The 72089-nt window shown below is 32.8% G+C and overlaps 2 protein-coding genes across 5 annotated transcripts; both read right to left on the bottom strand.

The window, feature by feature from the left end:
* Nucleotides 1–7935: 7935 nt before the first annotated feature.
* Nucleotides 7936–13136, bottom strand: LOC143055349 (coagulation factor VII-like). The gene is made up of 5 exons (XM_076228479.1): nucleotides 12998–13136; nucleotides 12131–12260; nucleotides 11238–11506; nucleotides 10578–10875; nucleotides 7936–8609 (listed from the first exon to the last, which is right to left on the bottom strand). The coding sequence occupies exons 1-3, from the start codon at nucleotides 13019–13021 to the stop codon at nucleotides 11412–11414; spliced, it is 249 nt and encodes an 82-aa protein (XP_076084594.1). The 5' UTR covers nucleotides 13022–13136; the 3' UTR covers nucleotides 7936–8609; nucleotides 10578–10875; nucleotides 11238–11411.
* Nucleotides 13137–27099: 13963 nt separating this feature from the next.
* Nucleotides 27100–63973, bottom strand: LOC143053946 (matrilin-1-like). Of its 4 annotated transcripts, XM_076226764.1 has the most exons (9): nucleotides 63913–63973; nucleotides 63623–63693; nucleotides 62074–62219; nucleotides 60430–60541; nucleotides 59207–59320; nucleotides 57594–57707; nucleotides 49909–50192; nucleotides 47120–47417; nucleotides 45293–45991 (listed from the first exon to the last, which is right to left on the bottom strand). In XM_076226764.1, the coding sequence occupies exons 2-9, from the start codon at nucleotides 63663–63665 to the stop codon at nucleotides 45393–45395; spliced, it is 1710 nt and encodes a 569-aa protein (XP_076082879.1). In that variant the 5' UTR covers nucleotides 63666–63693; nucleotides 63913–63973; the 3' UTR covers nucleotides 45293–45392. The 4 variants fall into 4 exon arrangements, with proteins under 4 accessions (XP_076082878.1, XP_076082877.1, XP_076082879.1 ...); XM_076226763.1 differs by lacking the exons at nucleotides 45293–45991; nucleotides 47120–47417; nucleotides 49909–50192; nucleotides 63913–63973 and adding exons at nucleotides 27100–27807; nucleotides 31413–31710; nucleotides 32047–32330 and having other exon boundaries at nucleotides 63623–63887; XM_076226762.1 differs by lacking the exons at nucleotides 45293–45991; nucleotides 63913–63973 and adding an exon at nucleotides 27100–27807 and having other exon boundaries at nucleotides 63623–63869.
* Nucleotides 63974–72089: the final 8116 nt, after the last annotated feature.

The following is a 72089-nucleotide window of genomic DNA, read 5'->3' as shown; positions in this document are numbered from 1 at the left end:
CAAAGTTGAAGAGCATTAAAGACCCGAGATTCCGAATGATTGTGTAAAATACAGCTTAATTTTTCTTTTCCTCCGGTAGACAAGTCTTTTGTGTTTCGAACAATTAAAAGTTTTGTAAACAATTAATTTAAAAATGTGACAGTATTAAGGACTACCAAGAAGGTATTACATTCGAGCAAGAAACTTCCACCAGCTGTTGCATCGACCAAATGGTTCTAATAAGATATAGGCAGATGTGGTATGAGTGCTAATGAGACAACTGTCCATCAAAATAACAATTTATAAAAGTAAACCATTATAGGTCAAGGTGTGGTTTTGAACACGGAGCCTTGACTCACACCGACCAGTAAGCTATAAAGGATTCATAAAATACTAGTGTTAAACCATTCAGACGGGAAACCAATGGTCTAATCTATATAAAAACGTGAAACGAAAAACACTTTTGAACCATATCAAGAAATGACAACTACTGAACTTCAGATTCCTGACTTAGGACAGGTGCAAACATTTGCAGCTTTTCATTTCAGGGTCTTGTATAGCTGAATAGCTTTTTCTAAATTTGTTAAACTAAAGCCTCGGTCACACATTACCGGATAGCACGAACGGATGCCTAACGAATAGCGTTTTTTTTTTCAATCCGTTCATGTCCGTTCTTATCCGTTAGACGTCCGTTTATATCCGTAGCATGTCCGTTTAGCGTACGTTTTGTCCGTCGACGTCCGTTCTGTCTGACGGAAATTTTTTATCATGTTCAAAACTTTGAACGGACGACCAACGGATGAATTGTCCGTTGAACGTCCGGTAGGTGTCCATTTTGTACGGAACTCGTCCGTTTCGTTTCCGTTTTGTATCCGTTACGTGTCCGTTATACATCCGTTGGAGGTCTGGCAGATAAATTCAACAACAGACTCCTAACGGACGTTTAACGGATAAAACGGATGGTGAACGAATGTGAAACGAACTTCTACCGGACGTATAACGGATAAAACGGATGATGAACGGATCTGAAAAGGATAAATGCTAATCAAAAATTTCGCGTTAAAAATGCCAATTATTTGTATGTCAGATTTCTTAAGGTTGATGAATTCTTATTATTCATAATCGATCTTAAAGATAAGGGCACGTCTTTACAATCAAGCAGCTCTTGCTCAGGACAGACACTGCCCTTTGGCGGCATTTTGAAGAACAAACCAAAACAAGTTACACAGAAACAATTTGAATATGTATGCGATTTACATGTATTATTATTGTCGCCTTTAATATTTCCGTATATCTTACTTATCCGTTTTATCCAGTACGCTTCCGTTAGATGTCCATTTTATGTGGTACTCATCCGATGGATGTACGAACGACATCCGTTGTATCCGGTACGTTTCCGTTACTCGTACGTTGCATATCCGGTGCATGTGTGTCCGTTACGCATTCGTTACTCGTCCGTTTTACATCAACGGACTCCCAACGGATAACAATTTTGTCAAAGGACAACTTTTATTTTCATCCGTTACGTGTCCGGTCGTGCTATCTTGTAGGGTGTGACCGAGACTTTTATTGAATTTAATAATTTATTGAAAGCACTTTTCATACCTACACGTTTTTGAAAAAAGACTAAGGTGTAGTTGATCCTGACCATAGGCATATTTGGACCATACGTGTCTGGTCACGACCGTTTGTGTATATACTTATATGGACCGACCATTCGCACACGATCCGGGTATTCAGAACGATGAACGTTGAACGTTGAACAGTAATTAAGTTGGACACAACCTTTCAAGGTTTCTCACACACACACACACACACTAAAAGCACTGTCATTGTCACTTTGTTTTTTCCGAAAATGAAAAAAAAGAAATGAACTGTAACGCAAGAAGTTAACTAATTTACTCATTAGCAATTTGAGCATTGAAACTTCGTATATTTGATGTATTTCCCTCAGTTTTAGTTTGTATCTCGGACTTGTTTTTTCTCAATCGATTTATGAATTTTGAACAGTGGTTTACTACTGTTACCTTTATTTTTCTTTATTTTGATGTTTCAACTTTTTTTTCAGACTAAAATGTCTTAAATATATCAAATTAATGTCCGTTATCTAATTTGTTCATATACGATTATTATGCATGACGCCCAGCTATTCTTAATAAGAAACCACTGTTTATGTTAAACAGTATGGATAACAGCATGAACACACAAGTTACTAATAAGTGAAAATAAGACTGAACATAAAATTATACAAAATCTAATCTAAACACCGGGGGAAAAGAAATACATGTCCATACTCCGAACACCAATGGTATCACGTATGGACGAAATTGTCGACAGAATAACACTAAATAGCGAAGACAAGACAAAAATAAGAAACTTGAATTATTCATAGAATATGTGACAAAGATAAAGGATTTCAGTAAATAACTTGTCGACTTTGGTTCAGAGAACGCGAAAAATACTCATATGGCCCGTCTCCGCAATAACCAAACGAAAATATACTCAAATGGTCCGACCATAGGCGTATAGTGGGACCATGAGTATACCCATATGGTAATGATTCGTGACTATACGTGTACGACGGTCCAAATATTCATATGGTCCGGAACATAGCCATTATGTCAACATTCAATTTTAAATAATTTTGCAGATAATATGTGCTAAGTAAGAACTAAAAAGAGTAATGCTAGATATATTCATATAAATGAGAAGAGAGCCGTGGTATAGTGGTTAGTGCATTGGACTTCTAGCACAAAGGTTCCTGGTTCAATTCTAGTTCCCGCATGAAAATTTTAGGGACTGAATTTTAGGCTCTCCCTTGGCACCTTTTGCGAGTATAGTCTTAAGGAAACGATGATAGTCCGTCAGAAGAGGACGATAAATGGCTGATCCATGTTAAGAGAGAGCCATATTTCTTGCACGTTAATCAAATGTTTAAAAAAACAATTATAGATCCAAGTGCGGCCTTGAACACATAGCATTGGCTAACACCGAAGAGCAGGCTATAGAGGGTCACAAAATGACAAGCGTAACTCAATTAAAACAGGAAAACCAACACAAAACACGATAAACTCCAATGAACCACACCAACACACCAACAAACGACAACCACTGAGCAACAGGTCCTTATACTATGTATCTTTCGATCCTTTAATAGTCCTGTAAGACAGATATCTAAGCTATTCTGCAATCAATTCCATCTTTATGCCTAATGTATGATGTACTGTGTTACAACCCTACATTCTATTGACGAAAAAAGTTAACGATAGGACACTAAAAGCTGTATTATCAGTTCTGTCTAGGTGGCCGAGAGGTCTAGAACGCTGGACACAATGATTGCGATGCTGAATCGATATATCAATAGCATGAATGCTGGAAAACAAAAAATGTGCTGATGTTTAGAGTAATTATGGTGCAGATGTATACATTTAAATGTTTGTGTACTGTACGCCGTAACATATCAATGATGACATTTCTATTCTTTGAAGTTAATATTTGGTGCGCAATTTTTGACAAATAAATAGATAAACCAAATATAATGCATATTATGTTCATCATTTGCATTATCGACCAATTTGTATCGATTTCTTTATCTTGTCACTGATAAAGCAACATAGTCAATAAAACTCTGGTCTTTCTTCGTTACACATATTTCCCATGGATATTCATTTCTTTACAACTAGAAAGACTTTTTTAATAGCTTATATACAATAATATAATCAAAGTACACCTGGCTATCTTTAAATGTTTTAAATCGCACATAAAAGTTATATAGCACAAATGTGCATTCTATACAGTAATGGAAAACAATTCTTAAATCGCATATAAAAAAAATAGACAAACATTACCATTGGGACAATTCAACATCTTATGTCGAAAATAAGCAGACAAAATAATACATTAACATGTCTATACAACCATTTGCAACATTTTTCTAACAGATTATTAAGAGACAGTATCACTACAAAAGTCAAAAAGTCTAAAAAAAAACAGTTTTTGTCTGAATTTGCATGAATTTTTACTCGACATTCTTAATTTGCCTGAATATTTTTTTTAAAATCTTGACATAGTATGAATATGTCTAATAAGGTTCTTGATTTTTCTTGACAGGTGTCTTGACAGTATGAATATTGTCTTAAAATTTCTCGACACTTCTTGTATCATCTGATAAGAGTATGGATTAGTCTCGACCAATTCTTGACTGTCTTAAATTTTCTCGATCTGTCTTGACATATTCTTGACATTCTTAATAATTAGATATAGGAAGATGTGGTGTGAGTGCCAATGAGACAACTCTCCATCCAAATAACAAATAACAGATTCCTGACTTAGGACAGGTGCAAACATTTGCAACGGGATTAAACGTTTTAATGGTACCAAACCTTCTCCCTTTTTCTGAAACAATAGCATAACATCACAACATAGAAAAACATACGATAAAAATATCAATTGGCAGGCTCAACTCAATCAAAAAACGTAAATTAACACACTTAGGTTCCATGATATTTTTGTTAAAGAGACTGTGTTTACAACTACTTCAAAAGACATCACTATGAAAAAAAGAGATCAAAAATACCAAAGGAATATTCATCATTTGAAAACAAACTGGCAGTGTTATTGTTAAAAATGAAAAACGACGAAAGGAAAATCAACAGTACAGAAAGAAATCAGCATAGAAAACTAAAGACTGAGCATCACTAACTTAACATCACTAAACCTAATGATGATTTCGGGTGCTCCTGAAACTAATCCTGTTAAATATTTAATCGTACTAATTATACTGATTTCTGTGTTACAACGACTTTTGCTTGATTAAGCGTGCTAAAATCATAAAAAGGCTCCGAGTTAATTGTGTCTAATTGTCAAAGCTTGTAACCGGTGGCGGAAAAGCTTTTTACTTGTTTCCCCAAAAAGGAATATTTGCCAATCTAAAACGGAAATAAACAGAAATACCAGTTACGTTGAAATAAGAAATCTGTCAGAGAGGACTATAAAAAAGAAGATGTGGTATGATTGCCAATGAGACAACTATCCACAAAAGACCAAAATGACACAGACATTAACAACTATAGGTCACCGTACGGCCTTCAACAATGAGCAAAGCCCATAGCGCATAGTCAGCTATAAAAGGCCCCGATAAAACAATGTAAAACAATTCAAACGAGAAAACTAACGGCCTTATTTATGTAAAAAAAATGAACGAAAAACAAATATGTAACACATAAACAAACGACAACCACTGAATATACAGACTTCTGACTTGGGACAGGCACATACATAAATAATGTGGCGGGGTTACACATGTTAGCGGGACTGTCTGGAATAGTTGCTACATAAAGATGATGATGGAAATGTGTGTTCTTGTTTTACTTGATTAAGTAGAGCAATGTATGTTTAAATTTTGATACCCTAGATTTATGAAATGTACGCAATATGTCTGTATGACTACGCATACTATTGATTTAAGTCAACAAAACCTTTAAACTACGAATTATTACTCCAAGGCCAGATAATAGTGTAGGGTTATGCGTAATGAACCATTTACTATTAGCAAATTGAACAAATATAAAATGTTGCAACTAGAAAACTAGACAAAGTACAATCATCTCTTAACTTCTTTCTTCAAATTTTTCTAAAAAAGATATTTAGGCCCAGGATAAATCATAATAAGTTCTTCAAGTGTTCTGAATTCTTCATTTGTTTAAATAAAATTTTAATGTTTAAAAGTGTATAAAAGAAAGAAATACACACACAATGTGAAATTCTATTTGCTTAACTAACGCAATCGAAACTTGTTCGCAAACTTTATTTTGCATTCTTTTTTGCTATTGAAGAACGAATCTATATACATGAGTAACTTTTCAAGTATCGTATCTTTTAAATTTATATTGTATGGGCAATCTTTTAAACAAAGGAAGTCTTCAAAAGGTACCATTCTAAGACCACAAGTCGCAAAGACAGACAATAGTTATGTCAACAAAAGGAAGAGACGAGGCAATATACACTACAAAAGTCTAAGAGTCTGAAAAGACCAGTTTTTGTCTTGATTTGCATGAACTTTTACTCGACATTCTCCAAAAGTATTGAAATTTCTCGACATATTCTCGACATTCTTATTTTTTCTCAGAATGTCTTGCCATATTCTGAACATTTTGAATTCTGTCTTCAATTTACTTGACAGTTCTGAGTTTTACAAATCATGACCAATATTCATGATATAACTTTAATCTTTATTTCTCTTTATATGATATATTGTTATTTCAAGTTACACTTTTACAACAAAAATGAAAGTTGGGCATATAAAATAATAAAATGGTATCTATATTTTTTTACAAAATTAATGCAAATATGGCTATGGAATTTAATGTATAAAATAATTTAAATGTAAGTGTGTTGATATAAAACAATTTAAATGTGGGTTTTTAAACAAAATACAAATTTTGATTCCTAGATCTTATAAATTAAACGATTAAAACCAATCATACTGTAGACACATTTCATTCTACCATCTGATTTTCAATTAATTAATATTTCATTTAATATGGTAAATAATTATTGTACAAAAATGTGATTTAAATGAATAGCAAATTATGATGATATACAAATCATTCATTTAACAGAAGATAATTTGAGTAATGTCATCTGTTGGAATATATATTAAGTATTACAATTGGATAGGATGATCCCCATACAATTAAGGTATTCCACACCCCAGAGTACACGCAACTGTTAAACTAATGATTTACCTGTAATCAGACATACAACTTATCAGTTGACTGACCATGCCACTACAATTTAAAAAGTTTATTGATAGATGAAAATTATGAAAATCATCATTTTGATATAAAAAAAAAAAAGAATTATAATGGATTTTCCTCATCAAAATTATGAAGTTAATTATTTTAACATAAACACATTTTTCATCATTTTTACCATTTCGTGGTACATTTCTCCATCTTCCTGTTTCCCAAAAATGAATTGTGAGGTCCAAAAGAGACACATGGTCACATTTTAAAACTGCATACAAGACACCTATTTTAGTAAAGCCAATTTGACTGAAAGTTTAGCGAATGGCAAAAATCTAAATGCTGTTTGTCAGTCACTTTGACTTATATTCCAAGAGAAACCAATTAAAAAAACATTTAATAAAAAATAAATCAAAATAAAACTACATGGGGGATTATTCAGGGTATTCCAACTTAGTTGCACCAAAAAGGGTATCTTACTATACCAAATTAATCCTTTATTCTTCTAAGTTTAGTTTAGCCATGATAAAAAGGAGTAATAGAATATCACAAACAGTGCAGAATAAGTCTGCACACATTTCAGGCAAAATTTATACTGTTGAGATAGTGTCAAGACATATTTAAGACTGTCAAGAATGCGTCGAGACATATTCAGACATTATTTAGAATGTCAAGAATATGTCAAGACATATTCAGACATTATTAATTAAACCGTTGGTTTTCCCGTTTGAATGGTTTTACACTAGTAATTTTGGAGCCCTTTATAGTTTGTTGTTCGGTGTGAGCCAAGGCTCCGTGTCGAAGGCCGTACATTGACCTATAAAGGTTTACTTTCATAAATTGTTATTTGGATGGAGAGTTGTATCATTGGCACTCACACCACATCTTCCTATATCTAAGACATGGATTAATAATCAGCTATTATTGATCGTTTTGTTTATTCAATGATTTTGTTTCCTTTCTAACGCCTTCATTTGTTAAGTTTTATTATCAACAAATGAGTGTATACAATATCATACTATATAATATTATTTTAAAAGTGTGAAAAATATGTATTCACATTAGATGTAATAAACAATAGTTAATCGGCACTAGACAGTAGAATAATTTATTCTATATTCTTATTAAAAGCTAATGTCAAAGTCTTTCTCTTATTTTTTGTTTTTTAAACTGAAAAAGACAGATTTCGAATAGAATATTATTTTTTAGCTTTTTTGATACAGGTTGTTAGAAATATACTAAAAAACGTTGGTAAATTATTAGTAGTGTATGTATCGAAATCCATCACTGTCGTTTGATAAATATGCCATCATCACATTCATAATAGGACGTCATTCCAGCTAGAGATTCTAAGCTAGTAAAATCATTTGCAGCCACATAATACACTTGACTAGGGTCAAACAAGACGCTTACAAAATTATCATACGAGCAATCCTGACCAGCCACAATACCAACAACCTCGATACGTGATTGTTGCAGTAGAGTTACTTCTGTTTTTATAACATCAAATTCCCGCCATTTTCCATCGGAAACGATAACTATTATCTTCCTGCTTGAACTTCTACCTCCATTTGAAGATAAAAAATCCTTTCTGGTTGAGATGGTTCAATGCATAGCTTAAATTGGAAGTCAAACTCCTTTTTCTGTTTACTTGAAGAGCTGTGGTCACCATTTTATCCGTATTATTCGACCAAGACAAAGGAAACACCTGGGATATGTTATTTGTGTATGAATACAAACCGACATGTGCATCAGCATTATAACGAACTACTATTTCTATAACACGTCTTATTGCTTCTTGTCTTGATCTGTATCAAACAGAAGTTTGGTTGATATTTATGTCTTGCAAAATTATGATATCTGTATCGGTGTGTCGAGTACAATCTAAATGATAATGCTGTACTTTACTATAAACTATCAAGGAATGATACAACAAAATGAAATGAAACAAGATTGTGTCCAAAGTACACCGATGCCCCACTCGCACTATCATTATTATGTTCAATGGACCATGAAATTGGGTACCAAAATCTAATTTGGCATTAAAATTAAAAAGATCATACCATAGGGAACATGTGTACTAAGTTTCAAGTTGATTGGACATCAACTTCATCAAAAACTACCTTGACCAAAAACTTTAACATGAAGCGGGACAGACGGACACACAGACGGACGCACAGACCAGAAATCATAATGCCCGTCTACTATCGTAGGTGGGGCATAATTTAAAGATAGGAGAACTATGAATCTGTGTGTACGTTCTTATTTTATATATATACAATCTAGCTTTTCTTGATATATTTCAAAGCTAAAGACATAATTTATTTTTAACTTTTTTGGATTCGAGCGTCACTGATGAGTTTCTTTTTTAAACGAAACGCGCGTCTGGCGTATTTACAAGATTTAGTCCTGGTATCTATGATGAGTTTATTTGTATCATGTTGATGTTGATTAATCATTCACCTTGCAATATGAAAACCATTGACGTACAAATAACAGGTACACAAATGAATTTTTATATTACTTTCTTTTAAGGGTCCTCTTTCAGGTCCGCGTTTTAACGCCAAAAAAAAATTATAGTAAACCTATTTTTAAAGACGACTTAAAGGAAAGCAAAACGTTGATTCTTGAAAAAAAAGTACCATCTACTACAGGTTCAACCTATATGAAATTATAGAACAGATGGATGTAAAATTGGTGGTCCTATGATACAGGTTTTTGCTTAATACAGGTAGTCTCTTAACCAGGTTTGACGTTATTTCACTTAGTAACTAAACCGTTATCAAGTGTAAATAATAGGATAAAAGCAATATTTGTACATTGTCGGAATCAAATATGATTTTTTGTACTTGCTTTAAAACAGGATACCCGTTAGTCGAGCCTCTTTGGGTTTGTTTTTTTGCCAGATTCTAAAGCCCTTACAAAGATTTTTAGATTTTTTTTTAGCAACCTATATGTATTGTCTATTAATACTAGTATGTATGAATATCATATACTATTATGGAATAGACATGGTAGAGGAACAAGATTTATTCGCATAAAAGTGAGTTGAATATTGCAGATTTGATTTACTCTAATTAGATATAAGATGTGGTATGAGTGCCACTGAGCCATCTCTCCACCCAAGTCACAATTTATCAAAGGAAACCATTATAGGTTAAAGTACGGTCTTCCACACGGAGATCTGACTCACCAAGTCAGGAATATGACAGAGAGATTGACAGTTGTTGTCCATTCGTTTGATGTGTTTTAACATTTGATTTTCAATTTGATGAGAGACTTTTCGTTTTGAATTTTCCTCGGAGTTCAGCATTTATGTGATTTTACTTTTTACACCACACAACAAGCTATAAATGGTCCCAAAAATTACAAATGTAAAAGCATTCAACGGTCTAATCTAAATAAAAACGTGAAACGAGAAACACACCAACAAACGACAACTACTGAATGTAAAAATAATAATAATAAAAACGAAATGGTGGTAACGATATTCCGTATATGGGATATTACTGTTTTGGTGAAAAGAAAAGTCTGATTGATAATTCTTAATATTTGCATATCCTTCATTTTTAATGAGTTCTACAAACTTTATATTCATCAGGCAAACATAATGTGAGTAGTATCGAATCTGTAAGTTAAGTTAAAGAAAAAACTAACAGTGTTGTTACGATACAAACTAATTTAAATTCATTGATAAAACTACTGCTAGACAAACTCAAAATTTTTACGGCATTAATCAACCTACTGCCTTGAATGTAACGACATAATTACTGAGAATTTCATGCTTTTGTTAAACATGTCATAAAATCGAAGGTCACATGATCTGTATGGATTCTACTTTACTAAAAATACCTGTGCAATCTCTGTGTGATGTCTCTCTAAGGATTTTGTTGTATATATCATCAAAATGCAGCAAATTAAACGTATACTCTGGTTTATTGGAAATATCTATCATTTCTGAATGATCGATAGCTCTTCCAACTGCAACTGTCATGATTGATCTGATTTGTCGTCTATACACCGGAAGTCGATTTAAAGTGTTAACATACTCTTCAGTACTATATCGATCTGATGACAGCCCATCGTAAAGTAGTATGATGTGATGTGATGCTTTGCTTAGCCTAGATCCACATGTCGTGTTCTGTGCTATCTGCAAATAATAGATATATAGTTATAAGCATTGACCTGCTTTTCTTTGCAGCGCCGTAAGTCGTTTAAACAATGTTTTAAGATTTTTTTCATAACTTCTGCTGCAAAAGTCGAATTGATTGTTCTGTTGCTACTAATGGGTCGATATATTTGTCGGTAAACTTTTTTTTTCTCCGAAGGTTTTACATGCCTAGTAGCCTGTACTTCCGTATTATCATGAAAATATGGTCGTTGTTTAATTGAAAATTGTTGTAATATTTTCAAACTTATAAAGCATTGTAAAGTTAAGAGTACAGATCAGCTTTAAAAAAACGGGGTACGCAATACTAGATAGTATACATTATCTTAAAAATATACACATACCTCTACAGCTTTTGACAAAGCAAGTTTAGTGTACGTTGGCGAATGATCTCCATGAATTTGTTCAAGAGCCTCTATAATGTCAGTCTTTGAGGAAAAGTCGTTAAAGTCGAATAAAACATGTGCCTGGAACCCATAGGTGTACTCGTTTTTGCCCATCGGGAGTTTATTTACAAATTAAGATATAAATTCTACTGTACGATTTATACTATTTTCCTGGCTACTTGAGGTGTCCACAATAAAAGTTATATCTGCATGCCCTGGTCTACAGTCTGCAAAAGTATTTAATTATGATATTTGTTTTGTGATGCATAAACACATGCCTTCATTAACTTTTTTCCCATCAAACGACACGTGTATTGTGACTTTTATTTGGCCTAAATTTTGTCTTGTGTTATGTATTTCTTCGAAACACTTGCATGCGGACTGTTGGTCCCTGAGAAAATCACCAATGGTCACCAAACTCGTGGCAAATTATAATGAATCCACAATATAAATGTATTTGTCCTCTTGTGTGCTTCCCCTCCCCATCTTGTAAATTTTTATAGAGTCTATGTGTTAAATTCCCTTGTTATACATGTGTGTTTAATAAAACCTTTATCAGGCTTTTATATGTTGCTTATTCTAGGTGAAAGTGTCACTTTTAATTAAATTTGGTTGTTTGGCCTCGAGCATCAATAAAGAGACGTATATTGTTGAAATGCGCATCTGGTGCAGAAAAACTGGTACCGGTAAAATATGTATTGGAGCACTTGATCCATAGGTTTAAGGTAAACTTTTTAGGGCAAGCGTATGATGGCCTTCTTGTTAATTGATGGTCTCATCTTGAAATATTTTGTCGCTTTATGTATTTGAATTTATATATACAAAAATGCAACTCAAATACATTATCTTACCCTTTTCGCATTTTGTTCCATTAAACCTTTTGAAACAGTCACATGCGAAGTCCGCCCATTTATCTGTACAATTTCCCCCATTTTGACATGGTGCAGCTAAACATTCATTCTTATCTGAGTGCAAAAGTATCTAACAGAGATAAATAAACATTAGCATTACAAAAAATATGGATGAGAAAACATAAGTCTTTAATGGTAGAAATACATACTCTATCATCTCTTCTTACCGTTAGTTTTAGTGGTTAATGGATCCTGAATAGCGTGATGGAACCGCCGATCTTTGGCAGGAAAATTTGCAATTCGTTTCAAATCTCGCGTTTGCACAGCTGTATTTAAAAGCTTCTCATTCGATTTGTTTAGGTTAGGATGTCATATTAAATCGTTTTATTAAAAAACACAATTATATAAAAAAAAAAAAAGTTTCTGACCAGGTTTTATTAATTATTCACTGTTTCCAGTTCGCAAAGTTCACTTTTGGGGTAACCTTTATAGGGGCTCGGAACCAAACTTAAATTAAAAAAAGACTGTTCAATTTGTATTTTCGGATTCTCCGATAACCGCCCAAAATTTAGAAGTAAGAGCAGGTCGTCTCGAAGTCAATTCATGTGTTTGAGTAATGCTGACTTTTACTTTGTGAACTATTACATTAAAAGGTTGGCTCCCCTTGTCAGTCAAGTTCAAATCAAAGTTTGAATTCATATCGCTCTAAAATGTTTTCGTCCTGAATATGCGTTTAACTTTCAACTGTTAAACATCCATCCATCAATCAATTCATCGCATGTTACAGAATGTAGTTTTTTTTTTAAATTTTGGCGTTCCCGCAGCTGTTTTCATCATTTTTCTGGAAGAAACTTGATATTAACTAACCTGTTCTGCAGTCTGTTGCTTCATCCAATCCGGGAGTACAATTACAGTTGTGACTTCCAATCAAGTCATGACACGTTCCACCATTGTAACATGGAAGGGATAAGCACTGGCCATCTACGATGCTTCTTATTTAGTTTTTTCTCACATATAAAACAATAATATACTGATACAGTTAATAACTAATTACTTTCTGATATGAATCAGCTTTTCCTTTCTCAGATATCTCTCTTTTATATAAAAACATAAATACACAGTTTATCCCGTTGTAGTGTACTTGTCAAAGGGTTCGTGTGCATGTATAAAAAAAATGCTCATAAAAGAGGGACGAAAGATACCAAAGGGACAGTCATAAATAAACTCATAAATCTAAAACAAACTGACAACGCCATGGCTAAAAATGAAAAAGACAAACAAACAACAGCACACACGACACAACATAGAAAACTAAAGAATAAACAACATGAACCCCACCAAAAAACTAGGGGTGATCTAAGGTGCTCCGGAAGGGTAAGCAGATCTTGCTCCACATGCGGCACCCGTCGTGTTGCGTATGTGATAACAAATCCGGTAAATAGTCTAATTCGGTAGGTCACATTCATGAAAGGGAAGGGGATTGTAGTTACGACGTAAGGAACATATCCGATATTATTTGTGAAACGGTTATTCCATAATGCGGGGTTCACACATTGCCGATTATTACTCCCGTTTGAGATCAGACAGCGATACGACACGAAAAGTGAAAAAGTCGCGGATTAGTAATCCTCAATTATCTGGAATGTCCTATTCTTGTCTGAACGCAGTCGTTTTAGTTCGTAACAGATTCCTACTGGTCGGGAAGGGTCCGGATTACATTCGGTAGAATCGGGACGCAGTCGTGACAGACTCGGTCGAATTTTACCTGGCGAAAGATACAAATCGGATTAGAAGCGGATTTAGAACGGGATTATCGGGATAAATTATCTTGGAAACGGTTGAGTATCGACGCTTCTTGAACAATATCTGATTGTTGTCGTGATTGAATTTTTAAAGTTTGAATTTACATCCACGATTCATAGGATCTTGATCAGACTTTTGATAAATTTTAATCGGGAATGGTCCTGTCAAGGACGGCAGTAAAAATCGTGAATGTGTGACCCCAGCTTAACGGCCAACCAACTCGTGATGGCGTCCGTAAAATTTACGAAGGGATGATTTCAACTTCACCATTTGGAACTCTTGGTTTAATAGACTCCTTGTGGGCAGCTACCTTCTATCAAGAAAATCATGATAGGAAATGCAAGCACGGGAATATCGTATCAATTTGGAGATATATAAAAGGCACGCATGGTTTCAATTTTTTTTTTGTATTTATTTTCAAATTTCCAATGGCGTTTAATGAGACAGCGACTCAAATATAAAATGAAAAAAATATTGAAAAGCGATTAAAAAAAAGGATCCAAATGTAGGTACAATGTAAAACAATATCTACTAATTTGGTTTTTTTTTGTTTCACGCATATCGATATAAAAGATATGTTTTTTTCATTGACAAGATTTTAAAATTTTACAATAAAAAAGATTAGTTTTTTTTTTTTTTTTTTTTGCTTTTTGTAGATTTTTAAGTGATTCTTTAGTATAACGACAATAAGGCGGTTCAAGTGTGTCTGTTTTCGTATGAAATAGTTGAGAATTAAAGGAGATTTATGATATATATCAATGATGCAGCACCCTAACGTTAACATTCAAAAAACAAACGAAAGGCACTATAGGCAATTGTCTATACAAAGTGTCAGTCTCTCAGTTGTCCAGTGTCTCTATAAGTGGTGAACAAATCAAAAATAAATAGTATCTACCATCAATATCACATTCTCTATGTGTTTTATATACTGTTGTTTGTCTTTTCGTTTTAGTCAAGTAATGTTTATTATGGCTTTGATTGGTATCTTCCGGCTGTCTTTTCATACCTCATCCCCCCTTAAAAAACAAACCAAAAAAAAAAACAAACAAACAAATTAAATACATACTCCATACCTGAGCAACCTGTATTCCAATAATCAGGACATGCCCATGGAGAAGTAAGATAGCATGTCTGTGTTGGTATACAGGACGTACTCGTACAGTGGGTCTCACGTGAATATTCGCTTGGATACTGCAACATAAAAAAAACTTGCATTTAGTTTAATATGATTGGCGAAATGGAATGAAAATAACTTATGTACTGTTTCAAGATTTACTATATGATTATGGGTTATAGTGCGATGGTGCATGTGACATAAAAACGCATGAAACTGTTTCCAGCTCGTTTGTTATATGTCGGATTCATGCTAGCAAAGTAAACGTATTTTATTGTTTGAAGGATAAAGCTGATATAACAAAGATCAGTTGAACATAATATAAGAACCGTAACTCCAGAATAACTGTTTCCCATTTTTTTCTCTCTCCAGAATGAGCATTAAAAAAAGCTTTTAGGTGAAAACAAATAAATCGTTATTAATTGTTTGAATAATTTCCTTATTTTGAATTAATCTGAAAATTTTCTTAATTTACAAAAGAGAAGCATTAAATTCTTGAGTAAATCTTCTCGTAAGTAAAATCTTCGATTCTGTTTAAATAATACTCAGTTCTAATTTAAAGAAAGGAAACTGAATCTCCACATATATCGATTGAATTTCTGCAACTTCAACAATAATCATTCATTTAGCGTACAATGTTCATGTGGAAAATATATGTAGAAATCAGTAGATGTGGTATTAGGACCAACGAGACCTATTTCTATCAGAGTTATTATGTGTTAAAAAAGTAAATTGTTATAAGTCAAAGTACGGCCTTTAACACGGAGCATTGGCAAATTTCGAATTGCAAGCGACAAAGGCCCCCGAAAAGGCTTTAGTAAAACAATAAACATTTCAAACCGAAAAACCAACGATCTACGAGATACGGGAAAACATTTATGAACCAATCAACAACAAATACCACTGAACAACAGGTTCATGACTTAGAACAAGTGCAAACAAATCCAACGGGTTTAAACGTTTTAACAGGCGCCAACCTTCACCCTAACCTGAAAAAGTATTCAAACAATTATTACAACATAGAAAGTATCAGTTGAAATGGCCGAATTTAGTAAATTAGACAAACATTTATTAACAAAAACATATATGAATTTACTAGTAGTTGATTGAACATGGCGTGTCTTTCAGATACTACATATAAGGTATGGCGTCCACCCTGTGTATGCTGTGAATAATCAGTTTCACATTGTACTAGTGACCTAATACGATATATATGGTGTTAGTAAATTCCATATAGGGTGACAGCAAAGCTCGAAATTAATATAGATATGTCTGACCCCGTATATATCGTATTAAGTCAATAGTACACTGTATAACGAATTTGTCTTTCCGACTGTCATAATATGTGGTGTTTGCACTTATGGCCTATCATAGTAATTAAGTATTTTCCATTTTCATTTTCAATTTAATTTTAATACTTTGAACAAATGCTAACAGTAACAAACTAGTTGGTTTTAAATATTTTTACGAATTTCTTCCAATCTTCGTCATCAACTTTTTCGTCTGTTGCCTCTCAGTTTTTGCCTCAATAACGTATTGTTTTTACACAAAGAATGTAAAACCACTGCTAACCGTATAATGAAAAAAACAAGCAAAGTAACCCAGTATGAAATATACATAGTCTCCACGCGTTTAAACCAATCATATTCACAGAAATGTATAGGAGGCAAGATTATGTTTCATACAATATATGAAAAAGGCTTTGTTAAATTTTTATTAGAATTTAGCCCAGGAAAGTTAATATATATTACTATATTATTCATACCATGCAGATTGGTATATTTTTAACACAAAACTCGTTATTGTTGTTACCACATCTGAAATCACTTCTTTTATGCCAGCTTATCAAGAATGATTTGGTGACGTTGGCAGATAAATTCCATGAAACTTTAGACGAGACAACACCTTCCCTCACTGTTAAATCATAATATAAAATAAAAATTCAGTTTAAGAGCTAACAGATACATTTTCTATTTGAAAAACAATTTATTGTTAAACTTGGGTATATTTGATGAATAAATTAACTTTTTGTTGCTTTTTTTTTAAAGGAAAACTAATAATTGTAAATATATTGTTAATGACCTAAATTAAGATATGTTTCAAAAATGTGAAGATAACTTGCACATGAATATTAAAAGCGCGTACGCTTTTCTTCTGAATATTATTTCATTTTCGTACTTTTTTTGTATTGTTGTGTTTGTTTATTTTTGTGATATCAACAAATACATATACATTTACATGTACATATACTTCAAATACGTATATCTTGATGACTTTTTTTTCGAAAAGTAAACTCCAGTTGTTCATATTTTTGTTAATTTATTCGACCACAAAATTAAATTCACCTTACGAAAAATGAGGAGAGGTGGTATGATTGACTATGTGGAATTTACTGACACCATATATATCGTAATAGGTCACTAGTACACTGTGTAACTGATTATCCACAGCATACACAGGGCAAACGCCATACCTTATATGTTGTATCTGAAAGACACGCCATGTTCAATCAACTACTTGTCACTGGCAAATAAAAAAAACATATTTCATATATGTTTCGTTAATACATGTATGTATTTTTGACTTAGTTCAGCCATTTCAATTGATACTTTCTATGTTATACTAATTGCATGAATACTTTTTCAAGTTAGGGTGAAGGTTGGCGCCTGTTAAAACGTTTAAATATAATTAGATAGTTGAGAGGTTTGTGTATATATCTTGTTTCAGTTGATACAATGGTTAGTAAAGCCTATGAAACAGTCGTTTCAAATGAACATGTTTCACTAATTAAGATTATTCTGTTATGAATTTGTTTAAGGTGTGGTTTGAAGTTTTGTTGCTGTTAATGTTTGTGAATACGGAATGCTCTTAATCAATTCCAATAAAAGTAAAAATTTCAATAAAAAATATTTTTGAATACGACTTATTTGGAGTTATTACCTAAAAGCAGTATCACGTATGTCAAAACTTCATGAAATATCTTTTTTGCTGTATCTGAAAAAAAAGAGTAACTGAAAATTAATGTACTGTTGAAGAACAGACGGAGAAAATATCTAAAGGTTGCATTTCTGTAAATATTGACAATGCAATTTCCCATAGAAACTCCTTTTACGGTTAAAACTGTATCACTTTTACTAAGAAGTTTTTAGAAAAATCTTATCCTACACAGCTACTTTTGCATATGTACTATTTCTGTACTAAAACAATGTAGTACTGGAAATTTACTTTTAATATTTAGTACTATTTCTTTACTTAAAAACTATGGTAATATTTAGGTACTTGTATTTTACAGTACTTGATTTGTACTGAATATTTTGGTACAGAAAAAGTACAATATTCCATGTTTGAAAATAATAACTTAAAGAGATTTGAAATAGAAAAACTTTCAAAATGATGAAAATGTAACGGTAGTAACCAAAAATCTGCAGTACCTAAATTTCAAGTACAAATAAAGTATTGTAAAATACAGGTACCTAAATATTACAATAATTTTAGAGTAACAAAATAGTACTGAATATTAAAAGTAGATTTCCAGTACTACAAATTTTTAGTACATAAATAAAGGCAACAGTAGTATACCGCTGTTCAAAACTCATAAATCCATGGACAAAAAACAAAATCGGGGTAACAAACTAAAACCGAGGGAAACGCATTAAATATAAGAGGAGAACAACGACACAACACCGAAACGCAACACACACAGAAACGGACCAAGCAACAGACAAAACACCACGAGAATAACAAATATAACATCAAAACCAAATACATGAATTTGGGATAGACAAGTACCGTGCCACGTCTTACCTCAAAAATAAGAGAAAACACAAACGACTCAACGTTAAAATGCAACACACACAGAAACGAACAATATTATAACAATGGCCATCTTCCTGACTTGGTACAGGACACTGGTTCTATGCAAAAGTAGCTGTGTAGAATTGAAAGTTCATATGTTCTACAGTTTTTTTCAAAGGTCAAAATATAGGACTGTGCGGCATATTTTCAATGTTCATATGCCCTGAACTTTTCAGAGTTTAAACTAACACAAGTTTTCTTAACTACCCGTACCTCGAATGAAGGGTTACCACAGATTTCAATGTAAACAATATGCACATGTATATTTACTGGTAACATTCCCAAGTTATGTCTCTATGAGATGGAACACAGAGAGCATAACTGGGAACCAGTATGTAAACAATATAAATTTTTCTATGAATATTCTAGATCTCCCCAAAAGAGGCGTGGTTTGAGAAACAGCTGTATTTACAAAGTGCAACCTAAAGTAAGTCTTAAAGTAGACATTCATGATTTGGAGGTCACAATTCTCAATGAAACATTGAAAAATTGTTTAAGAAATTTGGACTTGTTTCTTCAGAATGTTTCAAAGTAAAAACAGGATCTACCATTCTATTGTTTTAATATGTGGGTAGTTGATAGAGCTCCATTAAGTGGATGAGTTACTGTATTTTACATGTTTTTTCATGTATCTGTCCTAAGCCATGTACACGTATTCGATCAGTTGTCATTGGATACCGTTTTAATTTTGTATTTTAGATCGGACCGTATGGTTTTTTGTTTTAAATGTTGATCATTAAATTTTCCTCATTGCGATGCCTTTCATAGAGTTTGGTGCATTGCTGAAGTTCGTACGATTACCTTAATTGCTTATATTTGTGTACTTTGTTCTTGAAAAGAATGATGAACATTGCCTCAGCACAAAGCCAGTTAGCTGTACATGTAAGACAATATGTATTGAAAGTCTTAGTCGGTGGAAATTCCCTTAAGGGATACATAGTAAACCTGTAAACTAATTACTTTTTCGAACGAGGCGCCAAGATAAAAAAAAATCTGTAGAAAATATGAATAAAGAAATAAAATATTTAAAAAACACTATCTAATTATATTTAGCAATACATTACCGTAAAAACACACCGGAAGCTAAAATCATTCAAGATAACAAATGTAGATGGATTTATATATAAAAGGACTTTCTTTTGTTTGCCTATCTAAAGCTTTGGATTTCTTGTATATTTCGTTTTATTTAATTTGGTAGCTAAACATAACGAATTGTTTAATAATAAAGGTGTACACTAAGATAGCAAATAAATTTGTCAATCATATATTCCCTCCTATCAGTGGCATTTTCGGATTACTTTTTTCATTTACAGATATAAAAAAAGAATTTATTTATGTTAGGTTAATTTTATCATATCTACAACTAGAATGTACAGAACTTTGTTTGTGCAGAAGTATGTTATCATGATCACGACGATGATAGTTCTTACAGTTGATATCTTTTTTAACTTGATATCATTATAGGACAGGCAGAATTTTTATGAACCGTCGTAGCGGAAGGGGCATTGATGTTACTAATGTCTTTCCGTTCCATTTGCGGTCTCTAACTTTAGTCAGTCTCAACCAAATGTTATACTACTTATATACATTGCTTATTACCACAAGACAAGTTAATGATCAACTTTGAATTTTGGTCGCATCACTATTACAGTTCTTCGGTAATGTCCTTTTATAAGGTTGTGTGCAAGTGGAGGCATCATTTGTGTACCATGGACACAGTCCCCATTAATGTTCTTCTTAAATCTTTTGATTTTATCAGAACATTGCATATATGTAAAATTTAAATTATAAAATAAAAATTAATAATTTTTCTAAAGTTGTTTCCGAAGGTATGTCCATTTTACCTGACTACAAAGGAATGACATTATGTAATATTATATCACCTTAGGCCAACGTTTTGTTTTTATTTGTATTGCGTCGGCTCACTGCTAGCTATTGGGTTGTCAATTAGAAGTGAAGTGAGATTTTATTTTTTAGCTAATAAGCATGCAATTTATCGAGTAATTCCAAATGAGTTCTTGATACTCCAAAAGTAATTAATTCCACTATTTCCGAAGGCCTTATTTTAATAATTTATCATCAGGTTTTTGATTGTATCAATTTCTATTTTATAATTTAAATTTTTACATATATGCAATGTTCTAATAAAATCAAAAGAGAAATTTATGTATTACTGAAAAATTATCACAAACTAGTCAAAACATTTACTAAATTTTATCATCGGTATTAGGACATCATTCGTAAATATAGCTCAACATGCAGACTTCTTATACCTTCAGGTATTTCACATCCAATTTTTTAAAGCACAAAAATGTCAGTTTTCACCTCAGAAGCTAGCAAAACTTTTAAATAGACTTATTAAGAAGGGATATAGTTACGATACTGTTGTCAGGTCATTAAAGATTGCATATTTTGGCGTTAATATTGTTTCACTTATAGGGTCTTTGCATCGGAAATGAACACATTTATTTAAAAACCAGTTGGTGGCATGACACGGGTTATGCTCTTCTCATATATGTTATGATGGTATGATACTAAACCCCTAACGGGAAGGATTGTGCCTGATATTTATATGATGCATAATCTTTCTATCAGTTTAATTGAAGTCTAGAGCTGACATGTCAGTTAGTAGTCTGTTGTTATTTATGTATTATTGTCATTTTCTTTATTTTCTTTGGTTACATCTTCTGACATCAGACTCGGACTTCTCTTGAACTGAATTTTAACGTGCGTATTGTTATGCGTTTACTTTTCTACATTGGCTAGAGGTATAGGGAGAGACTTGAGATCTCATAAACATGTTTAACCTCGCCGCATTTTTACGCCTGTCCCAAGTCAGGAGACTCTGGCCTTTGTTAGTCTTGTACTATTTTTAATTTTAGTTTCTTGTGTACAATTTGGAGTTTAGTAGGGCGTTCATTATCACTGAATTAGTATATATATTTGTTTAGGGGGCCAGCCGGGTGCGGGAGTTTCTCGCTGCATTGAAGACCTGTTGTTGACCTTCTGCTGTTTTCTGTTTCATGCATGGTCGGGTTGTCTCTTTGACACATTTCCAATTTCCCTTCTCAATTTTAAGAACTTCAACAAATAAACAAAATCAGAAATATTCAATTAAAATGTGGAAAAAGTCCGAAAAAAGATGTTAGATTAAGTAAGAAAACATAAGGATAAAATAAATTATATAACTTATGTAATAATGAGTTCCTTCCTGAAGCTTTTTCGGATTTTTTTCAAGTTAAAACACCATTTACTGATGTGAAGTGCTCTAACGCAAATGTTTTGTGAAGGGAAATAGCACTTGGGTTAGACGAACTGTTTCCTGTCAGAAAGAGGTTCAGCTAGCTATAAACCAGATATAATTCACCATTTACTACACAAGAAAATGCCTGCTGCAAAGTAGGAATATGACAATTGTTATTCATTCGCTCGATGTATTTGAGCTCTTTAATTTGTTATTTGCTTAGGAAAAATCCGTTCATAAATTTCCATGGAGTCATGTATTTAAAAAAAAAATTATTTCCTGCCAATATCATGAAAATATAGTAAGTGGAACAAGCATCGTGTACTGTGTGGAGTGTGGGAGCTGAAATAATATTTGCTTTGTGTGTACAAAGCACATTTATAACAAAATGGAATTGCAAAAAACGTCTCAGATATTAACGCAATCAAAATTAATAAAACTTACTTACATCAAAACCATCAAAACAAACGCTTTCTATAGGATCTATATAGGCAAAAAATACAGTGTGTCCGGCAAAATGGTTTTCATTTCCAAAAAAGTCTTAAATTGAAGATAAAGTCTGTTATTAGAGAAGTAACTACTTTAGTATACATTATCTGGTTTGTCGTTCATCCAGTTTAGCTTCACTTGAAATATTAATAAAAGTAGGTTGAAGGAGGAGACGGGTAGTTGATGGGGGTTGGTGTACTGCCCATACTTATCAGACCTTTTTTTCCTTATTTCGTATTTTAGATAATGCTACAATTTACTATCTCCTATCACTGCTTTTTGTTGTTGGTAAATTTTGCAGCTAGCATTGCTAAGGATTTGTACTCTCAAAACTGAGATTTTCAAATCTTTGCAACTTCGTACTTTATTTTGTCATAAACTGTTATGAATCTTCTGTTAACGAAATGCGCGTATGATATACAAAATTATAGTGTGTGTAAGGTATCTTTGATGATTTGTTTGTAATTGAAATCTTCCAGTTTCTATTTAATTTCACTTTTATTCTCCATTGGTTCCTTTCTTTTAGTTTTCTTTTTAAGTTGATTTGATTTTTACATCCTTTGGATTTGCTTCTATTATGTGATTTAGGGGCAATGAAGGAATATTAACTGCTGAATGTTGAATCTGCCTTCAGCATTGACAATTTTACTTTGTTGACCAAATACAAAGTGAACAGTCATAGTAGAATCATGTTTGTCAGCAGTAACTTATTTGTAATGATTCATCTTATTCTTTTGGAAATCAAATCTCCAGTTGATTCATTAAAAATAAGATGTGGTATGATTGCCAATGGGACAATTCTCTATCCAAGTCTCAATGAATATACAGTTGACAATGATAAAGTACGGTCCTCAGCATGTAGCCCTGGCGTACAAGAAGCTTAAAGAGAGCCCGTCATGACTACTGTAAAACATGTCAAACAGGAAAACCAAAGGATTTAGCTGTATCAAGAAAGAAAAACCGAGAAACCAACAAGAACCATTCCACCAAACCACAACCACTGAAAACAGGCTCAGCACCATTTCTTATTTGATCTTTGATTTTAAATCTAAATCCAGTGGCACATTATTTTTATAATGACATCTATAAATAACATGAAGGATATAAAGACATGGAAATTATGTCTTTACATGAGTTGATATCATCCTAACTTATTCCATTGGTGAATCTTTAAGATATAATTGGAAACCGTTATATTGAAGCGACCTCTACGTTTCATTTTCTTTTTTCTAATTTCATCGGTAGTCGATTTCGGAGAAAAACACACAGATAGTGAAGGACTATTATCTATGTTATTCGATTTATCCATATCGTTTAAGGGACAATGAATTTCATTGGATGTCAAAACTGTTAGTATATTGTCGCTTGTAGAGTAGGATATGGTTACTTTTCTGAGACAACTGAGATCATCTCCAGTTTCGGTAGGGATCGTGTTGCCCAGTCTCTAGTTGTCTATGTTGTCGTTTTGTTTACTGTTATTTATTTGTCTTGTGATTGTTTTTCGTTGGGTTTTTTTTTGGTTTTTTTTTGTGGTCATAGGAATGCAGTTTGTTTTAGAATAGTGAATTTGATGTCTGTCTATTCGAAACTTAAAATGTGGCACAAGCTTTTGAATAACCCACTACGAAGATTTTTGAGTGTGCACCACATTTTTTTCATAAACATATGGAATATTACAGTTATTTCCTAAATAAAGTAAGATGAGGCTGGTCATTTGGTATTTATTTGAATTTTTCGTCATTTGCCTGCTTCACTTGATTGGCAATGTTGTCGGTAGATTGCAAATACCTAATTATTGTTGAGATTTAAAAAGATGCGTTTCGGGTGTGATTTTTCTTTTAAAAATATACATGTATGGTATTACACAAAAACCGAAAGTTCGCCTCTATGTGACACTAAAGACTTTATATTGTTTTTATTGTTTGTTTGTACGAATAAGTGACTTTTTGATGCACATCAAATTTTAATATTCTGTCGTCACAAAAGTTTATTCTCTAAAAAAGATGTAGAAGACAAACATCAATCTTCAAAATACTACACTACAAATCATAAACCACTAATTCTGCGTCCGTCGTGTTGCTCATGGCAAAAACAAAGTCATAGTAAATCGATAAAGGTAATTCAGAAATTTCATTAGTTTACACTTGAATCGGCAGAATAGTTATGGTTTGTTACTGTAGAAACAAAAAGTATGAAAAATTTTTGCCATTTGACATGTGGAGACAACATTTAACCAGTAACTGGTGACATAAAATTAAAAACAAAACAGAGAAAATAAGTGTTTTGAAAAATCTAGAATCAGATTTACATACAAGTAATACATGATATGTTATACGCAATACAATAGTCATGCAAAGCATACATCTTGAAAATATTGTGTCAAAGAAGCATCAACATTATCAAATTTACTGCAAATAATATTTCAAAAGCACTGGAAAATTTTGAAAGATAATGCATTTTGTAATTGCTCTCCCTGCAGAGGAGTAATGAACTTAGTGTGACGTCCATTTTTACTGAACTAGAACACTTGTTTGTTTAGGGACAAGGTGACGCACGCCACCGGATGCGGGATTTTCTTGATGTTTGGAAGAATCATTGGGGGCTTTGGCTGTTTCTGTTATTTGGTCGGGTTGTTGTCTCTAAGACACATTCCCCATTTCCATTCCCAATTTTATAGATATAGGAAGATGTGGTGTGAGTGCCAATGAGACAACTCGCCATCCAAATAACAATTTATAAAAGTAAATCATAATAGGTAAATGTACGGCCTTCAACATGGAGCCTTGGCTTACACCGAACAACAAGCTATAAAGGGCTCCAAAATTACTAGTGTAAATCAAGGCAACAGTAGTATACCGCTGTTCAAAACTCGTAAATCTATGCACAAAAAACAAAATTGGGGTTACAAACTAAAACTGAGGAAAACGCATTAAATATAAGAGGAGAACAACGACACAACATTAAAATGTAACATACACAGAAACGGACTAAGCATTAGACAAAATCCGATGAGAATAACAAATATAACATCAAAACCAAATACATGAATTTGGGATAGAAAAGTACCTTGACACGTCTTATAGTAATGTGAATTCACACTCAAATATAAGAGAAAACAAACGACACAACGGAAACACAACGTTAAAATGTTACACACACGTAAACGAACTATAATATAACAATGTCCATTTTCCTGACTTGGTACAGGACATTTTGAAAGATAAAAATGGTGGGTTGAACCTGGTTTTGTGGCATGCCAAACCTCGCACTTTAATGGCAATATTAAATATAACATTGAAATGATAACATAATATTACAGGACTACAATACAAATAAATAGGAGAACGTATTAGACAAAGAAACACATGATTAATAGATAACAAAAGGCATCAGGTTTAAAATTCAATACGCCAAAAACTCGCCTCGTCCACACAAGACGCACCAGTGACGCCCAGATATAAAAGATCGAAAGTGAAAAAAAGTACAAAGTTGTACAGCACTGAAGATCAAAAGTTGAAAAAGGTTGTGTCAAATACGGCTATGTTTTTATGCTTGTGATAAGAACATACTTATTATTTAGAACAATTTATGCTATGCAAACAGTAAATTTTATCAAATGAATATAAAAGATATACATAATGAAACTGAAGTATTAACTAACAGAAAACAAAACCCGAATACATAATGCAACGACCAACACAGAAAAATAGACACACCCGACTTAGTCCAAGCCTCAACGCAAAAAATTCATAAAAATGACGTCACATACGAATGGTGAAAAGGTACAAAAATGACGTCACATGAATTTCTGAAACATCACAAAAATGACGTCACAATTGCATCTCATATATATCTCAAAAGTAAGATAGAATTAGGATTGATTTAAGATTATAATAGAACTAAATAGTGATTTTACATTTAAACAAAATGCACATTGCAATACTTATTAATAGCAATTAACTATAATATATATATATGTCCAGTTTGTTTTGAATCCAACTTCAAACGTAAATTATCGTAAATTACGTTGACCAAAATCAAATCTAATAAATGAAGGCGGTGATTAATTTTCTTTACCATAACTCATGAATATAATAGAAAAGACGTCAACAAATTTGACAAAATCCGACGAGAACCACGAATACAACATCAAACTAAACATATGAATTTGGGATAGACAAGTACCGTAACAAGTCTTATAGTAGTGCGAATTCACACTCAGCAAAACAGTCACAATCGGGAATAAGTCACGTTCAGTAATTAAAAGATAAGACGACGTGATGACAAACCACAATCTACCATGTGGTAAAAATGTCCTTAGCTAGTTTGGTCAAAGGCACATCGTATGGATCAACTAATTCGTGATGATTCGTAAAACCATTCAAACGGGAAAACCATCGGTCTAATCTATATAAAAAAGCGAGAAACGAGAAACATGTATGAATTACATAAACAAACGACATCTACTGTACATCAGATTTTATGTTTATTTCAGGCAATGGACAACGCAAAAATATTTAAGGATTTCGCAAATTACATTTATACACATGACATAGATATAAATCGGAAATTATCACTGACGTTTGATAAAAATGTCGTTATCACATTTATAATAGGACGTCATTCCAGCAAACGATTCCAAGCTGGTAAAATCATTTTCAGCCACATAGTACACATGACTAGGATCAAACAAAACGCTTACAAAATTATCATACGAGCAATCCTCACCGGCCACAACACCGACGACCTCGATATGGGATTGTTGCAGCAGAGTTACTTCTCTTTTTATATTAGCAAAATCCAGCCACTTTCCATCGGAAACGATAACTATAATCTTCCTATTTGAACCTCTACCTCCATTTGAAGATATAAATCCTTTCTGTCGGAGTTGGTTCAAGGCAAAGCTTAAATTGGAAGTCAAATTCCTTTTTCTGTCTACTTGAAGAGCTGCGGCCACCATTTTATCCGTATTGTTCGACCAAAACAAAGAAAACACCTGGGATATGTTATTTGTGTATGAATACAAACCGATATGTGCATCAGCATTATAACGAACTACTTTTTCTATGACACGTCTTATTGCTTCTTGCCTTGATCTGTATCCAGCAGAATTTTGGTTAGTATTTATGTCTTGCAGGATAATTATATCTGTGTCGGTGTGTAGAGTACAATCTAAAAGATAATACCTTACTTTACTATAAATTATCTGAAATTAGTTCCATCAAAACTTTTGATTTTTCAACCCTGTATACCACCATTCCCCATGTGAAATTGAAAACTCGCCTAAAAGAAATAATCCACAATGCCTTTCAACATAAAAATGGTAGCATACGCTATAATTTTATTACTTTGGAATTTGATAAGACATATTTCGTAAATAGTGACAAACAAAAAGGTAAAATATGCTACACAGAAGAACAAGTGGTCAGTATGCTGGAGTTTCTTATCGACAACATATTTTTTGAGTTTGGAGGTAGACTTTTCCAACAAATTGTCGGCATTCCTATGGGAACAAACTGTGCGCCTCTTCTTGCCGACCTCTTCTTATTTTCATATGAATCGGAGTTCCTCCAGACACTTGTAAAAAACAAGAGAATCAAAGAAGCCAGATTATTTAATTTCACTTTCAGATATATTGATGATGTTCTTTCCATAAACAATCCGAACTTTTCTGATTGGGTTCCATTAATATATCCCCCAGAACTAGATATTAAAGAAACAACAGACATGGCTTCCTCCGCCTCATTTTTAGGCTTATATCTCGAATTTGACTTACACAGTCATCTCAGTACCAGAATCTATGACAAACGAGACGATTTTAATTTTGAAATTATAAATTTCCCCCACCTTAGTAGCAATATACCAACTTCACCTGCATATGGGATATATATTTCCCAACTTATTCGATATTCAAGAGCTTGCAGCTCCTACTCGGACTTTGTAAAACGTCATCAGTGTCTGAGTAGAAAGTTGATGAAACAGGGGTATGTCAAAGAACATCTCGTTTTTTTTTCTAAAAAAAGTTCATCGGAAGGTACCAAGACCTTGTTGATAAATATTCCGTATCAACTTCTCAAATAATACACGATGGTCTTGATGTATATATTCTGCGTACTGATGTTGTTTATCATCTTAACAACGTGTTTTATAGTTCTTTCATTTGTCTTTGTTCTATTATTAATATTACTTTTACTTGTGGCTCGGTACTTATACATCTCGTCAATGTGTTTGTATTGGCTTTCATTTTTTTGTGGTTTGTTTTGTATTTGCGACTTTTTGTATTTCTTTTGTTCTTATAACGTGACTCTGTACTTTAAAAGATCCCGTCAATATGATATTGTTCTATTATATGTCATGATATATTTCTATTATGAATTACAATATACGTTGAACCACAAACGTCAAAATCATTCAATCACGTAGTGGAATTAACTATTTTTGGATTCTTATAAATTCTATATATAACTTTTGGACTAGTTTAAATCTCGGTCTATTTCTTAAATTTATTCTTACATACTTTTGATTTTTTAACCCTGTATGCTAACATTCCCATGAAAATTTTAAAATTGTTTGTACGCATATTGAACGACAAATTTATGTGACGTATAAAATTTTCTGACGTCAGACACTCAAATCAATAAATGTGTTCGTAGATAGAAGATGTTTTTGTGTTCTGTTAAATTGTTCCTTTTAAAATTGTTAAACGATGATGACTGATGTACCCATATTTTGACTATTTTATTTATTGTGTCTGTTTATTTAACGCATCAATGTAAAAATATCGGAAATTGATGAGACTGTCATTAAAGTGAGAGGGTTAGCGCTATAGAACCAGGTTTAATCCACCATTTTCTACATTTGAAAATGCCTGTACCAAGTCAGGAATATGACCGTTCTTATTCATTCGTTTTTGGTGCGTTTTGTTTGATTTTGCCATTTGATTATGGACTTTCCCAATTGATCTTCCTCTAAGTTCAGTAATTTTGTGATTTTACTTTTTACACAACAAGATAAGATGAAATAGAAAGAAAAGAGATAACTATGAATAGTTCTATGGAAGTTAGCTTTGTATACTCTAGTTTCATATATAAAACAACTACCTTTTCATGTTATTTCTACACAAATGTTTAAGGATGTACTTAGGTGAGGTTTTGGAATTCGTGTTAAATGTTCGGACTCCTTGGTGTTTTTCAATACAATACAAGGTAAAATATTTTGCCCCATAACACCCATTTATTTTTTTATATAAGACTTAATAGCTCATGAAAGATAATTTACCGAAGTTTTAGAAGATTCTTGATTTTCTTTCTTTTGTTTTGAGACCCAAATAATGCCAATGAAAATATAACGTTAAAGTCAGAGTCAACATTTTCCCGCCATATTTTAAATCTCAAATATCTCGAAAAGAAGGTCCATGACCTATTAATATTTTTAGCTTTTTTTCATTTTTGGGGTCCTCTTCGTGGTCCGCTATTTGGCTCTTAAGAACTAAACCGAAAAATGCCAGGTGTAAAGTGCAGGATATAACAATAATTGTGTATATGATCGGAAAATGTGAAATATATTTGTACTCGCAACTAAAAAGGTCGAAGAGCATCGCCTTTTGTCCAGTTTGTTGACCTCGTAAAAATTAAATTTAAGATTTCCGACTACAGATCATAACTATATATAAACTCATCATAGATACCAGGATTAAATTTAGTATAAACGCCAGACGCGCGTTTCGTCTACAAACAACTCATCAGTGACGCTCGAATACAAAAAAGTTAAAAAGGCCAAATAAAGTACAAAATTAAAGAGCATTGAGGACCAAAATTCCTAAAAGTTTTGCCAAATGCAGATAAGGTAACTATGCCTGAGGTACAAAAGCCTTAGTATTTAAATATAACCATATCATTGACAATTCATGTCAGCACAAAAAGTGCTGACTACTGGGCTGGTGATACCCTCGGGGAAATAAATCTCCACCAGCAGTGGCATCGACCAAGTGGTTGTAAATAAACTCATCATAGATACCAGGACTAAATTTAGTATATACGTCGGACGCTCGTTTCGTCTACAAAAGACTCATCAGTGACGCTCGAATACAAAAAAGTTAAAAAGGCCAAATAAAGTACGAAGTTGAAGAGCATTGAGGACCAAAATTCCTAAAAGTTTAGTTGTATGTGTATCAGGGTTAAGGAAAAGAAGAACAAGAATTATACGTAAAACAATAAGTTGAATAAGAAAAATTTGATTAAACTTACATTTGTTTATTTCATGTTCATGCAGTAGCTTATATACATGCAGTAGCTGTCTATACATGCAGTTACGTTGTTATGACTTGGTTGACTCAACATGAAATCACACAGTTACAGCTTACCATGACACGAACATATGCATTTATTATGCCTTCTATATGTAAAATGACTATCAAAACGGAACGGAGACGAGGATATTCCGTGTATGAGATATTTCTCTTTTTTTATTATTATTGAAGGGAAGATTTAACGGTTTTATTCATAAATCTAAATATTCCATTGAACTTTTTTCATTTGTCTTGGATTCTATTGACTTATTTGATCAGGCAAAAGGAATGTATGTAGAAGTCTTTCTGTAAATGAAAAAAAAACTAACAGTGTTGCCATGATACAAACTAATTTGAATTCATTTATAAAACTACTGCTAGACAAAAACCACAACTTGAATGTATTGACACTGAGAATTTCGTGTTTTTGCTAAAATGTCATAAAATCGAAGGTCCCGTAATCGATACGGGGTCTACTGAACTAAAATACCTGTGCAATCTCTGTGTGAGGTGTCTCTAAGGATTTTGTTGTATATGTCATCAAAATGGAGCAAACCAAACGTATACTCTGGTTTATTTGATATATTTATCATCTCTGAATAATCTATAGATCTTCCAACTGCAACGGTCATAATTGATCTGATTGGTCGTCTATATAGCGGAAGTCGATTTAAAGAATTAACATATTCTTCAGCGCCATATCGGTCTGATGACAGCCCATCGTAAAGTAGTATAATGTGGTGTGATGCTTTGCTTAGTCTAGATCCACTTGTCGTGCTCTGTGCTATCTGTAAATAATAGGTATAAATAAAGTTATTAGCATTAAACCGATTTTCTTATCAGCGCTTAAGTCCCTTTAACAATGTTTAAAGCATTTTCTTGAACTTCTGCTGCTACAAAAATCGAATTGATTGTTCTGTTGCTGCTAATGGGTCAATAAATTTTTCGGAAGCCGAGAGTATCACTATCCTAGTAGGCTGAATTTCTATGTTAGCATGAAAATATGGTCGCTGTTTTATTAAAAACTGTTGTAATATTTTGAAACTCATAAAGAGTATAAGACAGCTTAAAAACGGGTTAAGCAACACTAGATAGTATACATTATCTTAAAAATATACAAATACCTCAACAGCTTTTGACAAAGCCAGTTTAGTGTACGTTGGCGAATGCTTTCCATGAATTTGTTTTAGAGCCTCTGTAATGTCTGTCTTCGATGAAAAATCGTTAAAATCGAATAAAAGATGTGCCTGGAACCCATATGTGATGACAGAAAACTGATACTCGTTTCTGCCCATCGGAAGTTTATTTACAAATTTAGATATAAATTCTACTGTACGATTTATATCATTTTCCTGGCTACTTGAGGTGTCCACAATAAATGTTATATCTGCATGCCCTGGTCTACAGTCTGCAAAAGTGTTAAACCATGATCTTGTTTATTGTTGCATTAACACAAAGTTTTTCTTTATAAGCAATGCGTTTATGAACGTTTCTTCCATCAACTATACTATACGTACAAGGTGATTTTTTTACTTGAATTACGTCGTGTTCTATGCTTTTATACCATTGATGGCGGACAGTAAGTCCCAAATAGTATCACCAACGCATATCAATCTCGTAGCAAATCATAAATAATTCACACTTTAATTTTTGTAGTCCCCTTGTGTACTTTTCTTTCCCAATTTTGTAAATCTTGTAAGAGTTTATGTGATAGAATTTCGTTGATATGCATGTGCATTTAATCATGAGCATAGCCATGCTATCAGGCTTTTGTATTTTGCCTATTTGAGGTGTTAGTATCATTTCTAAAATGTATATTGGAGCACTCCGTTCATATGTTTATTATAAACTGTGTAGGGTCTTCTTGCTAATTGATGATCCCATCTCGAAATGATTTGAGGCCTATTTATTTTATCTTATATATACAAAATTTTATAACTACACCTAAACTAAAATTTCCTTGAATGTGTATGCTTACCCTTTTCGCATGTTGTTCCATTAAACCGTTTAGAACAGTCACAAGAAAAGTCAGCCCATTTATCGTTACAATTTCCTCCGTTTTGACATGGTGTAGCCAAACATTCATTTTTATCTGAGTGCAAAAAGGGAAGTATTTTATAGAGAACATACAGATGGATACAACAGAAGCATTACAAAAATAAGGATAGGTCCTTATGGTAGTTACATATACAATATCATCTTTTCTTAAACCGTTAGTCTTAGTAGCTTAGGGATCCTGAATAGCCTGAGGGAACCACTTATTTTTAGCTGGAAAACTGAAAGTTTTTGCAGCTGTATTCAAAAGCTTCTTATTTGATATTTTTACGTATAATTTACAAATATTGCGATTTTGTTTGCAAGTTGATCTTAAATTTATAAACGTTTATATATTTTTTAATGTAAGGAAACACATTTTCTGACCAGGTTCATTCAAGGTTCCAAGTGTACTTTGGGGCAAATTTTATAAGGGCCTGGAGCAAACCTGCAAGAGACATTAATGATTAGAAATTAAAAAAAATATAACAATATTATTCTCCGTTAAAAATATCATTATAAGTATATCAAAATTCTACATTGATAGGAGAGTCTTCATTCATGTATGTATCTTACTTGAAAGTGAAAACCTATAGTGCCGGAGGTAATGTGAAAGACTGTCTGTATTGCTCTTCTCCGATAAGCACTTGGAATGAAGAAGTAAGAGCCAGTCGGCTCAGAGTCAGAATAATCTGCTTAGTTCAGACACAAATTCTTCTCACAGACTGTCACTTTGTGAACTCTTAAAAAACCGTCTCCTTGTGTCGGTCTAGTACCAAACAGGTTTCATATTCATTTCACACTAACATGTTATCGTCCTGAATATGCACTTGATTTGTCATTGAATGTTAAACAGTCATCCAAATAAAATGTACTTTTTTCAAATCTTGTAATTTTTGCAGCTGTATTCTGGATTTTGTCTCTTAAATAATTGATCTGAACTAACCTGTTCTGCAGTCTGTTGCTTCATCCCATCCAGGAGTACAATTACACCTGTGACTTCCGATCAAGTCATGACACGATCCACCGTTGTAACATGGAAGGGATAGACACTGGTCATCTACAATGCTTTTCATTTAGTTTTTCTTATAATAAAATAATAATTTGCTGATATCGTAAATAGTTTCTTATATGATTCAGCTTTGTCTCCCTATTTAAAGACAATTATCCTATATAGCAAATCATAAATACAAAGGTCACTGTAAGCATTTCTCTGTAAAGTTCTTTTAATAATCTATCATGTAAAAAGAACAATTGTTCCTAATAAATGGCACTTTTTGTTCAACATTTCAAGGTGCATTTAATTGTTTTTATGATTTTTCAAAGGATTTATTTCTAAATTTTCAATTATATTTTATCAGACAGCAACCAAAAAAGAACAATATCGCCAACGGTGATAACACAAAAACGAAAACAACACGTTTAATAATTTGTTGCGTCCGGAGCGCTTTTCTAGATTTACCTTCATCAGGAACGCTTAAAGCCAAATATTTGAAATCCGAAGATGTATAAGTACCGAAACCGTTGAAGAGCTATATGTGAAAAATACCTAAAATAAACAGCCACATTCATCTAAATCCAACTTTGCCTGAGGGTGTTGAAACCTTAGTTTCTTAATAATTTCAAAATTTATAAACGGACAATTTAGTAATGTTTGTTAAATCATGTAAGTATTGAAATGCTGACTACTGAGTTGATGATACCCTTGAGGACTGATAGACCACCAGCAGAGGTATCGACCCAGTGATGTAAAAAATTGAAAACAACACGTTTAATAATTTCTTGCGTTCGAAGCGCTTTTCTGGATTTATCTTCAAAAAAGATAAACAGAAGACATTTTCATAATTTCAAATGTCCCGTGTCTCTAGAAGTTATGAACAAATCAGAATTATACATTATTACCCATCGATACCCTATTTCAATATTGTCGTGTGGTGCTTGTCTTTACTTTGTTTTTCGTTTCGAGGCAAGGCAATGTAATTTTATTTTTTTGTTTAATTGTATCTTTCGGATCCCATCCAAAAATGTATAATATAAGATTAAATTAAATGAAGAATGATGAATGAAAGAAAATGATAAAATCTAAAAGGCAAAACTAATTAAAGCATAGACATACTTCATACCTGAGCAACCTGTATTCCAATAATCAGGACATGCCCGTGGAGAAGTCAGATAGCATGTTTGTGTTGGTATGCAGGACGTACTCGTACAATGGGTCTCTCTTAGATATTCGCTTGGATACTGTAGCAGTAAAGAAAATTTGCTTATTGTTCGATATTTTTTAGCAAAATGAATAACATAAGGCTTAAAATGACGATGAGGTTATTTTACACCATCTACGGTATCATGGGTTTTCTATTTGAATTATAATGGGATGGAGCATACAATATAAAAACTGATTTCCGCTCGTTTGTTGTTTTTCATATTCACCCTTGCATACACACTTGTTATATTGTTTGAAAGCTAAGGCTAATATAACAAAGAACATTTGAATATATTCTGCTTCTATTGTTTTGTTTTCAAAATGAACATTCACAAAATGAAAACAATTAGTTAAAGATACAATACCACTTTATTATCTGCAGGTTTAGTCTTCCTTTGAAAATATAGTTGAACATGTGACACTTTCAAATCGAATAGAATTGGTTAGAATATACACAATAATAACATGAATAAATAGCATTTGCTAGATTGAAGGTTTTATCTCGCAGATCCATTTCCTATCTAATTTCAAGAGAGAAACTGAATCTCTACATACATCGATTGAATGTTTGCTACTACAACATACATCATTTATTAACAAGGTAGCGGACAGTGTTCATAGGGACGTCTATATGTAGAAATATGAAAATGTGGTATAGTGCCAATGGGCCAACTCTCGATCCGAGTCATTATGTGTTAAAAGTAAACAATTACAAATCCAATTACGGTTTCCAACACGGAGCCTTGGCTCACACCGAACAGCAAGCGATAAAGGCCATCGAGTAGGCTAGAGTAAAACAATAACAATTCAAATTGGAAAACAAACGGTCAAATCTATATAAAAAGAGATACGAGAAACACTACTGAAACCGTCAACAAACAACAAACACTGAACAACATGTTCCTGACAGACACCGTTACCTTCATCTAAACCTGAAAGACCAGTCTTACATTAATTACAAGATAGATCGACACACTATAATATATCAATTGAAATGGCTTAACTCAATCAAAAAGACATATCATCAAGAATATACATGAAATGTATATTTTGGGTTTTTTATTTGGCCATTGACAAGTTGCTGATTGAAATCTGCACGAGAACACGACAGTACTTAATGAATATGAAGTATATTTTAGATACTGCATATAATGGTATACGTATGGTGTGGATTATCAGTTACACAGTGTGCTAATGACCTAGTACGATAACTATGGTGTCAGTACATTCCATATGGCGTGAGAACAAAGCTTGAATTCCCATATGGACTTGTCTGACCATATATATACTAGTATATGCGAGTCTAAATTTAAAACTACGTTCAAACCTATGATTGCGTTGGATAAAAACCGCAATTTTTATACGTGTGCATGTAAAGCAAATTTCGTTGTAGAAGGGTCTAAATATAGAACAAACAACATTTTCCAAAAAGACCAAAAAAGTGAAGAAGTATATTTAAACAAAACACATTTGACTAACAGGTCGAACAACTGATGTTCTTTAACCCTGCTGACTGCCATTTACGATTGCCAAATAAAATTGATCACAAGATGTAACAAAATGGATCTTAATATAAATTTAATACTAAACAGAAAACAAGTAACTTGTGGCCACGATGTTATGCCACAAACATAAGGTGTTAATATTTGTTTGTACACCAGATCCGGATTTCGACAATAAATGTCTCTTCAGTGATGTTAGGGATCGAAACGGTATTTGGAAGGTATACATATATATATAGTATTAGGTCATTAGTACACTGTATAACGAATTTATCTTTCCGACTATCGAAATATGTTGGATTTGCACTAGTGGCCTATAAAAATGATGAAGTCTTCAATACTTAGAACCTACGTCCATTGGTTTATACAAAAACAAATGTCAACATTAACAACTTGTTGACTTTAAATGTTATTATGAATTTATTTCAATCGTTCATCATCATCTTGTTTGTCTATTGAAACCTTTCAGATTTTGACTCAATATCGCGTTGTTGTTACAAAGGAACGTAAAACCACTACTAACCATATATCGAAATAAACCCATCAAACTAACTTAGTGTGAAATAAATATGGTCTCCACGCGTTTGTTTGAACCAATCATATTCATAGAAATGTATAGAAGGTAAGATAATGATTCATAAAATATAGGAAATAGCGTACAAACATGTGCAAGGCTTTGGTAAATTTTTCTTCAAATTTAGCCCAAGAAAATTATTATATATTCATACCATGCAGATTGGTATATTTTCAACACAAAACTCGTTATTGTTGTTACCACATCTAAAATCACTTCTTTTATGTCGGCTTATCAGGAATGATTTGGCGACGTTGGCAGGTAAATTCCATGAAACTTTACACGAGACAACATCTTCGTTCACTGTTAATTCAAAATATAAAAATAAAATTCATTTTAATAGCTAACAGATACATTTTCTATTTGAAAAATAATGTATTGTTAAGCTCGGGTATATTGAATGAAATCAATTTTTTTTTGCTTTTTTTTTTAAAGGAAAACTTATAATGGTAAATAAATTATTAATGACCTAAAATAAGATGTGTTTCAAAAATGTGAAGATAACTTGCATATGAATATTAAAAGCGCGTACGCTTTTCTTCTGAATATTATTTCATTTTCGTACTTTTTTTGTATTGTTGTGTTTTTATATTTTTGTGTTATCAACAAATACATATACATGTTTACATGTACATATACTTCAAATACGATATATCTTGATGATTTTTTTCGGAAAGTAAACTCCAGTTGTTCATATTTTTGTTAACTTATTCGACCACAAAATTTAATTCACCTTACGAAAAATGAGGAGACGTGGTATGGTGGACTATGTGACAATTATATAATAGGTTTGTATCTGCTTACCCTTCCGGAGCACCTGAGATCACCCCTAGTTTTTGGTGGGGTTCGTGCTGTTTATTCTTTAGTTTTCTATGTTGTGTCATGTGTACTATTGTTTTTCTGTTTTTCTTTTTCATTTTTAGCCATGGCGTTGTCAGTTTGTTTTAGATTTATGAGTTTGACTGTCCCTTTCGTCCCTCTTTTGTGTATATATCTTGTTTCAGTGGATACAAATTGAATGGTTGGTAAAGCCTATGAAACAGTCATTTCAAATGAACATGTTTCACTAATTAAGACTATTTTGTTATGAATTTGTTTAAGGTGTGGTTTGAAGTTTTGTTGCTGTTAATGTTTGTGAATACGAAATGGTCTTTATCAATTTCAATAAACGTTAAAATTTCAATAAAAAATATTTTTGAATACGACTTATTTTGAGTTATTACCTAAAAGCAGTATAACGTATGTCAAAACTTCATAAAATATCATTTTTGTTGTATCTGAAAAAAAAGAGTACCTGAAAATTAACGCACTGTTGAAAAACAGACGGAGAAAATATCTAAAGGTTGCATTTCTGTAAATATTGACAATGCAATTTCCCATAGAAACTCCTTTTACGGTTAAAACTGTAACACTTTTACTTAGACGTTTTTAGAAAAATTTTATTCTAGAATTGAAAGTTCATATGTTCTACAGTTTTTTTTTTCAAAGATCAAAGTATAGGACTGTGCGGCATATTTTCAATGTGTATATGCCCTGAACATTTCAGGGGTTTAAACTAACACAAGTTTACTTAACTACCCCTACCTCGAATGAAGGGTTACCACAGATTTCAATGTAATCAATATGCACATGTATATTTACTGGTAACATTCCCAAGTTATGTCTCTATGAGATGGAACACAGAGAGCATAACTGGGAACCAGTATGTAAACAAAATTAATTTTCTATGAATATTCTAGATCTCCCCAAAAGAGGCGTGGTTTGAGATACAGCTGTATTTACAAAGTGCAACCTAAAGCAAGTCTTAAAGTAGACATTTATGATTTGGAGGTCACAAATCTCAATGAAACATTAAAAAAATTGTGAAGGAAATTTGGACATGTTTCTTCAGAATGTTTCAAAGTAAAAACAGGATCTACCATTCTATTGTTTTAATCTGTGGGTTGTTGATAGAGCTCCATTAAGTGGATGAGTTACTGTATTTTACATGTTTTTCATGTATGTGTCCTAAGCCATGTAAATGTATTCGATCAGTTGTCATTGGATACCGTTTTAATTTTGTATTTTAGATCGGATCGTATGGTTTCTTGTTTTAAATGTTGATCATTAAATTCTCCTCATCGCCATGCCTTTCATAGAGTTTGGTGCATTGCTGAAGTTCGTACGATTACCTTAATTGCTTATAGTTGTGTACTATGTTCTTGAATAGAATGCTGAACATTGCCTCAGCACAAAGCCAGTTAGCTGTACATGTAAGACAATGTGTATTGAAAGTCTTAGTCGGTGGAAATTCCCTTAAGGGATACATAATAAACCTATTAACTACATACTTTTCGAACGAGGCGCCAAGATAAAAAAAAACATCTGTAGAAAATATGAATAAAGAAATAAAATATTTTAAAAACACTATCTAATTATATTTAACAATACATTACCGTAAAAACACTCTGGAAGCTAAAATCATTCAAGATAACAAATGTAGATGGATTTATATATAAAAGGACTTTCTTTTGTTTGCCTATCTAAAGCTTTGGATTACTTGTATATTTCGTTTTATTTACTTTTGTAGCTAAACATAACGAATTCTTTAATGATAAAGGTGTACACTAAGATAGCAAACAAATTTGTCAATCATATATTCCCTCCTATCAGTGGCATTTTCGGATTACTTTTTTCATATACAGATATCAAAAAAAGAATTTATTTATGTTAGATTAATTTTATCATATCTGCAACTAGAATGTACAGAACTTTGTTTGTGCAAAGTATGTTATCATGATCACGACGATGATAGTTCTTACAGTTGATATCTTTTTTAACTTGATATCATTATAGGACAGGCAAAATTTTTATGTACCGTCGTAACGGAAGGGGCATTGATGTTACTAATGTCCTTCCGTACCTTTTACGGTCTCTGACTTAAGTCCGTCTCAACCAAATGTTTTACTACTTATATACATTGCTTATTACCACAAAACAAGTTAATGATCAACTTTGAATTTTGGTCGCATCACTGTTCTTCGGTAATGTCCTTTTATAAGGTTGTGTGCAAGTGGGGGCATCATTTGTGTCCCATGGACACAGTTCCCATTAATGTTTTTGTTAATGTCAGAACATTGCATATATGTTAAATTTAAATTATAAAATAAAAATTGATAACTTTTCTAAAGTTATTTCCGAAGGTATGTCCATTTTACCTGACTACAAAGGAATGAAATTATGTTAAAGTATATCACCTTAGGCCAACGTTTTGTTTTTATTTCTATTGCGTCGGCTCACTGCTAGCTATTGTGTTGTCAATTAGAAGTGAGGTGAGATTTTATTTTTTAGCTAATAAGGATGCAATTTATCAAGTAATTCAAATGAGTTCTTTATACTCCAAAAGTAATTAATTCCACTATTTTCGAAGGCCTTACTTGAACAATTTATTATCAGGTTTTTGATTGTATCAATTTTTATTTTATAGTTTAAATTTTACATATATACAATGTTCTGATAAAATCAAAAGAGAAATTTATGTATTAATGAAAAATTATTACAACAGGGTTTTCGATATCACAAACTAGTCAAAACATTTTCTAAATTTTATCATCGGTATAAGGACATCATTCGTAATTATAGCTCAACATGCAGACTTCTTATACCTTCAGGTATTTCACATCCAATTTTGTATGGAAATATTGTTTTTAAAGCACAAAAATGTCAGTTTTCACCCCAGAAGCTAACAAAACTTTTAAATAGACATAGTTACGATACTGTTGTCAGGTCATTAAAGGTTGCATATTTTGGCGCTAATATTGATTCACTTATAGGGTCTTTGCATCGGAAAAAAACACATTTATTTAAAAACCAGTTGTTGGCATGACACGGGTTATGTTCTTCTCATATATGTTATGATGGTATGATACTAAACCCCTAACGGGAAGGATTGTGCCTGATATTCATATGATGCATGATCTTTCTATCAGCTTAATTGAAGTCTGGAGCTGGCATGTCAGTTAACTGCCAGTAGTCTGTTGTAATTTATGTATTATTGTCATTTTGTTTATTTTCTTTGGTTACATCTTCTGACATCAGACTCGGACGTCTCTTGAACTGAATTTAAATGTGCGTATTGTTACAAAAGTATGCGTTTACTTTTCTACATTGGCTTGAGGTATAGGTGGAGTTGAGATCTCATAAACATGTTTAACCCCGCCGCAGTTTTACGCCTGTCCCAAGTCAGGAGCCTCTGCCCTTTGTCAGTCTCGTACTATTTTTAATTTTAGTTTCTTGTGTACAATTTGGAGTTTAATATGGCGTTCATTATCACTGAATTAGTATATATATTTGTTTAGGGGCCAGCTGAAGGACGGCTCCGGGCGCGGGAGTTTCTCGCTACATTGAAGACCTGTTGGTGACCTTCTGCTGTTTTCTGTTCCATACATGGTCGGGTTGTCTCTTTGACACATTCCCCCATTTTCATTCTCAATTTTAAGAACTTCAACAAATAAACAAAATCAGAAATATTCAATTAAAATGGGGGAAAAGTCTGAAAAAAGATGTTAGATTTAAGTTAGAAAACATAAGGATAAAATAAAGTATAGAACTTATGTAATTATGAGTTCCTTCCTGAAGCTTTTTCGGATTTTTTTCAAGTTAAAACACCATTTACTGATGTGAAGTGCGCTAATGCATATGTTTTAAGGAAAATAGTACTTGGGTTAGACGAACTGTTTCCTGTCAGAAAGAGGTTCAGCTAGCAATAAACCAGATATAATTCACCATTTACTACACAAGAAAATGCCTGCTGCAAAGTAGGAATATGACAGTTGTTATTCATTCGTTCGATGTGTTTGAGCGCTTTAATTTGTCATTTGCTTAGGAAAAATCCGTTTATAAATTTCCATGGAAAAAAAAAAATATATGTCCTGCCAATATCATGAATATATAGTAAGTGGAACAAGCATCGTGTACTGTGTGGAGTGGGGGAGCTGAAATAATATTTGCTTTGTGTGTGCAAAGCACATTTATAACAAAATGGAATTGCAAAAAAAGTCTCAGATATTAACGCAATCAAAATTAATAAAACTTACGTACTTCAAAACCATCAAAACAAACGCTTTCTATAGGATCTGTATAGGCAAAGGTACAGTGTGTCCGGCAAAATGATTTTACTTTCCAAAAAAGTCTTAAATTGAAGATAAAGTCGGTTATTAGAGAAGTGACTACATTAGTATACATTATCTGGTTTTGTCGTTTATCCAGATCAGCTTCACTTGAAATATTAATGAAAGTACGTTGAAGGGGGAGACGGGTGGTTGATGGGGGTTGTTGTACTGTCCATACTTATTAGACCTTTTTTTCCTTATTTCGTATTTTAGATAATGCTACAATTTATTATCTCCTATAACTTCTTTTTGTTGTTTTTGTAAATATTGCATCTAGCATTGCTAAGGATTTGTACTCTCAAAACTGAGATTTTCAAATCTTTGCAACTTCGTACTTTATTTTGTAATATAACTGTTTTGTTTATCGCCCATCACATATGAATTTTCTGTTAACGAAATGCGCGTATGATATACAAAATTATAGTGTGTGTAAGGTATTTTTGATGATTTGTTTGTAATTGAAATCTCTCAGTTTCTATTTAATTACACTTTTATTTCCCATTGGTTCCTTTCTTTTAATTTTGTAATTAAGTTGATTTGATTTTTACATCCTTTGGATTTGCTTCTATTATGTGATTTAGGGGCAATGGAGGAATATTAGCTGCTGAATGTTGAATCTGACTTAAGCATTGACAATTTTACTTTGTTGACCAAATACAAAATGAACAGTCATAGTAGAATCGTGTTTGTCAGCAGTAACTTATTTGTAATGATTCATCTTATTCTTTTGGAAATCAAATCTTCAGTTGATTCATTATAAATAAGATGTGGTATGATTGCCAATGAGGCAATTCACTTTCCAAGTCTCAATGAATATACAGTTGACAATGATAAAGTACGGCCCTCAGCATGTAGCCCTGACGTACATGAAGCTTAAAGAGAGCCCGTCGTGACTACTGTAAAACATGTCAAACAGGAAAACCAAAGGATTTAGCTGTATCAAGAAAGAAAAACCGAGAAACCATCAAGAACCACTACACCAAACCACAACCACTGAAAACAACACCATTTCTTATTTGATCTTTGATTTTAAATATAAATCCAGTGGCACATTATTTTTATAATGACATCTATAAATAACATGAAGGATATAAAGACATGGCAATTATGTCTTTACATGAGTTGATATCATCCTAACTTATTCCATTGGTGAATCTTTAAGATAAAATTGGAAACCGTTATATTGAAGCGACCTCTACGTTTCATTTTCTTTTTTCTAATTTCATCGGTAGTCGATTTCGGAGAAAAACACACAGATAGTGAAGGACTATTATATATGTTATTCGATTTATCCATATCGTTTAAGGGACAATGAATTTCATTGGATGTCAAAACTGTTAGTATATTGTCGCATGTAGAGTAGGATATGGTTACTTTTCCGAGACACCTGAGATCATCTCCAGTTTCGGTAGGGATCGTGTTGCCCAGTCTCTAGTTGTCTATGTTGTGTTTTGTTTACTGTTATTAATTTGTCTTGTGATTGTTTTTCGTTGGTTTTTTTTTTTTTGTGACATAGGAATGCAGTTTGTTTTAGAATAGTGAATTTGATGTCTGTCTATTCGAAACTTAAAATGTGGCGCAAGCTTTTGAATAACCCACTACGAAGATTTTTGAGTGTGCACCACAATTTTTTCATAAACATATGGAATATTACAGTTATTCCCTAAATAAAGTAAGATGAGGCTGGTCATTTGGTATTTATTTGAATTTTTCTTCATTTGCCTGCTTTACTTGATTGGCAATGTTGTCGGTAGATTGCAAATACCTAATTATTGTTGAGATTTAAAAAGATGCGTTTCGGGTGTGATTTTTTTTTTTAAATATACATGTATGGTATTACACAAAAACCGAAAGTTCGACTCTATCTGACACTAAAGACTTTATATTGTTTTTTATTGTTTGTTTGTACGAATAAGTGACTTTTTGGTGCAAACCAAATTTTAATATTCTGGCGTCACAAAAGTTTATTCTCTAAAAAAGATGTAAAAGACAAACATCAATCTTCAAAATACTACACTACAAATCATAAACCACTAATTTTGCGTCCGTCGTGTTGCGCATGGCAAAAACAAAGTCATAGTAAATCGATAAAGGTAATTCAGAAATTTCATTAGTTTACACTTGAATCGGCAGAATAGTTATGGTTTGTTACGGTAGAAACAAAACGTATGAAAACATTTTGCCATTTGACATGTGGAGAGACAACATTTAACCAGTAACTGGTGACATAAAATTAAAATCAAAACAGAGAAAATAAGTGTTTTGAAAAATCTAGAATCAGATTTACATACAAGTAATACATGATATGTTATACGCAATACAATAGTCATGCAAAGCATACATCTTGAAAATATTTTGTCAAAGAAGCATCAACATTATCAAGTCTGTTGTTTTACTCTGCGCATCAAATTTACTACAAATAATATTTCAAAAGCAATGGAAAATTTTGAAAGATAATGCATTTTGTACTTGCTCTCCCTGCAGAGGAGTAATGAACTTAGTGTGACGTCCATTTTTACTAAACTAGTACACTTGTTTGTTAAGGTGACGCACGCCTCCGGGTGCGGAATTTTCTTGCTGTTTGGAACCATTGGGGACTTTGGCTGCTTCTGTTATTTGGTCGGGTTGTTGACTCTTAGACACATTCCCACTTTCCATTCCCAATTCTATAGATATAGGAAGATGTGGTGTGAGTGCCAATGAGACAACTCTCCATCCAAATAACAATTTATAAAAGTAAACCATTATAGGTCAATGTACGGCCTTCAACACGGAGCCTTGGCTCACACCGAACAACAAGCAAAATTACTAGTGTTAAACCATTCAAACGGGAAAACCAACGGTCTAATCTATATAAAAAACGAGAAACACGTATAAATTACATAGACAAACGATAACTACTGTACATCATATTTTATGTTTATTTCAGGCAGTGGACAACGCAAAAATATTTAAGCAATTCGCAATATACATTTATTCAAATGACATAGATATAAATTGGAAATTATCACTGACGTTTGATAAAAATGTCGTTATCACATTTATAATAGGACGTCATTCCAGCAAAAGATTCTAAGCTGGTAAAATCATTTTCAGCCACATAGTACACCTGACTAGGATCAAACAAAACGCTTACAAAATTATCATACGAGCAATCCTGACCGGCCACAACACCGACCACCTCGATATGGGATTGTTGCAGCCGAGTTACTCCTCTTTTTATATTAGCAAAATTCAGCCATTTTCCATCGGAAACGATAACTATAATCTTCCTATTTGAACCTCTACCTCCATTAGAAGATAGAAATCCTTTCTGTCGGAGTTGGTTCAATGCAAAGCTTAAATTGGAAGTCAAACTCCCTTTTCTGTCTACTTGAAGAGCTGTGGCCACCATTTTATCCGTATTGTTCGACCAAGACAAAGGAAACACCTGGGATATGTTATTTGTGTATGAATACAAACCGATATGTGCATCAGCATTATAACGAACTACTTTTTCTATAACACGTCTTATTGCTTCTTGTCTTGATCTGTATCCAACAGAAGTTTGGTTGATATTGATGTCTTGCAGGATAATTATATCTGTGTCTGTGTGTCGCATACAATCTGAAACACAATACTGGACTTTAATTTAAGCGTTTTTACCGGAATTGCACGACAAACACATTATTTAATAAAAAACAAACTAATCTAATAATTTTATTTTATAAAAATTCATTGTAAATGCCCTGATGACATACATTAAATCGTCAATTCTATATAACGTTTGAGCCAATTTTAGGACAAAAGCTAATTCGTAGCATGAGGAATTATTTTTTTCAATTTCGCTTCAATATATTGTAGAAGTAAATAAACTCATCATAGATACCAGGACTAAATTTTGTATATACGCCAGACGCGCGTCTCGTCTACAAAAGACACATCAGTGACGCTCAAATTCAAAAGATGTAAAGGGCCAAATAAAGTACGAAGTTGAAGAGCATTGAGGACCAAAATTCTTAAAAGTTCTTGACTAATCCAGCTAAGGTAATCTATGGCTGAGGTAGAAAAGCCTTAGTATTTCAAAAATTCTAAATTTTGTAAACAGTTAATATATAAATATTACCATATCAATGATAATTCATTTCAGCACAAAAAGTGCTGACTACTGGGCTGATGATACCCTCAGGGAAATAAATTTCCAACAGCAGTGGTATCTACATAAGTTTTCTTTATTGTTATTATCAGATAATTAAGAAAACAATGACGAGAAAAATTGATTAAAATAAATTGATTTTTTTTGCATATCCTGATCATGCAATAGCTATTATAAATGTTGAAAAACCGACTAAGACGTCTAAGCATACAATTCCACACTTAACTTATCGATAAATTTCCATGAAAATGTATTGTTTCTGTAATCTACCTAAGATTGAACGGCGGTTAGCAACAATCATTGCATGATATATTGATAGTCTAGCTTCCAAAGTAAAACTTATGTGTTACCATTTTGCATTTGGTGGTATTTAAAGCACCTGTTGGATTCAGATTGCAATTAACTGAAGATAACTCGTAAATATAACAGTGTTGATTAATATTCAAGATTATCAATTTACAACCCCTACTTGGGGGAAACCCTTATTTTTAGGCACCAATCAACCAGTTGCAATGAATAGACATGTTTATACTAAGTGTAAAGCAGTTTTAAATATAAAGTCGTTAAATGAATTGGATTAAACAGCTATTAAAAAATACCTGTACAATCTTTGTGTGCTGTGTCCTTAAGTATTTTGTTGTATATGTCATCGAAATGCAGCAAATCAAATGTAAGTTCTGGTTTGTTTGATAGCATGACCATTTCTGAATGATCGACAGATCTTCCTACTGCAACTGTCATAATAGATCTGATTGGTCGATGATATGCCGAAAGTTGATTCAAAGATAAGGCATAATTTTCAGCGTCATGTCGGTCTGATGACAATCCATCGTAAAGTAGAATAATGTAATGTGATGCGTTGGTAAGCCTAGATCCACTCGTCGTGTTCCTTGCTAGCTAAACATAGTATTATACATATATAAGTTATTATCATTATTGTTTTACAGCCATTTTATAATCTATATTAGTTCTGAACATCGATAACTGAAACAGAACATACAGATATATTCTGAGACAGTTGACATCAAGATAATATTTTTTTTTTATTATTGAAAGGTTTATAGTAACTTATAAATCTTTGATGCTCATCAATGGCGTATAAAAAGCTAAAAGGTGACATCAGAAATAACAAGGCTTTGGTTTATTACACTATATGTATATGCACTTTACGACATCATAAGAAATATTAGTGTCACAATTCAAAACGGTTGGGTGATTTCAAGAATATGGATAATAAAGAAATAATACGCTTTAGTATTGCAATATGACGTGGGTTCAAAATGTTAATATAATAACTTTCTATGGCCTCTATATACTGATGTCTTATTTTTTGGAAACATGTACAATTTGCTATTTTTTTAAACTTTTTTTTCTACTAAGGCAAGCCAACCAAATGATCGCCTGAAAGGTTATGAAACAACTTGATTTTTTTTGTTCCATTTAAATTAATCAATATTGACTTTCACAATCCGCAATGTACTCATCTGGTTAATTGTTTATTTCGCTTTCCCTTTTAGTGCAATATTTGCTCATTGACGTTCAACATTAAAAACTAGAGGCTCTCAAGAGCCTGTGTCGCTCACCTTGGTCTATGTGCATATTAAACAATGGACACAAATAAATTCATGACAAAATTGTGTTTTGGTGATCATGATGTGTTTGTAGATCTTACTTTACTGGACATTCTTCTTGCTACAATTATCTCTATCTATAATGAACTTGGCCCAGTAATTACAGTGGAAAATATATACTAAAATTTATGAAAATTGTAAAAAAATTACTATAAAGGGCAATAACTCCTTAAGGGGTAAACTGACGATTTTGGTCATGTTGAATTATTTGTAGATCTTACTTTGCGGAACATTATAGCTGTTTACAGTTTATCTCTATCTATTATAATATTCAAGATAATAACCAAAAACTACCAAATTTCCTTAAAATTACTAATTCTGGGGCAGCAACCCAACAACCAGTTGTCTGCTTTGCCTGAAAATTTCAGGGCAGATAGATCTTGTCAAACAATGTAGCCCCTGTCAGATTTGTTCTAAATGCTTTGGTTTCAGAGATTTAAGCCAAAATCTACATTTCTACCCTATGTACTATGTTTAGCCATGGCGGCCATCTTGGTTGGTTGGCAGGGTCACGCCACACATTTTTAAAACTAGATACCCAAATGATGATGGTGGCCAAGTTTGGTTAAATTTTGCCTAGTAGTTTCAGAGGAGAAGATTCTTTAAAAGAATACTAAAATTTAAGAAAAATGGTTAAAAATTGACTTTAAAAGGCAATAACTCCTTTATGGGTCAACTGACAATTTTGGTCATGTTGAATTATTTGTAGATCTTACTTTGCTGAACATTATTGCTGTAACAGTTTATCTCTATCTATAATAATAATCAAGATAATAAGCAAAAACTGCAAAATTTCCTTAAAATTACTTATTCAGGGGCAGCAACCCAACAACGAGTTGTCCTACTTGTCTGAAAATTTCAGGGCAGATAGATCTTGACCTAATAGATTATTTAACCCCCATGTCAGATTTGCTCTAAATGCATTGGTTTTAGAGATATAAGCCAAAATCTACATTTTACCCCTATGTTCTATTTTTAGCTATGGCGGCCATCTTGATTGGTTGGCAGGGTCACGCCACACATTTTTTAAACTAGATACCCCAATGATGATTGTGGCCAAGTTTGGAATAATTTGGCCCAGTAGTTTCAGAGGAGAAGATTTTTGTAAAAGATTACTAAGATTTACGAAAGATGGTTAAAAATTGACTATAAAGGGCAATAATTCCTAAAGGGATAAAAAATGACCATTTCGGTCATGTTGACTTATTTGTAAATCTTACTTCGCTGAACATTATTGCTGTTTACAGTTTATCTCTATCTATAATAATATTCAAGATAATAACCAAAACAGTCAAATTTCCTTAAAATTACCAATTTAGGGGCAGCAACCCAACAACGGGTTGTCCAATTCATCTCAAAATTTCAGCGCAAATAGATCTTGATCCGATAAACAATTTTACCCCACGTCAGATTTGCTCTAAATGCTTTGGTTTTTGAGTTATAAGCCAAAAACTGCATTTTACCCCTATGTTCTTTTTTTAGCCATGACGGCCATCTTGGTTGGTTGGCCGGGTCACCGGACTATTTTTTTAAACTAAATACCCCAATGATGATTGTGGCCAAGTTTGGTTTAATTTGGCCCAGTAGTTTCAGATGAGACGACGGCGACGGACGACGGACGCCGGACGACGGACGACGGACGACGGACGACGGACGACGGACGCAAAGTGATGGGAAAAGCTCATTTGGCCCTTTGGGCCAGGTGAGCATAAAATGAATACGATAACATATAATTTAAATATAATTGATTTAGATACCTCAACGGCTTTTGACAAGGCAACTTTGGTGTACGTTGGCGAATGTATTCCGTGGATTTGTTTCAAAGCTTGAAGAATATCGGGTTTCGATGAGAAGTCGTTGAAGTCGAATAAAACCTGTGCTGTGAACCCGTATGTGATGACAGAAAATTGATAGTCATTTGCTCCCATTGGAAGTTTGTTCACAAATTTTGAAATAAATTCTATTGTACGATTAATATCACTTTCCTGGCTACTTGAACTGTCCACAATAAATGTTATATCTGCATGTCCCGGTCTACAGTCTGCAAAAAAGGTCATTCTTTGAACAATTTGTCAAGTATTAGCCGCTGTACATTTACTAAGTAACTAACGTCACTAACGTTACCTATTGTTTACGTAACGTTGCCTTGTACATAACTTGAATACAATTTGATATGAACACAACGCCTTTCATTACTAACCCTAAAGCGAAGTACTAACCACAAGAAACACGATACACGATATTGGTGCCGTGACCCATGGAGAAATTAAAAGCAATTCGTGGTGGTCACCGTAGTGCAGTTACAAGATTAATTAATAGAACGAAGGAAAGAATTTCGCAAGAAGATATTGGACATGAAGAACTTTCGGCTGCCGCAGACAACCTTACAAAGAAGAGGAACCTGCTTGAATCTTTAGACTCACAGATCTTAGATGGAACCGAACTAGAAGACATGGAACAAGAAATTCTTGACGCGGACGATTATGCAATGAATATGGAAGTCGCCATTCGCCGATTCAAGGACATAGTTTCTGGAAACAAAACAACCCCATTTCAGCAAACGGTGAGTGAAACAACTTATGTTCCAATAGCCAATACACTTGATTCATCAAATTTTCCGTCAACAAGTATTGCAAATCATAATTCAAACCATTCAGAAAATGTATTTTCCGTAGATAACAACTCCGTTTATACGAATGCAAACCCAACAACAGCAACAAATTTCTATCACAAGCTACCGAAGCTTGATCTACCAAACTTTACGGGAGACATATTAACATGGCAGACATTTTGGGAATCGTTTCAGACAACCATTCATCACAATCCCTCTTTGACAAATATACAAAAGTTCAGCTATCTCAAATCTCAGGTACACAGTGAAGCCGCACAATGCATATCCGGTTTATCTCTATCAAACGCCAACTATGAACACGCAATTATATTGTTAAAGGAGAGGTATGGACAGACACAAACAATTATAAACGCGTACATGCAGAATCTACTAGAACTTTCGCATCCGTCACTTACACCACAAAGCATAAGAGCATTTTACGATAAAATGGAATCGTGCATAAGGGGATTAGAGTCGCTCGGACAATCGCAAGACACATTCGGATCACTTTTAGTACCAATAATATTTGGAAAACTACCCGATGAAATGAGAAAACTTATGACCAGAGAACATGGGAAAAAGAATTGGGATATTAGGTCACTGAGGGAAGCGATTGGTAAAGAAATGCACGTACAGGAAACTGGTTTTTCGAATCAATCAGATAACTTTACTCCCACTGCATCATTTTACACAGCAGCTAAACCCAAAAGCTATTCAAGACCCCAGTTCGGAAGCTATCAGACCAAGCCCAAAACATGTATTTATTGCAAACAATCACATTCTTCCCTAGAATGCACAACTGTTGTAGACAGAGAAAAACGCTTTTCTATAATTAAACAGAAAAAAGTATGCTACAATTGCTTTGGAAGTCATAAAGTTTCAGAATGCCGCTCGCGTTTTAGATGTAGAAAATGTGATAAAAAGCACCACACTAGTCTTTGTGACAGTAATAAGAATCAAGAAAAAGAAAGCGTAAGTACAGCAAAACCCTTACCGCAAAATGCCATAGTCAATACAGTAGAGAGCGAAAATGATGCATTAACATGTTACACGTCGACATCGAACATTAAACCAAGGACAGACGTTTTGTTAAAGACAGCCATCTCACCAGTATGGGTAGATGACAGGTCAGTTACAGCTTATATACTATTAGATGAAGGATCTCAGAAGTCGTTTATTAGCGAGGAATTAGCCGCTAAACTGCAATTAAAACCGAATGGAACCTCGACAGTTAGCCTAGCAGCATTTGGAGATGAAAACAGAAATATACGCAATTTGGACATTGCCGTAATAGATTTACAAACTCAGAATGGGAAGAAAATACCAATGGAAGTATTTATTGTCCCTACTATCGCAGCCCCGTTACACAATCGCATGCCATACAATGCTGCTAAACTGCCTTACCTCAGTGGACTTACATTAGCGCACCCTGTTAGCGACATGGATGAATTCAGGATTTCATTTTTAATAGGTTCGGATTACTACTGGGATATCGTTGAAGACACAGTTATCCGAGGACCAGGCCCGACCGCAGTAGAATCAAAACTCGGATACCTACTTTCTGGACCAATGAAAGACTCAGCTGAACCCACATCCTCATCTTTCACGTTACAACACAAGACAGAAGAAGTCGATTTGAAACGTTTTGGGAAAATCGAATCAATGGCAGAAGTATCTGACAATTCAATTAAATTTAACAAAGACTATTTTGAGACGTATCAATCAAACAGCAACACAATGAAGAACAATGGTAGGATTCACACATTTAGCAGGGAACCAGGAATGATGAAAATCCACGGAGACAGAGCACCGAGTAAAACTGAAGCCAAGCTAAAGATTCAAACATGGACTTAATATTTTCATGACAATATACTTACTGGTATCAAGTGCGCCGTAATTTTGATAATGATCATAGTGAATAGACAGTTTAACAATTTCTATTTTATTACATGGACTTTAAATAGTTAATTATCATTTCACACTTTGTATCATGCTAATTTCTTTTTCATAATTTTAGATTAATTTTCACTTTTCGGCGCCCCCAGTGTCAAGTATTAGCCGCTGTACATTTACTAAGTAACTAACGTCACTAACGTTACCTATTGTTTACGTAACGTTGCCTTGTGCGCAACGTCGCATAACTTGAATACAATTTGATATGAACACAACGCCTTTCATTACTAACCCTAAAGCGAAGTACTAACCACAAGAAACACGATACACGATACAATTCTGCTATTTATATCGGAGGGATGATTATTTCTATCGTTAAAAGAGAAAGACGGTAGATTTTTCTTTCATCCGTTGCTAGATCTGCTTTATTTTTTGTTTGGTACATATTTATTTCCTAGAGAAATCCTATAAGTGGCATTCTATATATTCAACTTCTTTTTTTGTGTTTATATCTCACTGGTGATGTGTTATACGAGACCTTGTTGTATATGCATTAAAAACAATGAATATATAATATTGAAAATAATGTGTTACAAGTTTGTTTACTAGTTACTATTCACCTTCTTTCACCAGTACTGACAACTGCAACTGATTTTAAATAGAACTAAGGATAAACATTGTTAATTTTCCAGTTTTGTGAATTAATTTAATTGATATATTCTTGTATTTATAAATTAAATGTTTACAAAATTTTGAATTTTTGGAAATACTAATAGTGCGGTGACTGAAGGCAGATTTTTTGGAATTTAATCTCCCCACCGAACACACACCTACATAATATATCATTGGAAAGAGGAAATCGTGTACTATAATAATATGCCTGTCGTCAGGACTTGATATGGTCACATTTTTTTTAAATTGAGGTCAAAGGTCATATGTAAAAATTTGTGAAAATTTGGGTTGGTTTCAATTTTGACATTTTTTTCTATTTCTAAACTCTACTTAAATACAAATGATACTGTTTTGGCTTTAGTAATATTTGTTATTATACATTAACCTTAATCATTGAGATTGTTTTATCAAAAAAAAAATCTAAAACGACGTAAAATAAACAAAACTTAAAAAAATCAAGTTTTCAACCTATAAAATGTTAAGAGCACCTAAACCTTAGAAAAATATCAATTTCAGGTAAAAATCAAGTGTCATGCAGGACAATACCTTAAAATTATTTTTTAAACTATCATATTGGGTGAGGTATCAAACCAAAGCCATAGAACACTACAGTCAAATATGACCTCAAATTAAATTTGCGGATACTTCAGGTTTTTTATAGACTACTCGTTGCTTTTTTTTTTTTTCTCACAATTATTACTGCTACCATAGTATTATCTTTTGTGGTGTATTTAACTCTGGTTAATATCTATTACATTATATGTTTTGTAACTATATCCCCCCTTTTTTCCCTTGCAACGTACCACAGACTTCAAAAGTATTCCATATAAAAAAAGAAGATGTGATATGATTGCAAATGAGACAACTCTCCAAATGAGACCAAATGAGACATAAAACAATTATAGGTCCCGTACGGGTTTCAACAATGAGTAAAAGTCATACTGCAAAGTCTTCAATTCCCGAAACGAATAATGTAAAACAAACAAAAAATCTAACGGCCTGATTAATGTACAAAATAAATAATAAAGAAACCAATATAGTATATAAAAACAAACGACAAACACTGCATTACCGTCTCGTAACTTAAAACTGACACATACAGATAGTGGCGGGGTTTAACTTTTTTAAGGGCACGCCAACAATCCCCTAACCTCGGGACTGGATTCGTGTGTACCAGTGCAACAAGCTTTATACCAAATCAACCCTTATCTCCATCATGTTCATTTTCACCAACTGTCACAATAACAATAACGGTACCATTTTTTCTGCACCAGATGCGCATTTCGACAATACATGTCTCTTCAGTGATGCTCGTGGCCAAAATATGTGAAATCCAAAGCTTATATTAAAGATGAAGAGCTATAATCCAAAAGTTCCAAAAAGTATAGCCAAATCCGTGAAATGAATCAGAGCTTTGCATGAGGGAGATACATTCCTTAATTTATAATAATTTCTAACATTTTGACATGTTTTAATATTTCTACACATTTCACTCATGGCCACATGAAAGGTTCTGCTCAAAGCAAACACGTTATTTTGAGTTTTTCTTTACAAGTACAGACAAGGTATTGTAGGAAGTCAGAAGACATTTGTTCCTAAAAATCACCAGCTTCAAACCATCCCTATCAATTCATCCAAGATTTAACAGAGATCTATAAGGGGGTTTAGGAAGGTGTGATGACATCCATATGCTTGTCTGCAAAGATGCTGGGGAAACATCATACGAGAAGTACACACTATCTTAAATTCGCTCAATTTCATGGTTGGCAACACATTAGATAGCGTCGCACTTTATTTTAAGAACCATAAAATCCATTGGCATTCAATGTTTCAACAAGGTGTTTTGAACCAAACTCACGGTACATTTGTAAAGCCAATCCTAAATGAAAAGGAGTAAAATAAAAAAGATTGCCTCAACAATTGCTTAGCATTTCCACAACTTCTCTGGTGCCTGAGAAAAGTCTTGGCTGTATGGAGTTTCATTGAGTAACCATAGAATGAATTGCAATAAATACGAAGGCATTGACTGAATTAAGAAGGAAGAAACAATTAATCCAAAGTTGGGTAGTCTTCTTTAGAGTTTCGATGTCTTTTCTAAGTAAACTTGCAGCGGAATTAAATATCTGTCCGTTATTTGTGTCTATTACTGTTGACATTGAGATTTTGAGGTCAGTTTTCAATTGACTAGAAGCTTATATGGCGTCTAAAATAGTTAATTTGCTACTAAATAATATGTTATATTTGCCTTGAACTTGTTGAAGTTGTTTGACAACTGAATTTCTATAGAAATAAATGAGTTTAGACTGCATTTTTCATGTAAAATATTTTAAATAAGAATCAGCCTGAAGAAATGATTTATATTTATCAAGTAACGGTGCCATGAGGAATGACCATTAAATCGTTGTCAAAAGCCAAAATAGAATTAGTAAAAGCAGTATCGTGTTCTGAAATATCTGCTTCCACGGGTTTGGGTTTATTTGTTTTCGTTTTTAGCAAATATTTTGTAATGCAACCAAAATGACAGAGTGCATGAAGTTTAAAAGATGGACGGGAAACTATTTCAACTTTAACTTTATCTGACACGGATAAAACATTTTTAATGCGCTCATCTGATTCAAACTTGAGTAATTTTTTATCTTTCTAAAATGTTTTGTTGCAACAAAATATACAAGCGCTCCAGATGAACGACTGCATTCTAGAACGTGTACACTGAATACCCGAGACTGAGGGACAACAATCAGATAATTGTATGTCGTCAAACTTCCTGCACGGAGTTCTTCAAATTAACAGTTATCGCATGAAACATCTTGATGTTCCCCTCATCCAATCTTTTATGCAATGCAGATACAAAAGTAGACTTCCCTAAACTGGTAAATTGACTTAAAATTTCAATCGAGGTTTTTTTAGCATATTTTTTATTCACTGCATAAAATTTAACGACTTTTGTCTGTTCTTTGGACTTAATCGAGCAAGTTGCAAAGGACTTGACATATCACGGAATATTTACTGAAACTATCCGTCATTATTTTGATCTTACAATAAGACTTTTCTGACAAAGTATATTTTATGTTTTATAACGAAAAAACATAGAATATAAACATATACAAACAAAGTATATGGCATATATCAGTGCACTTTAATTGAAAATATTTGTATATAATAGCGAAAAAGGTAGTAATTTCATATATCATTTGAGAGCAAATTATTGACTAATACACAAAATGGGACGGAAGGCAAGTGATTGAGTTCCGTGTTGAAATTGAAGATTTTTACTCCATTCTTTTTCCATTGATTTCTTAAGTTTTTTTCATATTTTGGTTCCGAAATTTTTATCACTTATTAGTTTTATTAAATACTATATGCTTAAAATATTATGGGATAATTTTTATTACTACTATGAAGAAGAAACTAAAGTTTGAGTTTGAATTTGCAATTAAAATTACCTCAATTTTAAATAGTCTGAACTTACAAATTTTATAGATTAGGAGAAAATAAAATACTGAATAGCATATTTTGACATGTAAAAATAGCTTCAGGAAAAACTATTTCAATCAAATTTAAACAAACATACCCATTTTTTTCATTTTGAAAAAGGGGGGTTGAAACTCTCCAATATACTACCAGTCATTAAAACGACTTTTTAGAAAAAAGTGACCGTACGAAATTCTGACGACAGGGCAAAAACTAAAGAAGACATATTTGTCTTTAAGTTAAGACCATTTTTAGCCGTGTGTTATTTGGGGAGATTAAACTCGCGATCTAGACGACTTTTTACACTTCTGTCACCGCACTATAAGGCTTTTCTACCTCAGGCATAGATTACCGTAGCTGTATTTGGCAACACTTTTAGGAATTTTGGATCTCAATGCTCTTCAACTTCGTACCTTATTTGGCTTTTTTTTTAAACTTTTTTGGATTCGAGCGTCACTGATGAGTCTTTTGTAGACGAAACGCGCGTATGGCGTATATTTAAAATTTAGTCCTGGTATCTATGATGAGTTTTATTTTCAAAGCTGTACCATATTTAAATGTGCAAATTGACTAATTGAAAGTACTGACATTCCGGTTATGCCAATAATCCCACAATTGCGAAAGGGTCACCTGAATTTATAATTTGTGATAAAGTAAAGTTGTCAAAAGTTTGATAATCTATTTTCGATATTCTATTTTCTGCGGCAGAATTCTTTGGTTTATGTAAACATAGTAAATGAAATAACATAAAAAAAGAAACATTCCTTCGTATATTGAGTTAATATATTTGCTCACCTTTTTCACATGTTGTGCCATTAAACCGCTTTGTACAATGACAAGAAAAGTTGGCCCATTTATCTGTACAAGATCCTTCATTCTGACATGGTACTGATAGACATTCGTTCTTATCTGTAAAAAGAATGGTAATAATTTACAAAGCGATGAAAGAAAACATACTATACTCATATCATCCGTTACGCCTGGGAAACATAACTGAACTGAAAGGTATTCTATCTGCATGCCTGTTTTATAACCCTACTTAAAGCTGACGAGGAAAGGAAATAACTCGACTAGCGAAAGATAAATTGTATAGCCTAGTTGTATAGCCATGTGAACTAGATGGTTGGAAAAATTGTACACGGTGTTGCTAAAAAATATTATTTTGAGGCAATATTGACTACAGTTGAAAGTTATTTTAAATATTTATCCATTTTATTGATTTGAAATTACATGCAATTATAAAATGACTGGACAAATAATGAAATATGCAAAATGACCAAATTGCGAAAAATGTTGAAACAAGAATGTGTCCAAAGTACACGGATGCCCCACTCGCACTATCATTTTCCATGTTCCATGGACCGTGAAATTGGGTAATTATCTTATTTGGCATTAAAATTGGAAAGATTATATCATAAGCAACAAGTGTACTAAGTTTCAAGTTGATTGGACTTCAGCTTCATCAAAAACTACCTTGACCAAAAACTTTAACCTGAAACTCCCACTTTCATTTTCTATGTTCAGTGGACCGTGAAATTGGGGTCAAAAGTCTAATTTGGCTTAAAAATTAGAAAGATCATCTCATAAGCAACAAGTGCACTAAGTTTCAAGTTGATTGGACTTCAGCTTCATCAAAAACTACCTTGACCAAAAACTTTAACCTGGACGGACGAACGGAACCACAGACGGACAGACGGACGGACGAACAAAGCCACAGACCAGAAAACATAATGCCCCTCTACTATCGTAGTTGGGGCATAAAAATGCCCCTATGTAAGTTAGAGAAATCCTAGTTTGTACCAATTAACAAACGGATATATTATTGTTTCTTAAACTGCCATTAAAAAGAAGTACTTTTAAATATAATCAATTCACGAATCCGTTATTATACTTGTTAATGGTACTAATTTTGAGCGTTTGTAAATTCTATTTTGCCAGTAAAGCTATAGCAATGCTTTAAATATATTATGCACGTTCTGGATTACCTTTAATTAGGTTGGCTTGATACAACAAACATGCATACAATATTTTAAAATAGAATTAAGAAAGTACTTCTGAAGAATAAAATGTAAGCAAAGATTAGTAGCAATACCTTAATTGCATTCATGTGTACGGTTTCATCTTTGTTTTTTTATTGTGTGAATATAGAAAAGTTAATTTTGTTCTTGGCTATGAACAGGTCCTTGCATTTGATGCCATTTTTGTTTATAACATGTTTATTTTTACAATATATATGGTGATTCCGGACTATTTTGCATGGTTTTCTCATAGACAGGCTCTAAAATGTTAGTGTATCCATAAAAGACAACCAATACCAAGAGTTATAAACGCAACAATAAAACAATTTGTTATAGTCTTTTGTAACACTATTCAATAGTATGTCTGTTAATTGAACAATTATAACTGACCAGTACTGCAGCTTGTTGCTTCGTCCCAGCCTGGAATACAATTACATCTGTAACTTCCGGTTAAGTCATGACACGATCCGCCATTACTACATGGAAAGGATAAGCACTGGTCATCTACAAAGTAAGATATTTAACATGTTTAATGTCAATAGCTAGCTGTCAAAATTACTGTTGAATCGTTTATAAAGAGTAATTGCGCGTAGACTTTTGTCTGGGAACTTTTACATATACTTCATATTTTCAATTGAATATTATTAAGGTAGCACAATACAAAGATTTTATACCTCCAATTCCATAGTTTTAAAATGCTGTAACTTTCATTATAATGCTTGAAAATTTATAATAGTGGTATCTATGGATAACTAACAGATTAATCTTTCAAATTAATTCAATGTTAGTATTATACAACAATTGTGTAATCAATTATAATGATAACTATGTCTACAAAGTTTTACAACAAAATTCCACTTTCATTTTGAAATTACCTTCTTCGTGGTACACCCATGAGAGTTGATTTTATTATATATTGTTCCTTGAGTCATTATCTACAAAAGGTTGTCTCAGATTTTGGATAGAATGTATATATCAAATTTTACACCTAATCATACATTATCTACTTTTATGTGGTAAGGATGTTTACACTAATTACAAATTTATTAGAGAATGGAATACGATAGCGATAATTGGAGACACACTTTTGAAGCTGTGTTGATTAAGATAACGTTGAAATTTCGTGTGTAGGTATAGAGATGAAAGAGTTAAATTCATTCAAGTGAAATTACCAAGCTTTTGCCCTTAATTGCATAATAAAATAATTACATAATGATTACATAACAAAAATATTGCATTCATTTAAAAGATTATTATTTTATCTATCAGTATATACCTCTTTTATTAATTTATATACAGTTTTAAGAAAGTTACAGCATTTTAAAGGATTGTGGATTGGAAGTAAAAAAATCTTTGTATTGTGCTACCTTAAACATCAACGTTAACATAACTATAGTTCATTTAGTGTTAAACGTCACTGACTGTCACGTCAAAACTATGATGCTATTTCGTACCCGTCAATTTTTATATTTGAGGTAATGCATTAGATTGAACGAGTCAGTCGGCACTAACTTAATTTTGATATTAATACGTTTGTAGCTTGTGTATTTTCACTATACATGTGCAATCTATTTAACTCTACGCAAAACTATTTTCAGGTTTTTGCAACATACCTGTGCAACCTATTCGCCAATGACTAGGGCATGGAGTAGCGAGATAGCAAGTTTGTGTCGGTAAACATGACGAAGTTGAACATCGGATCTCTCTTGAATTTTCGTTGTGTTGCTAAAACAATTAAAAAAATATATATATAGTTGTATTTGGTATTTGGCACAATACCAGTTCCAGATATATAATGCGTTGATAACATTTAAGGATTAACTTCTTGAGACATACTTGAATTTCAAAATTCAAGAACGTTTCATAACGTAATAACAGGTCTGACATACTGTTTGGTTTATCTTTAGAGCTGAAGGCTGCCAAATCTATAATGCCGATATACACATCCTAGTAAACTGAAAATAGCTACATAAATTATTTGTTTACACCCAGTGTCCTGTATTTAAGGTATATATGGAACGATATCATATTTAATATTGTATCAATTTTTTTATTCTGCCGGCACAATGGGCCGAGAGGGACAACTAAACACATAAAAAGGTGCTACACATTCTCAGAATGCAATTTCAGATATTCCATTAATGTTCACAATCTGATCAAAGTGAACTGTGCATCAAACGGTCAAACGAACACCGTCCCTACAATGATCTAGTCACGAGACCGGAAATGCCCATGTGACCACAATGATGTTGCTGCACTTATTAAATCATTTCTTTTATAAAATTATTCGATTGTTGTCTTGTTTATCATTTCTTTTTTCCTTTACATTAAAAATCAATAATGGTAAACATTTGTCTTTCATTTCTGCATTTGTTTACTCTCCTTTTGCAATTTTCAGTCTACTAGGATGTGTGTGTATATCTGCATTATTGATTAAGCAGCTTTCGGCTATAAAGATAAACCAAACAGTTGTTGTTCTTTCATTTTTTATGTGTTATGTCATTTGATTTTGCCAAGATTAGGGACTTTCCGATTTGATTTGAGTTCAGCATTTTTGTGATTTTACTTTTTTTGTCCATAGTACATATTCATTTAGATTTTGCTAATGTTTTGGTTCAAAAGCATTTATGTATAAATAATTCTATCAGGAAGATTCGTTGACTTTGCCTCTTATTTATTTGTGTTTATAAGCAGTGTGAAACGTTCCTATTCTATGCAAAATTAAACAACGAACAATGTGCAAGTGCAAGATGCATGTCACCAATTGTGAATTGAAACAAAACTCTTTCTAACGCTTATTATTTTCACTGTAGCACTGGAAAGGATTAAACTTTATATATGCAAAGTTTTTCTTTGGTTGAAATAAAGGTAAATACTGTACAATTTTTTTAAACGTGCCAATTTAACAAAGACTAATAGGGGAAAATAAATGGTGGTATTACACCTATACACTAATCTTTCAAATGTGTGAATATGTCATAAGCATTAGAAAAAAGCATAAATATGTGCAAAAATCAATAACTAGGGGTAAACATATATAAGATACGGTATGTATTAATATTTAAGGAAGGACATGACGTTTAGCAGCCGAAAAATCGTAATTGACTGAAGATGTCATTTTATAAATGCAAGTATGTGGTTGACCTTGACCTTTGCGATTTGTGTGTAAATAAGATAGGTGACCGTTTGTCCGAAGGGAACATGCATTTTTCTTTTTCTTTTTTTCTTTTTTTATATATATATAACTTAAGATATACCATGCATATTTGTTTGTTGTGTTCACAATACCCTTCAACTTCGTCACATCTAGGATCACTTCTTTTGTGTCGACTTGTCAGGAATGATTTAGCAACACGAGCAGGTAAATTCCATGAAACTTTGGACGAAATAACCTCGTCTGTTGCTGGAAATGAGGATAGTTTTGAATGCAAATTTATCCCCTTCCCTTTAATAAATATGACATACCGAATTAGACTATTTAACTGATTTGTTATCTCATAAGCAACACGAGGGGTGCCACATGTGGAGCAATATCTGCTTACCCTTCCAGAGCACCTGATATCCCCCCTAGTTTTTGGTGGGGTTCGTGTTGTGTATTCTTAAGTTTTCTAGGTTGTGTCATGTGTACTATTGTTTGTCTGTTTGTCCTTTTCATTTTTAGCCGTGGCGTTGTCAGTTTATTTTCTATTTATGAGTTTGACTGTCCCTCTGGTATCTTTCGTCCCTCTTTTATTGAACTGCAAGACATGTTTGGCTAATGAACAGATAACCTATATTTGAAGAAAAGGATACTGCACGAAAATTATCCTTAAACAATGTATTTAATTCTTTGATGTTGTTTGTTATATTAATTCCACGGAGTAATTACTTGTCATGAAAACATATATCTAGACTTTAAAATACGATATCTCATAATCCTTTTCAGAAGTTAATATCTGTTTCTCATATTCTCATTTTCATTCGTGTAAATATATATATATAAAAAACATGTGGTATATTTCTAATGCGACAACAAGTCTTCACTAATTTTGTAAAGTTTAAAGGGTAATGAGAGCATTGGTTAGCAATAATCTGTCATACAAAGAGTTGATTTGAGGTTTTGTGCTTTGGTAACAAAGAAATGAGGATATCTCATAATCATTTTCATAAGTTAATTTCTTTTTCTCATATTCTCATTTTAATTCGTGTAAATATATAACAAAATAACAAAAAAAACATGTGGTATATTTCTAATGCGACAACAAATCTTCACTAATTTTGTAAAGTTTAAAGGATAATAATTACATTAGATGTATGTTTCATTATAATACGTTATTCTGATTGGCTAACTGCACATCGCGTGCTATTCCTGAAACAATTGTATTGGACAATAACATTTATCATTCATGATGACACGAGGTCCCACAATAAAGTGCACAGGTAAATTAAATGAAAACTTGATAAAAATCGTGTTTTCATGATTCTAGCTAAAAAAATGTAATTATAAGTATTGAATGCTTCTTTTTGTAACTTTATAGGGTTGTAAAAGCGTTGACCGTGCGCACATTTTTAGTATGAAGCGCTTCCGCGCTTCATACAAAATGTACTTCGGTCAACGCTTTTACACCCCAATAAATTTACAAAAAGCAGCATTCAATTCTTAAATGAGAGTATCGGGTAGCAATAATCTGTAAAACGAAGAGTTGATTTGTACCTATTGATTTAGTAACAAAGAAATGAGGAAGTTTATGTAAGTATTCAAACAAAACGATTTGGTTTTAGTATAATAAATGATACTAATAGTCATATTTGTAAATAAGTACTTACCTAAACATAGCATTACGTATATCCAAACTCCATTGCAGATCATCTTCTTAATCGTTAATAATTCGCAATATCTAAAAACATTTTCAAATATGGATTGTTTCATATGGATTCTATCGTCAAGCTTTCACGACAATAATGTAGATAACATTGTAGTTTACTTATATGTAATTATAAGCATTAAGGTTAATCATATAATTATATTATCAAACCTCAAAAATTTGTAAAATCCCGTATATTATATAATACACTTTTAAAAACCTAAACAGAAAAATTCGAATATCTTAACATACGTTACATCCTCATTTCTTTGTTACCAAAGCCCAAAAATACTAAAAGTTTCAATCATTCAAGATTAAATGAATAGAGAAAACAAATATACCCTCTTATCAGTGACATATTCGATTTCTTTTTTGTCGTATACCGATATGAAAATTTAACTTAGAATTTATTCGTGTTGACAATGGTTGACCTTATCTAAACACTTGACACAAGGAAGTGCCGAACCGAAATTTGGCGGGAATTGTAATGAATAATTATTTTGCCAAGTTCAGTTATAGAACAAACAAAAACAAAAGCGACTGGGCTTAACAATTTTTAGTAGGATACCACAACTTTTTTTTCAGAGTGTTACGTCTGTAACTTTACATTTCAATTTTTCTTGTTATCAGGAACTTGAATCATTAATAAATTGATATTTAATAGCGGTATATATATACCACCAGGGAACAAATTGTGAAGGTCCAAAATATTCAAATAATAAGGCTGTGATTGGTACTTCTAAGTGCACAACCTTAAAATGACAAAAAGGACATGCATTTCTTAAACGACTTTATTTGTTTGATTCAGTGAAAAAATAGCTTTGTATTTTTGCAGAACTTTTATTGCGTGGTTGTCTTATTATAAAACCTTTTACCTGATTTCTATTATGAGTTTATTAATGTTTACATATTATTTTCAAACATATTGATATTTAAAAATGTGACAGACGATTAATAATCTGATTTTGAAACACCTCGATTAACATTATTTGGATTTGATCCGCACCAAATACAAATGTTTTAATCAAATATTGAATAAACGCTACCAAAATTAATTTATCATAATGATAGAAATATTATTGGAGGTTAAGTTCATATATAATGAGTTTTGCCGCCAGATATACACTAGTTCGACATGCACTGTTTGACTTAATAAAATCAATCGGAATTTTCCTCAAAGGATTTTACATGTTAAATTTATCAAATAGATTTTAATTGGTTCATTTTAATTCATTGTTTTATTATAGATATTTTAATTATCAGAAACTTAACAATTAAAAGTATGTCAAGGTCTAATCGGTATGTAGTACCGGAGTTCGTATTTTAGATGGATAATGATAAGAATAATTGATTTTCAAATGTTTTGAACCCGAGCCTCACCGAAGAAACATTTGTTGTCGAAATGCGCAGCTCGTGCAGACAAATTGATACCGTAAACGTTAATAGTATAAATACTTTTTCCGATAATGGATTTTTGTGTTTGATAAAACTTTTAGCATAAATAACAGGAAATCGAATAAGTGTCGTGAATTTAGATTTTATAATATAACAAACTATGATTTTAAATATTTCAAACAGTGGGATATTTAATTGGGCTATTCATGTTTTCTTAGCCTAAGGGGGGTTTGGCTGTTAAATATTAGAATAAATCGTTTGCATTAGATAGTTCGTGTAACTTACCAAAGACGTAATAGATGCGTTTGATTTCAGATTTTTTTCAAACAAGGACTTGGTTGCTCTGTTTCAGGTCAAGTTGCAATTGTTCACGAAATCAAGGACAATTATGCATCAAATTTAAATAATAAAACTTGGTCTTAGACAAGGGGCCTGTCTTTTTGAAAAGAACTATAAAATTGTTGATAGTGAATAAAAAAATCACTAAAGATATTTTAGCGAGCTTCACATGACCTGTTCCGTCTTACTTTTTTCGGTATTGGTAGTCATATCAATACCAACAGACAGAGATAAAATATTATCTCAGCAACATATATACTTAAAGAAACGTAAACGCAAAAAAGAGATGAAGTTGAAAGTACATGTATAAAAAAAAAATACATGCACACGAAGATGTCAATAAAACAACAAGACACAACAGCTGTAGAAAGTCAGAAACGATAGAAATCATATAAAATTGTTGACCGAATTATCCTGTTGATCGTTTTATGACAAAGATTCATTGAAATATTTTGTAACATATTAATTTCTGCACGCTTTCAGATTGTAAAAAACTGGCATAGATTGTCGAGAAATAATGCATATTCGATTTGTCTATAACATTAGAATGATATATTATACAAGATCACATTTTGGGTGTGTACGTTGTCCAGTTTTGATGTCTGCAATTTGTATGTTGTTTGTTGTAATTCTGATTGTTTTAGTGTAACAATTTTCTCAAAGGCATTGGCTATTGGGTGTGTCTCTTGCATGAATATTTATTTGTACTTCCTTTTTATCCTGTATAGATACTGTGTAATGACTTTGTTTCTAATACCATTCTAATTATTTGATGCCCTTGAGTCATTGAGCATCACGCCGTTGTATGTTTCTCTGAGTCGTCGCTAGCGTTGTATTATTTATTTCGTATCATTTAAGGGGGATTTCGAGTGGTATTGGACACCGTTATTTTGCGGTTTTAATAATCATGTTTAAAACGTAAATAAGGCTAAAACCCCTATCATTTTTGTCGAGCCTGCAACTTTTGTTGCAGAAAGCTCGACATAGGGATAGTGGTCCGGCGGCGGCGGCGGCGGCGGCGGCGTTAGCTTTCTTCTTAAAAGCTTTATATTTTAGAATGTAGACGTCCTAGATGCGTCATACTTTGTATATAGATGCCTCATGTTACGAACTTTCCGTCACTCACATGTCCTTGACCTCATTTTCATGGTTCAGTGACCACTTGAAAAAAAAAGTTATTATTTTTTGTAATGTTAAATTCTCTCTTATTATAAGTAATTGGATAACTATATTTGGTATGTGCGTACCTTGCAAGGTCCTCATGCCCGTCAGACAGTTTTAACTTGACCTCGACCTCATGTCATGGATCAGTGAACAAGGTTAAGTTTTGGTGGTCAAGTCCATATCTCAGATACTATAAGCAATAGGTCTAGTATATTCGGTGTATGTAAGGACTGTAAGGTGTACATGTCCAACTGGCATGTGTCATCTGACCTTGACCACATTTTCATGGTTCAGTGGTTATAGTTAAGCTTTTGTGTTTTGGTCTATTTTTCTAATAATTTATGCATTAGGTCAACTATATTTGGTGTATGGAAATATTTTATGATCTATATGTCTGTTACGCAGGTTTTATTTGACCTTGACCTCACTTTCACGGTCCATTGCTAAGTGTTAAGTGTTTGTGTTTTGGTCTGTTTTTCTTAATTTATAAGCAATAAGTCAACTATATTTGTTGTATTGAAGAATTGTTAGCTGTACATGTCTGCCTGGCATGGTTCATCTGACATTGACCTCATTTTCAGGGTTCATTGATCAATGTTTCGTTTTCTTGGTTAATGTTGAGTTTATGTGACAGTTGTAATAAAGCTTTATATTTAGGTCTATCAACATAATGTCAATGATTAGTAAAGAAGGCGAGACATTTCAGCGTGTGCACTCTTGTCGTTTGTAGGTCCAACTTCTCCCCTTTTTTAAATGTTCTGAATCCTCTCCAGTAGAAGACCCACAATGCTGATGGTGTAACCTTCGTTTCCTTTTATTTAAATCCATTGGACAAATACAGTGACTAATCTTGTTTAATTTGCAATATTTGAGGCATGTAATGCTTAAAAGAGAGATACCATCTCTTTATGTATTATATTTTTTACTTGATAGGATTAGAAAAGCTTACAACTGTTGGTAATAATAAGAGGAATCGTCCTTAAATTCGGTAGTGTGTAGAATCATGTAATCCAATGACATATAATGTTTTCGACATGAATACTTGACGTATAACTATATATTGAATAAAGGTAAATCTTATCCTTTATACAATGAATTTTTACCACGACAAAAACATTTAAATCATGGGTGTGTTTGGATATACGCCTGAGGCGGCCTATGGTTACCCATAGGTACCTATGGTTTGATATTCTGTGTATACACCTGCGGCGGCCTATGGTTACCCATAGGTACCTATGGTTGGATATTTTGTGGTAACCATAGACCGCCTCAGGCGTATATCCAAACACCCCCCATGTGTTAAAGACTTATTCGTTTTGAAATTTTCATAAATACTCATAATGCATGTTATGGACGTGAGTGATTTTATTAATAAACATATATAAAAAAGAAGATGTGGTATGATTGCCAATGAGACAACTGTCCACGAGAGACCAAAATGACACAGACATTAAGGATTATGTACCCTTGTGTTGCTTCAATGATAAACATATGGACATTTTATAGAAAATCCACAGCCTTCATCCTTGTTCTATCATATTTGGCAATTTGATGACCGATAGATATAGGGTTATTGCATGCAGTGCTAGCATTGATTTCCTTAAAACAAGTTTATTAATGTAGTTATTGGTTAGAACAAATAAAAATATGGACAAAATCAAGTACACCTTTTAGGGTGCGCTCGACTTTAGTTACTCTGCACCAGGTATTTTGGAATTTACAGGTTGGTTATAACTTTTTGTAAAAAATAAACACTAGCACAATATAGAAAAGCAAGTGAGTAATCTATGTTTCAAATTTTATAACAAAAATCTCTTTATTAAAGACTGTGGATTTTCTATAAAAATCTTGGTTTGTTTGCCACAAAGTACTCGTTTTCTATTAAATGCAATGCAACAGTAAATAATAATGCTTTGCATCAAGTTTACTCCTAGTATATGTTCAAAATGGCCTGTCTCTATTATTTATTATATCTGTAGTTTTGATACAATTGATGTTTAAAAAATTTGTACAGAAATGGCTATAGAAGGGTACATAAACCTTAACAACTATATGTCACCGTACGGCCTTCAACAATGAGCTCATACCGCAAAGTCAGCTATAAAAGGCCCCGATATGATAATGTAAAACAATTCAAACGAGAAAACACTTCACTAGCTTTTTGCATCTAATAACAATTCCTAATAAATGATGAACACGGTACATTCTCCAATGGTTCTTTTTTTTTATTTTAAACAAGTTAAAGACAGAACTATTTTCTTGCAGTTAATTTGTAAAAGTGGCTATCAGTTGATTTTTCTGGTTTTATTTTGAGTTGCCTGTTTTATCAATCCTTTAAAAATACGTATTTTTAAAATACGTTTGGATGCATCTAATACAAATTCCAAATAAAATATGAACACTGTACATTCTCCAATGATTTTTTGTATATTTCAAACAAGTCAAAGACAGAACTTTGTTTTGTTAGGGCAGTTAATTTGTAAAAGAGGGACGAAAGATACCAAAGGGACAGTCAAACTCATAAATAGAAAATAAACTGACAACGCCATGGACAAGACAAACAGACAAACAATAGTACACATGACACAACATAGAAGACTAAAGTATAAACAACACGAACCCAACAAAAACTAGGGGTAATCTCAGGTGCTCCGGAAGGGTAAGCAGATCCTGCTCCACATGTGGCACCCGTCGTGTTGCTTATGTGATAACAAATCCGGTAAATAGTCTAATTTAGTAGGTCACATTCAGAAAAGGCAAGGGGATTGTAGAAACGACGTAAGGAACATATCCGACTCGTGATTGGCTGTACTAACAATCCTTTGAAAATATGTAATGTCTTTATGGTTTTTCTTTTAAATACGTTTGAATTTTCAATAATTTCATAAAACTGCGAATTATGAAATGCCTGGTTTTTTTTTATATAAAAATGGAACCTATGTAAAATACCTGTTTATCAAATTAATCTCTTAATAAATATCGTTCATGATCAAATTTCAAAAAAAAATAAGGGTTTCCACACATAATCCAGACGATGTACTCATGGCCATTGCATGATACTAAGATCAGATTTGTATCCATCATTAACTGAACTTAATATATCCCAGTGGATAAAATCATTATCGGATTCAAGGAGGATTCATCATGTTTATTTTCCATTAAGCTTTTCGAATAGTATCAAGTACAAAGTATGATATATAAGGCGATGTTTTATCTCCTTAATGCATAAAATGACTAAATTATTGAAAATCGAAAGAGATGCGTCACTCTATTTTTTAGCATGTTTTCATATCTTCAAATAAACAAAACAAAAAGTTTTATTTATCATAATAAACTAACAGTACGACTAAAAAGCATTGTTTTACTTTGTATATATATCAAAATCTGACGGAAACTAAATAAAAGCAAATGTTTAACAAAATGATGACGTCAAATATCAATTGCAAATTGTCACCAATTGTTCTCCGTGTTTTCCCCCTATTCATGTCAATCTGATAAGTCAATTGAACAGTTTTGTCTGATGCTGTACGGTAACAATATCCGTTCGGTACATTCTTACGTAACTGTCCAAATTATAAGTCAAGAGAATAAGGTTGTTGAAGACATGAGTAGCAAGCACGTTTAATCATTATAGGTGGAATCGTCAGTCTATTCCTAAACGGAGTTATTGCCATTCCATGACTACACTTTACCAAAACCAAGGGTTTTTAGATATAGGAAGATGTGGTGTGAGTGCCAATGAGACAACTCTCCATCCAAATAACAATATAAAAGTAAACCATTATAGGTCAATTTACGGCCTTCAACACGGAGCATTGGCTCACACCGAACAACAAGCTATGAAGGGCCCCAAAATTACTAGTGTAAAACCATTCAAACGGGAAAACCAACGGTCTAATCTATATAAAAAACGAGAAACGAGAAACACGTATGTATAAATTACATAAACAAACGACAACTACTGTACATCAGATTCCTGACTTAGGACAGGTGCAAACATTTGCAGCGGGATTAAACGTTTTAATGGTACCAAACCTTCTCCCTTTTTCTGAAACAATAGCATAACATCACAACATAGAAAAACACACGATAAAATATCGATTGGCAGGCTTATCTCAATCAAAAAACGCAAATTTTTGTCTATATTTACTTTCCATCAACTGAGAGAAATTTTGAATAGCAATATTTATAGGCATATATTGTTTTACAAATTAGCCAACATAAATTGAAATCAGTTGATAAAAAATATAGGTTATTGTTGTTGAAGGAAGATGTTCACACGTTTCCATTCTTCCTATATTTTTTGTTATAAGAAATTACAGCAAACAAAGATTTATTGTATAAACTATACTAGACACAGAGAAAAAAGTAAAACGAAAAAAGAAATGTCAAGAAAATGAGATTTACAAACAGTTCGACATGGCCGAAATAGAAAAAGAATATGTAGTAGGATTTCTAATAAGACAACACCCCACACGAGACAAAATGACACAGAAATTAACAATTAGAGGTTACCGTACGGCCTTCAACAATGAACAAAGGCTATACCGCATACTCAGCTATAAAAGTCCCCGAAATGACAATGTAAAACTATTCATGAGAAAACTAAAACGGCCTTATTTAAGTACAAAAAATTAACGAAAAAACGAATGTGTAACAAATATGTTACAAAGAAACAAACGACAACCACTTAATACATGTAATAACAGGCTCCTTAACTTTTAATTTTCTATAGGAATCTGATTTTGTATGAAAATTCATCTTTTTGTTCCTAAACTATGAAAATAGTTAAGGTTACCAAAGACAATTTATGGTTCGGATAGGTCATATTTCAATTTGTTTGTTCTTCCAAAAATATTGTTTGATTTCAAACACATACGAATTTCAATTCTTAAGAACGATACACAAGACAACATGGATAAGCACACTCAAATCTCAACACATGTATTTCAAAATAATACGACCTTGCTCCCCTTGACTAATTTATCAATCATTACACCAGTCTGACAAAAGAATGGATGCATTACAATTAGCATTCAAAATTGGATATCAATATATGTGTTTATCTATAACTTAAAAGTACATTTCTGATTAAATTAAAAGCATCTAAATGGGTGAAAAATTATCAAAACATGTGGATACGTGAGAAGGGCGTTGTATTACACCTAATGAATAACTTACACTTATCTCAAATGACCACCTACCGTATTTCTAATTACGTGTGTAACTTTGATGCCACATGCTATATATTTTTAATATCAAGATTGTATAGGGTATACATTTATATGTCTAAATGGAAAACAAGTATTGAAACATGGAACTTCCTTCAATTCGTGTCTTTGTGAGATGTTTTCTACTCATTTGTGTATTTTTGTCGAACGGAATAGTTTCTTTTTCAGCCACCAAAACGAGTTCTAATATTGAAAATGAACCACAAAAAGAACCGCAATCTGTTTCTAGTAACGTTCAAGATGACTTTTCGGTATCCAGATCTTCAAAGGTAATTGAGCTTGCGTCAGTGGAAAATCAAA

This window comes from Mytilus galloprovincialis, chromosome 12 (genome assembly GCF_965363235.1).
Source record: "Mytilus galloprovincialis chromosome 12, xbMytGall1.hap1.1, whole genome shotgun sequence".
In the NCBI taxonomy this organism is placed as follows: domain Eukaryota; kingdom Metazoa; phylum Mollusca; class Bivalvia; order Mytilida; family Mytilidae; genus Mytilus; species Mytilus galloprovincialis.
This window is presented reverse-complemented; position numbering and strand designations above follow the sequence as displayed.

What these genes read in the sequence shown, in the direction of transcription:
- LOC143055349 (XM_076228479.1), bottom strand. Translation starts at nt 13,021, where the DNA reads ATGAAGCAACAGACTGCAGAACAG. An exon ending in AGCAACAGACTGCAGAACAG is followed by an intron (nt 12,261 to 12,997) that starts GTTAGTTAATAT and finishes TATCTCTGTTAG; the next exon opens with ATACTTTTGCACTCAGATAA. An exon ending in TGGAACAAAATGCGAAAAGG is followed by an intron (nt 11,507 to 12,130) that starts GTAAGATAATGT and finishes ATACTTTTGCAG; the next exon opens with ACTGTAGACCAGGGCATGCA.
- LOC143053946 (XM_076226763.1), bottom strand. Translation starts at nt 63,725, where the DNA reads ATGAAACAATCCATATTTGAAAATGTTTTTAGATATTGCGAATTATTA. An exon ending in TTGGCGAATAGGTTGCACAG is followed by an intron (nt 59,321 to 60,429) that starts GTATGTTGCAAA and finishes CTTACTTTGTAG; the next exon opens with ATGACCAGTGCTTATCCTTT. An exon ending in AGCAACAAGCTGCAGTACTG is followed by an intron (nt 57,708 to 59,206) that starts GTCAGTTATAAT and finishes TTCTTTTTACAG; the next exon opens with ATAAGAACGAATGTCTATCA.